The 54,314-nt window shown below is 48.8% G+C and overlaps 1 protein-coding gene across 4 annotated transcripts; it reads left to right on the top strand.

The window, feature by feature from the left end:
* The first annotated feature begins 13,222 nt into the window (after positions 1 to 13,222).
* Positions 13,223 to 51,351, top strand: CHRM4 (cholinergic receptor muscarinic 4). Of its 4 annotated transcripts, none has more exons than XM_073348163.1 (3): positions 13,223 to 13,447; positions 46,114 to 46,155; positions 48,015 to 51,351. In XM_073348163.1, the coding sequence occupies exons 1-3, from the start codon at positions 13,393 to 13,395 to the stop codon at positions 49,490 to 49,492; spliced, it is 1,575 nt and encodes a 524-aa protein (XP_073204264.1). In that variant the 5' UTR covers positions 13,223 to 13,392; the 3' UTR covers positions 49,493 to 51,351. The 4 variants fall into 4 exon arrangements, with proteins under 4 accessions (XP_073204264.1, XP_073204263.1, XP_073204265.1 ...); XM_073348162.1 differs by having other exon boundaries at positions 46,114 to 46,206; XM_073348165.1 differs by lacking the exon at positions 13,223 to 13,447 and adding an exon at positions 42,857 to 42,911 and having other exon boundaries at positions 46,114 to 46,206.
* Positions 51,352 to 54,314: the final 2,963 nt, after the last annotated feature.

The raw sequence follows: 54,314 nt of genomic DNA, 5'->3' as shown, positions 1-54,314 counted from the left end.
TTTGAGTCAAACTAACTGTGCATGTGTCTACACTTTAAATTTCTCTCCCCCCCGATGTAAGCGCCTTGTTATGCCAAAGTAGTAACACCACATCTCCAAGCAGCACGGAGCCAGGGTTAGTGTAATGAGGTTGACACAGCACATGTATAGACACTGCGTTACCTCTGTCAACCCTAACAGTCCTCCAGCAGCTGTCTCACAATACCTGACACTGATTGCTCTGGTCACAGTTGTGAACTCCAGTTCTCAGGGGTTATGTAGACTGCAAGGCCTTCCACCCCTCCTTTAAAGCCCTGTGAATTTTTGAAATGCCCTTTCCTGATTGTCCAGGTTGGCAAGCACACTTAGCAGCTTCCATTGTTGTGCCACTGCCCAAGTGCCCATGCTGGCTACACATTCCAGCTGCACTCTGGCTTGGAGTAGAGAGGAGATATTGGATCTCCTGGGCTTGTGTGGAGAAGAGCCTGTGCAAGCAAAGCTATGGAGCAGCTGTAGAAATGTTGACATCTATGACCAGATTGCATGGGGGATGCAGGTATCAGCAGCAGTGCCATGTGGAAGTGAAGGCATATCAGAAGGCAAGGGAGGCCAACACTCAACTGGTGCTGATCCACAGACCTGCTGCTTTTACAAAGTGCTGCATGCCATACTTGGCAGAGACCCCACCACCACCCTGAAAACCATTGTTGATACCTCCAAGGAGCCTGAGCCACAGGCCACTGGCTTGATCAGTGAGGAAGAGGTGAAGGTGGAGGAGAAAGAGGAGGAGGATGGGAGACATGCAACCAGGAGGTCCAGCTGTGCTGCAAGCCAGGACCTTTGTGAGATTTCACTGCAGACCAGTCAGTCCTGGCAGTCGAGCATGGATGAGCCAGATGGAGGAAAAGCATCCTCCAGAAAGTGTATACATTTATTTCCCATTACAATGATGGCATCCCCAATTTCAACACGACTGAGAGATTGACTTTTCTTTAATTTACTTATACTAGAAGAGATATGTTACAACATAAAGAGAGGTAGAGCTGTTCTCTGCTTCTCATTCCCCTGTAGAGTTAGGCAAGGGGGGCCATGCGGAGCAGTTTGTTTATGTACACAGGGATGTCCCTTGAATCATCCTGGGAGATCTTGAAGAAACTGTCATGGAAGTACTCTGCAATGCTCTCCTGGAGGTTTCTAGGGATGGCCGCCTTATTTCTTCCTTTACAGTAGGACACTTTCACACACCAGTCAGTGATAACTACAGCAGGCACCATGCAGTACACAGACTAACAACATAGGGAGGCTTTGGGACACCACCAGCATCTGTGCCTTTGTTACCCCCAGGAGTGAGATCTCAGCTACAATCACCACTGCCTCCAGAAAATGGTGCCAGTACTCAGTGCCATTGCCCTACACTCATAGTTTCATACAACCGAGCAATTCTCTCCTCATTTCCAGGCAGCCCACACTCACCAGGGCTGGTGCTGTGAGTGGTGCCGTGCACAAGCTCTCCCAAGCAGAAGTGTCAATGAGCACATCCTGTTTAAAAGTTACAAGGAGCAAGCAAAGGGAGTTTTGAATCTTAAGTTTTGCTTTCCATTGTGAGTAGACTGGCAATGGTACCACTGTGTGTTCTGTCTGCAGCTGCTGCCACTGCAGCCTTGAGGAGGTCCTCCTGCACACCGGTGGAAAGCCTGGGTCAGACAAGGAGGAGAAAGAAGAGGACTCGGGATAACATATTCAATGAGATCTTGCAAGCCAGTGCTGACTTAGACCATGAGCATAGCGCCTGGCAGGTGAATGTTGCAGACAGCCTGGAGAAGGAAAGAGTGGAGAGGAGAAAGCCCTAGAGTCCCCACAGGAAAAGGAGAGGGAGATGCACCAGGACATAATCGGGCTTCTCTGGAAGCAAACACAGATGCTGCTAACTCTTGGGGACCTACAGGTTCAATAATCTTGGGCTCGCCTTCCGATGCAGTCCATGGGGGAATCCATTGCAGCACCTCCCTACCCCTGCTTCAATATTCCATGTGGCATCAGGGGCTGCTGACCTCCCCCTACCAGTCCACCCCAGGGACATTAAAGACAACTACAGCTTCACATACACGGACCTGTGAAAGCCATGGTTAGTGTAGGTGTAGCTTAAATGGATATGAATGTTCTTTCCCCTTCAAAAGTTTATATTAATTGATTAAGTTTATAATGTATTTGCTTTAAAATTGCCAGGATTTTGTCTTTTCATCAGTTTTGTTACTGAATAAAATTATATTCTCTGGAACATAATTAATCTTTATTAGTTCACAACATATGCTGCAGAGTGCCTAGCAGTTTTGAAAGCAACCCATTACTTGTTACAGTACAAGGTAACATAGCTCATAGGAGCAGTAACAAACAGTGAAATCACCATAAATGTACAGCAAGCAGTGCAAAATTAACAGTTGCATCGATAGTGCTATAGTCATAGACCTACACCAAATGCCACACAATTCCAAACAGACCCCAAAACATCGGGGACAGGCAGAGTACAGTGCACCACAGCGCATTACTGTGGCTCATAGTTAAAGTGCTCTTTGCAAGCCCCTCCCTAAACTGTATAGCTCCACCTTGAGCTCTTCTAAAAGCCCTTGTGTCTGGCTGTTCAAACTGAGCAGACAGCCTCTCCACTTCTGCCCTCCATCCCAGCAGAAACTTTCCCCCGTTTGCTTCACAGATATTGTGCAGGACACATCAGGCATCTATAATCATTGGGATATTTTGCTCTTTTAGATCCAATCTTGAGAGTCAACAATGCCAGCATCCCTTCGATCTACCAAAAGCACATTCAAATATCATTCTGCACCTGCTGAGTGGGTAGTTGAATCTTTCCTTGGTGTTGTAAAGTTGGCCAGTGTACGGCTTCTTGAGCCTGGGGAAGAGGGGATAGGCTGGGTCCCATGGATAACTATTGTCATTTCAACATTTCCAGTGGTAATCTGGCAGCTGGGAAGAAAACCCCTATTTGTAGTTTTCTGAACAGTCCTGTGTTCTTAAAGATGCAAGTGTCAGACACCTCCCCTGTCCAACCCACATTGATGTTGGTGACGCATCCCCAGTGATCCACCAGTGCTTGCATAACCATCGAAAAGTAGCCCTCTCTGTTGATGTACTCTGTGGCAAGGTGGTCTAGTGCCAAAATAGAGATATGCATGTTGTCTATCACCCCAATGCTATTCAGGAACCCCATTTCTGCAAATACATCCAGTAGATCCTGCATATTGCCAAGAGTCACAGTCCTGTGTACCAGGAGGTGATTAACTTTCACACTTTTGCATGCTTTCATGACAATGGCCCTTGCAGTGGATTTTCCAACTCCAAAATGCTTTCCACAGGGGATTACCACTCATTTCTCCGCTGTCAGTACAGTTCTCATTTTGGTGTCCCTGTGCTAGAAGGCTGGAGCGAGCTTGACACACAGATCCAGGAATGTGGCTTTGTGCATCCAAAAGTTCTGCAGCGACTACTCATTATCCCAAAGCCCATATTACAATGCAGTTCCTTCAGTCAGTGCTTGTTTCTTGGACCCAAAAGTGGCACTCCACCATCTGCAGCTCCTTCATCAATGCCCCCAACAAGCTTGAACTGGTTCTTGCGATGACCCACAGCAATTAGCTCACCAAGAAATTGTCATGCTCCCCACTGATTTGGTTCTTCTTTAGGTTCTGCAAATACAGGAGGATCGTGCATCCTGTGCTTACAATGCTTTTGACAAAAGCGCAGAGCTGTGCAGGCTCCATGCTTCTGTCAGAGGTGGCGGACAGCAAGGTGGCCTGTGTGGGTTTGTGGAATTTTGAAAAAAGTGTGAAAATTATATGGTATGGATGACATTATGGGATGGAGACAGTTGCACACTAGCAAGCTGACCCCTTGCTCCCTGCACTACTCGCTTCAGCCCCACCATGCATTGCCAAAACTTCCCAGAAGATAGTGTGCTGGATGGTGACAGATTGCAGGAGTTTGCCTGGGACTGGTAAGTATCCGAGTGTGTGTTTGTTTGCTTGCTGAGGAAGTATCCGAGCGTGTGTTTGCTGGGGGGGCAGTGTGAGAGCCTGAGTGAGTGTCTGATTGGCTGCTAGCCTGCAGGGGGCGGGCAGTAGGGTGTCTGTTTGTTTGCGACAGGGAAGTCTGGCTGTTTAAAAATAGCCAGAGCTTCGCGAACCAGCTGAGCGGCGGAGAACCAGCTGAGCAGCGGGGACAGCAGAGCAGCACACAGCAGGAGTTTGCCTGGGAGTTCGCCTGGAGGGAGCCCAGTGAGGCTTACGTCTTGCAAACTGCTCTGAGGAAGCTCATAGTAGGAAGGTGATATGGAAGGGGGGGGTTCAGCTGTTGTGACCTGCACTGGATGTGCCATGTTTGTCTTTCTTCCACAGGACAGAAGCGACTTTGTCTGTACAAAGTGCAAGCTGGTCTCCATATTGGAAGAGAAGATTGAAGGTCTGGAGCAACAGATAACAACCCTGCGTTGCATACGGGAAACTGAGGATTTCCTGGACGAAACTCAGGATAGGCTTCTAGGGGCACAAAGCTCTACAGATATAGAGCAGGTTGCACAGAGGAGCCAAGAGGCCAGTGAAGAAGCTTGGCAACATGTGACCTCCAGAAGAGGTAAGCGGAATGTCCGGGTTCCAGTTACACAGACACAGGTAACTAACCGCTTTCATGTTCTCTCCACAGGTATCGTTGCGGAGAGTGGACCAGATGATATGTCTGGGGCGAGAAAGCAGAAGGAGACTCCGCTGGTTGGAAGGCATGAGATGCGCTGTCCTGAGGTTGGGGGTTCCACAACCACCACCCCCAAGAGGAGAAGGCGGGTGGTGGTGGTCGGGGACTCTCTCCTCCGGGGGACTGAGTCATCTATCTGCCGCCCTGACCGGGAAAACCGAGAAGTCTGCTGCTTGCCAGGGGCTAAGATTCGTGATGTGACGGAGAGACTGCCGAGACTCATCAAGCCCTCGGATCGCTACCCCTTCCTGCTCCTCCACGTGGGCACCAATGATACTGCCAAGAATGACCTTGAGCGGATCACTGCGGACTACGTGGCTCTGGGAAGAAGGATAAAGGAGTTGGAGGCGCAAGTGGTGTTCTCGTCCATCCTCCCCGTGGAAGGAAAAGGCCTAGGTAGGGAGCGTCGAATCGTGGAAGTCAACGAATGGCTACGCAGATGGTGTCGGAGAGAAGGCTTTGGTTTCTTTGACCATGGGATGGTGTTCCATGAAGGAGGAGTGCTGGGTAGAGACGGGCTCCATCTTACGAAGAGAGGGAAGAGCATCTTTGCCAGCAGGCTGGCTAACCTAGTGAGGAGGGCTTTAAACTAGGTTCACCGGGGGAAGGAGACCAAAGCCCTGAGGTAAGTGGGAAAGCGGGATACCGGGAGGAAGCACAGGCAGGAATGTCTGTGAGGGGAGGGCTCCTGCCTCATACTGGCAATGAGGGGCGATCAACAGGTTATCTCAAGTGCTTATATACAAATGCACAAAGCCTTGGAAACAAGCAGGGAGAACTGGAGGTCCTGGTGATGTCAAGGAACTATGACGTGATCGGAATAACAGAGACTTGGTGGGATAACTCATATGACTGGAGTACTGTCATGGATGGTTATAAACTGTTCAGGAAGGACAGGCAGGGCAGAAAAGGTGGGGGAGTAGCACTGTATGTAAGGGAGCAGTATGACTGCTCAGAGCTCCGGTACGAAACTGCAGAAAAACCTGAGTGTCTCTGGATTAAGTTTAGAAGTGTGTGCAACAAGAGTGATGTAGTGGTGGGAGTCTGCTATAGACCACCGGACCAGGGGGATGAGGTGGATGAGGCTTTCTTCCGGCAGCTCACGGAAGCTACTAGATCGCATGCCCTGATTCTCATGGGTGACTTTAATTTTCCTGATATCTGCTGGGGGAGCAATACAGCGGTGCATAGACAATCCAGGAAGTTTTTGGAAAGCGTAGGGGACAATTTCCTGGCGCAAGTGCTAGAGGAGCCAACTAGGGGGGGTGCTTTTCTTGACCTGCTGCTCACAAACCGGGTAGAATTAGTGGGGGAAGCAAAAGTGGATGGGAATCTGGGAGGCAGTGACCATGAGTTGGTTGAGTTCAGGATCCTGACGCAGGGAACAAAGGTAAGCAGCAGGATACGGACCCTGGACTTCAGGAAAGCAGACTTCGACTCCCTCAGGGAACGGATGGCCAGGATCCCCTGGGGGACTAACTTGAAGGGGAAAGGAGTCCAGGAGAGCTGGCTGTATTTCAAGGAATCCCTGTTGAGGTTACAGGGACAAACCATCCCGATGAGTCGAAAGAATAGTAAATATGGCAGGCGACCAACTTGGCTTAATGGTGAAATCCTAGCGGATCTTAAACATAAAAAAGAAGCTTACAAGAAGTGGAAGGTTGGACATATGACCAGGGAAGAGTATAAAAATATTGCTCGGGCATGTAGGAATGTTATCAGGAGGGCCAAATCGCACCTGGAGCTGCAGCTAGCCAGAGATGTCAAGAGTAACAAGAAGGGTTTCTTCAGGTATGTTGGCAACAAGAAGAAAGCCAAGGAATGTGTGGGCCCCTTACTGAATGAGGGAGGCAACCTAGTGACAGAGGATGTGGAAAAAGCTAATGTACTCAATGCTTTTTTTGCCTCTGTTTTCACTAACAAGGTCAGCTCCCAGACTGCTGCGCTGGGCATCACAAAATGCGGAAGAGATGGCCAGCCCTCTGTGGAGATAGAGGCGGTTAGGGACTATTTAGAAAAGCTGGACGTGCACAAGTCCATGGGGCCGGACGAGTTGCATCCGAGAGTGCTGAAGGAATTGGCGGCTGTGATTGCAGAGCCACTGGCCATTATCTTTGAAAACTCGTGGCGAACCGGGGAAGTCCCGGATGATGGCTAATGTAAGTGCCAATCTTTAAAAAAGGGAAGAAGGAGGATCCTGGGAACTACAGGCCAGTCAGCCTCACCTCAGTCCCTGGAAAAATCATGAAGCAGGTCCTCAAAGAATCAATCCTGAAGCACTTGCATGAGAGGAAAGTGATCAGGAACAGCCAGCATGGATTCACCAAGGGAAGGTCATGCCTGACTAATCTAATCGCCTTCTATGATGAGATTACTGGTTCTGTGGATGAAGGGAAAGCAGTGGATGTATTGTTTCTTGACTTTAGCAAAGCTTTTGACACGGTCTCCCATAGTATTCTTGTCAGCAAGTTAAGGAAGTATGGGCTGGATGAATGCACTATAAGGTGGGTAGAAAGCTGGCTAAATTGTCGGGCTCAACGGGTAGTGATCAATGGCTCCATGTCTAGTTGGCAGCCGGTATCAAGTGGAGTGCCCCAAGGGTCGGTCCTGGGGCCGGTTTTATTCAATATCTTCATAAATGATCTGGAGGATGGTGTGGATTGCACTCTCAGCAAATTTGCGGATGATACTAAACTAGGAGGAGTGGTAGATACGCTGGAGGGGAGGGATAGGATACAGAAGGACCTAGACCAATTGGAAGATTGGGCCAAAAGGAATCTGATGAGGTTCAATAAGGATAAGTGCAGGGTCCTGCACTTAGGACGGAAGAACCCAATGCACAGCTACAGACTAGGGACCGAATGGCTAGGCAGCAGTTCTGCAGAAAAGGACCTAGGGGTGACAGTGGACGAGAAGCTGGATATGAGTCAGCAGTGTGCCCTTGTTGCCAAGAAGGCCAATGGCATTTTGGGATGTATAAGTAGGGGCATAGCGAGCAGATCAAGGGACGTGATCGTTCCCCTCTATTCGACATTGGTGAGGCCTCATCTGGAGTACTGTGTCCAGTTTTGGGCCCCACACTACAAGAAGGATGTGGATAAATTGGAGAGAGTCCAGTGAAGGGCAACAAAAATGATTAGGGGACTGGAACACATGAGTTATGAGGAGAGGCTGAGGGAGCTGGGATTGTTTAGCCTGCAGAAGAGAAGAATGAGGGGGGATTTGATAGCTGTTTTCAACTCCCTGAAAGGGGGTTCCAAAGAGGATGGCTCTAGACTGTTCTCAATGGTAGCAGATGACAGAACGAGGAGTAATGGTCTCAAGTTGCAGTGGGGGAGGTTTAGATTGGATATTAGGAAAAACTTTTTCACTAAGAGGGTGGTGAAACACTGGAATGCGTTACCTAGGGAGGTGGTAGAATCTCCTTCCTTAGAGGTTTTTAAGGTCAGGCTTGACAAAGCCCTGGCTGGGATGATTTAACTGGGAATTGGTCCTGCTTTGAGCAGGGGGTTGGACTAGATGACCTTCTGGGGTCCCTTCCAACCCTGATATTCTATGATTCTATGATTCTATGCACATTGGGCTATCTGCCCATGGTGCACTGCACTGTGCATTAACACAGGCACTCATGGTGAGCATGTGCAATGCCCACACAAGGAGACAAGTGCACATGAGCACAAGCAATGTGCTAACTGCAGTGGCTTTTTGCCAACAAAACTTGCATTGACCAAAGTTTATAGTGTAGATGTGATCTGAGACCCTGCTGGACAAGGCCTGGTAACACAAACCCTGACTGTTTGTCTTCCTTTTAGCCATCCCACCAGTCACTACAACAGGCTAATATGCCTGTTGATTTAGTTGGGGATTGGTCCTGCTTTGAGCAGGGGGTTGCTTTGAGCAGATGACCTCCTGAGGTCCCTTCCAACCCTGATATTCTATGATTCTATGTGGCATGTCCCCTTAGCTGGGTGTGGGTTATTTGTGGGGGGAAGGAGGGGGTAGTGATAGGAAGCAGCTTTCTGACACAAGCTTAAAAATGGTGGGCCAGATCTTTCACTTATAAATCAGCATAACTCCACTGAAGTCAAAGGGGCTATGCTGGTTTGCACCAGCTGAGAACCTGGCCCTAGCACTAGGAAATAATTCCATTTGGATAATTCCAGATGAGGCAGAAGAGAAGGCACCTGCAAACAGCCTTGCAACTGGCACTAACTGAGAAGTTCCAGGAACTGGCCCGTGGTGAGCTTGTCTGTGGCCCCTGCAGTAGCCAGAGGAGGAGGGTCCTCTTGGTGCTGACGGGGAACAACACAATGGGAATTTATACAAGTGAATTGCCTGCTTGACCTTTTCAGGGTGCCGAGTGATGCATCGAAAATTCCAGCCTTAGAATTGTGTCAGCAAAGAAAATTGTCTAAATTACAATGCAACATTATCTTTGCTGTGACTCAGAAATCTCCCCCCTTCTCAGGGCAGGAGATTCCAGGGAGGGGGCACCGCAGGCTGGGCCCGTTTCTCCTGCAATCCTGAGACTATGAATACTGCCAGTATTTTAACAAAGGGCTTCCTCAGAATTGTCTCCCTTAGCCTGTGATAACTCCTCTGTCCCAAAGGTAGGTGGTATGGGGGGGGGGTTGTGCATGCGGGGGAGAGAGAAAGGGTGCAGAAAAGGGAGGGGGCGTATGCAGAGAGTGTGTGTACGTGTGTGTGGAGACAAAGAGGAGGGAGAAAGGGGTGTGGGTGGATGGGTGTGTGCGCTCCAGCGGGGAAGGGTATGTGCGGAGAGGAGGGAGGGGTTGAGAAATCTTTTTATTTGTTTTTCCTCCCTAACAAAGCCGCTCTCATAGCTACACGAGAGAAGGCAGCACTATGGGGTAAATCAGATTTTATGAAACTGTGTTTTGATGTTTTGTCCCTGGGAAAATATACCGACCGTTTGAAAGCCGAGTGTATGAGGGAGCAAGAAAGGAGTTCTCGTTTACAATGTTTTGAAGGGAGGGGGTCTTGTCTTTGAAAATCGTTGCTGGTCCATTTCAAAAGCAAACATCTTGCTCACCGGATTTGGATAAATCCTCTGTGGCCGTGCTGGTTTATCAGTGTCCAGCGAGGAGAATGGACTCCAGCAGAGGCAAGAAACCTACCTAGCCCTGCCCTCCCTGTAATGGAGGGATATGAATCGGGGACTCCCAGGCGTCCGCTGTAGCCTATCCCTAATCCTACATGGGAGAAAGAGCCATGGTCTCCTTTCTCACGTGCAGGCGAGGATGCAGAACACTAGCGCTAGGTGTAAATGAACTACATCGATCAGTTTGGTTGTATGAAGCTTTTTAAAGAGCTGTAGGCTTCAGGGATTGGAGTGGGCTTCCAAGACGGACCATCTCCAATGGCTAAACTGGGGAGCATGGGGTTGTCTATGATCGCTACGCCTCTTCCCATGGAACCTCTTCACTAGGTTTTTCTGCTAGCAACTTTCCTACCGATCCGCGGCATTCAAAATTCTAGAAATGCCTGTCTGTGATTCCACGTGTCGGCCCCTGAGCCATACAAGCTCAGCGCCCCCAGCTACCTCCCGTGCGTACCTCTGTCCTTGGTGCTGAACCGAGGGTGGTAGCTTTTCAGCCAGACTAGAGGGGAGATGCAGCATTGACGTCTCAGACCTCTGAATAACTTATTTAAAACACCCAGGAAAACTTTTGACTTCAGAATAGAATTTTTTTTGGGGGTGGAATCCCCACCGATATTTTCTGAAATAGAAGGCAAAGTGGGGAGTGGGGAGGAAAAAATTACCCATAAATATTTGAAATGAGCGTCAGGTGAAATTACAGGGTTTCAAATCAATGTGTCAGCTGCTGAAATATGAACAGCTGCTTCTTTTGTGATTTCTTTTCTTTCTCTGTGTTTTTTTAATGATTATTATAGCATCACTGATCTCTCTGCTGCCTGATCTGTTACACTGACGGAGCATTTGAGGACTCAGCACAGGAGTACATAACCTACCCTGGTGCTGAGAAAAGAGAGGGAGGCCATGATTAAAAAAGAACGTGACACTATATTCTTGGAGCGGGGGTTGGTTCTGTTGCAGGGCAGGGACATTTTGAGAGGTTCTGTTGCGGTGGTGGGGCTCTGCTGCAGGGCAAGGCTGCTGTGCTGGGTTCTGTTGGAACACGGGGATTCTGGTTTAGCGCAGGGATCGCCTGCAGTTCTATTGCAGTGCTTGGGTCTTGTGTGGGGTTCGGTTGCAGTGGGCAGTTTCTGTGGAAGGTTTCTCTTACAGGATCTGGGTTCTCTTGCAGGGCAAGGGTTCTACGTGAGTTTATCTTGCAGTGCCAGGGTTCCGTGCAGGTTCCGTTGAGGTGCAGATGTTCTAATGCAGGATTCTCTTGGGAGGCAAATGTTCTCTGTGGGGCTCCTTTGCGGTGCTTGGATTCTCTGTAGGGTCCTGTTGCAGTGCAGGGGTTCTGTTCCAGTGGGGTTCCATCACATCCGCAAGCTCAGGGATACACCTCAGCTTGGGAGATGAACTCTTCCCCTTTGTTGCTCTGTTAAACCGCTGGAAATTCTTCCGAATCTCCTCCTCTCTTCTCCACCTGCATATTCTTTCTGCATATTCCAACAGAGCGCCGGGGTGGTTGGCTAGAGAAGGGGAGATGTTAGAGAAATTAGAAAACCCACTCCTGGCCTGACGAGGCGGGTTCATGGCTATGAACCGTGTAACAGGCGGGGTTCCATTCCCTCAACCCCTTGATTTGGAAGCGCAGTCAGGTCCAATGAGCCAGGAACGCTTCCCAGCTATTAGAGCAGAATGGGCTTTGGGGGAGCGGTGACATGAAGCGAAATGTTCAACTCATCGACTCCTTATTGTGTGTCGCTTCTTTGTGTGCAGCCAGTTTGTGCACCTCGGCGCCTCCCGGAGTCTCTGGCTCTGGAAGAGCGATCCCCGAGCAGACCGCGGGGTCTGCCAGGAGTGACTTCGTTTATGGAAACCCAGGCACTGGCGAGGTTACCTCCGTCCCCTGTCAATGCGCTCTGGGCTGAACGTCGGGTGCGGGGCGCGGGGGAGCAGGCAGGACAGAGGCTGCCCCTGGAGCTGCTTCCCGTCCCAGGGCGCTGAGAATGGCCCTGCCATCAGAGTCCGCTCCCCTCCCCTCCCCCCCGCCCACGCCCCGCAGCCCCCTCCGACTCTGTGGGCCCGGCAGTCTGGGTATCTAACCGGACACTACCCAGCCCCGAGCGGAGGAGATCACACACCCAGGGGATTAGCCCCTGAAAGTGCCCCAGAGCCGAGTCTGCCTGAGCAAAGGCCTGCGCTCTGGGTCCCCACTGATGCCCGGTGAGCTGCGCAGGGAGAGGCCGAGCTCGCTGTCCCAAGTGGGAGCCGGGAGAACAGGGTTTAGGAAGCAGGCGGCCAAGACTCAATTAATCTTTAGTTAGGGAGCTAATCTCATTAGCCCTTGACCAGATGTCTCCGTAATGGAGCCCAAGCCCTGTGCCAGGGGGGTGGGGCAAGGCTGTCTCTCTCCGGAGCCGGGAGAGCCGCTGCCACCGGGGTCCGGCCTGACTCCCTCCCCAGCAGGGCGAGGCAGATCCTGTGCCCTGGGCCGCCGCGCTCTGGGCGCCCTGTGGGCAGCGCACTCGGTCCCTAGCGCCGGCCCGTCAGCGCCGAGGCTCGGTGCTTGGAAAGGCGGGGGGCGGGCCCCCACCGGGGCTCTGCGATCGGCGCCACTCGCCCTAGTTTGTCCCCCTCACACGTCCCTTCGCCGCCACCCCAGCCCGGGAGGTGTCCGGCGCTGAAAGCCCGGGCGCGCTTCCCGGGCCCACAGCTCGTGGGTCCCCGGACTCTGTGTGGCTTGGAAAGCGCAACCCGCCCCCGCGGGCCACACAGCCGCGCGCCCTGCTCCCGGGGCTGCTCCCGCCCCTCGGCTGTGCCCATGGGCGCTGAGCTTGTGGAAAGGGCCGGGCGGTTCCCGCCCCACGCCCCAGGCGGACGGAGGGCTGGGAGCAGAGATTTGACAGAGTCCTCCCCCCTCCCCGGCCACACCGGCTGTATAGGGGCCCCCGCCGGGCCCCCCGAGGCCATTCACGCTGGAGCCAAGGCGGCCTGTGCCCTGCCCTCCAGCGAGCACCTGGGGCCGGCGGCTTCCGGGACGGTGCCTCAGACAAAGGCAAGTAATGGGGGGCATGACCCTGAGCTCCCGCCGCCCGCGCCCTGCCCTGCCCAGTGATGTGCCAGCGGCGAGCCACGGTCCCCTCAGGTTGGGTGAGAGGGGAAAGTAGCGCTCGCAGCCCCGCCGTGATTGGCTGAGGCTCCATTACATCATGGTGCCGGGGCTGCCTCGCTGCTTTTGCTCTTGCTTTTTTTCTTTTTTTTCCGCGCGGGGGAGAAAAGTGGGCGCGCGCTAGTTAGCGCCAGAGGGCGGCACATCTGGGCAGGGCTGGGCGCGGGGCGGCCCCGGCAGGAGCGCTGGCCACGCCACGCCGGCCTGGCTCCGGCTCCGGCTCCGGCTCTCTTCGCCTTCCCGGCGCAACCCCGGCTGCCGAGGGAAATGCCCGAGGGAGCCTCCCCTGAAGCGGACTCCGGCGCCTGGGCTCGTTCGCTCTCCTTGGATCGGCACCAGCCCCCCAGCCGCGGGCGCTGCCCGACGTGCGGGAAGATGCACCATGGGCTTTGAGAACGGCACCGGCGCCGCAGCGCTAACGCCGTGGGGGGCGGCCGGTGAGTGAGCTGCTCCCCCCTGGCCGTGCGCGGGGCCGGGAGGCGGAGTGCACGGAGCGATCCCCCGGCCGGGCGTTGGCTGCCCTTTGCCCCGGGCCGGGCGCGCCTGTCTCTTCAGCTCTCCGCCGGGCTTCTGCTTACCACAGTGACCCCCTCCAGCCGGAGCGGGCGCCCGGGGTGCCCTTGGCCAAGGAGTTTGCAGGAGTGGTGGTGGTGTGGGGGCGGGGGATAGCGCAGATTGTATAGTGGGGGGGATTCCCCCGCCGCCCGCCCACTCCCCAAGCGCCCCCTGCTCCTACGTGCCCCCTACTTTGGGGGTGCAGTTAGACGGGGCGGTGGGGGAGGCGATGGCGCCGGGGTACAGAGGTGGTCAAAGGGGTGGGGTCTGCCCCAGTCGCTGCACACAGCGGGGGTTCTCAGGGCAGCCGGCAGCCTCGGGCTCCGGCACTTCCCCGCTTTTCTAGGCTCGTCCCAAGAAGGGGACCGAGGCTCCGGGGTCGGGGAAGGGGCGCACGGGCTTTCCCGCGGCGGGCTGAGGACGCGCTGTCTCTCCGTCAACTTTCCCGGACTCCATTTGCCTAAAAATGGCTTTTCTGTGCTTCTCTCTCGCCTTTGGTAGCTGTCACTTGGCGCAACATCTGGGAAGCGGGGGGGCTCTAGCAGCCAGCGAACCGCTCCAGCTGCTGCGGGGGACGGGGCTAACCCAGATTCCACCAGCCGGCCCCGCCGCCCGGGGCAGCGCCCACGCCGGGCCAGCGAGATTCGGATCGCCCTGGGAAGCGGCTCTCAGGAAAGAGCCACAATGGGTAGCACCTAATTCGGATCCAGTCTACAGCCACGTTAGACTTGTACCCAGCGCAGGAGGCAGTTTTCGCCTAGGGGACCCCGCAATCCGGCCCCAGCGACTTGCGCTGGTCCCCTCGCCTTCCCCACCGCCTGCAGCCTCAAGGGCAATCGCCACTAGAGACTCTCCGGCCCCTTATAACAGCACCCAGCAAAGCACGTGGCACTCACCTGGCTGCCCCGCAAGCCTCGGTTCCCCGGGTGCGGAGGGGAGCTCTGGGGACAGGGGGACGCTTCCCCTCTGCAGCACGAGGGCCTACGCAGCCCTGGGCTTGGCGCAGCACTGCTTTCGCCGGGCGCCTGGCCGCGGGCACCGTTCAGGAGCAGTCTGGGCTGTGGAGCTAGCACCCGTGACCCCCTCACAGCTAGCGCGGGACTCAGGGGCACATAGGGCATAAATCAGGGTAGGGAGGACAGGGGGCAGTGTCATTATCAAGCAAACCCGGGATCGTTCCTGTTCCCTTAGACGGAGAGCAAGTGCCTTAGGCAACACCTTTGTTACAATGTGCTGGGCGCTGTACAAACTGGGCCCACATGGTCGCTGTCCGGCAGAGCTGACACACTGATGGAGACAACAAAATAGGAGGGAAGGGGAGCGACGAGCAAATACAAGGGGCTAGGTGGTGATTGGATAAGAGTTTAAGGACCTGTGTGTACAAAGACACTGGGAAATCTGGGATGTGTAATCATGAGCTGTTGTGGATCATGCTTATTGTGTGTCACTGGTATGATATTAAAGAGCAGGGCTGTGTAAATCTACCACTGAAGTACTGTAGAGAGGACAGCTGGAAATATGTATTAGATACCATCTAGTCCTCCCCACTCCCTTGCAGGACACCGGTTGTTCCTTGAAGTCCATTCTCCTGGGCTTTGACTGTCAGTTTTAAATGTCCCCACGGACGAAGAGGCTGGCATGACTCTCCTTATGAGAGGTTTCAGAGTAACAGCCATGTTAGTCTGTATTCGCAAAAAGAAAAGGAGTACTTGTGGCACCTTAGAGACTAACCAATTTATTTGAGCATAAGCTTTCGTGAGCTACAGCTCGCTTCATCAGATGCTCACGAAAGATTATACTCAAATAAATTGGTTAGTCTCTAAGGTGCCACAGGTCTCCTTTTCTTTCTCCTTATGAGATGATTCCTCTCTTTCACCGATCTCACAGTTTGGTTCCCCATTCCCATTCACTTCAGGTTTCTTTTGCTTAATTTCACCTCATTACTTTAATTTTACCCACTGGGCCCATGCTAGGTAATTCCTGCCTTCCTTGGGTTTACTCACTGAAGGTGTAAAGTAAATCAGTGGGGTCGGGTGACTGGTAAGGTGGGATTAGACTATGATGTGTGAATGGACTGGAATTTTCATTTGGGTCACTTTAAACAATGCATTCATTTCTTGTATTGTTCCTTTCAACCACATCCCACCTGGAACGGTGGAAGTGGGTGACATCAGAATGGGCACCAGTAGGCGTTGTGACATCAGCAGCCCTCAGCTTTCTGGAGATATTGTTTGATGTGATGTTTCCATTTCTAAAAAAGACTCCTTTTCCCAGCAGGAAACTGTCTCAAAAGAGACTCCTTTTAAAATGAAAATTGCTCCCGCGGATTTCCTAGCAGAGGGATGATACACCTAGCAAGTGGGGTCTCCTGCTTAGGAGAAGTGAAGGGAGGTGGTTCCTTTCAATCCATGTTCATGCAAAAGATCCTCTCACTCTTCCTGGGACACCAGAGGGGTAAAAGCAATGATTTAGCAGAAGCTGATGTGCACAGATAAGGTGATCTCCTAGCTGCTCTCTTTCCATTCCAATGATACAGGGGTTCTCAGATCTTTTCGTGGCACTTTAAGGGAGAGATTGTTGTATGTCTGTCTTCCCTCTCATTTGCCATCCTGTGAGCTCCATCTCCTCTTCCTTTCACAGCTGTGCTGCCTCTGCCTCCCCTCCCCCTTTCACTGGGGTTCAGAGCATCTATCTTCCTACTGAAAAAAGAACAGGAGGACTTGTGGCACCTTAGAGACTAGCCAATTTATTTGAGCACAAACTTTCGTGAGCTACAGCTCACTTCATCAGATGCATCTGAAGAAGTGAGCTGTAGCTCACGAAAGTTTATGCTCAAATAAATTGGTTAGTCTCTAAGGTGCCACAAGGTGCCTAAGGTGCCTCTAAGGTGCCTAAAGTGCCCTCCTTTTCTTTTTGCGGATACAGACTAACACGGCTGCTACTCTGAAACCTATCTTCCTACTGGGGACCAGATGACTTCCCTGGGGCAAATGATGTTAGGAAAGTACTGAACCCAGTACTGCCAACCCCAAATGAAAAAGTCATGAGCCACCCCCCCCCCCAGATCATGAGATTGGTTTAAAATCAGGATATTAGACTGCCAGTTAGGAGCACTGGGCTCAAGACTCTCTCTTTCACAGACTGCCAGTAAGACCTTGTCAAGTCACCGAGGCCCAGCTCCACCAGGGTGTTTTGACTCCTAACTTTCTCTGAAATCAATGGAACTTTGGAGCCTAAACACCTCTGAAGATCTGAGCCTTAGCCTCTCTGTGCCACCATTTGCCATCTGCCAAAGGGGGATAATAGTACTTCCTGGTGGTGCTATGAGGATAAGTCCATTAGAACTTGTAAAGTGCTTGGATACTGTGGTAATAGTGGCCATACAAGTATCTAAGGGTACATCTACACTGCAGTAAAACACCACAGCTGGCCTGCATCAGCTGGCTCAGGCTGTGGGGATATAAAATTGCAGGGTAGACATTTGGGCTCTGGCTGGAGACTGAGCTCTGGGACCCTCCCCACTCAGCGGGTCCCAGCACTTGGGCTTCAGCCTGAGCCCAGACATCTATACTGTAATTTTATAGCCCTATTAGCCTGACTCAGCTGAAATGGGCCAGACACCAGTGTTTTACAGCAGTATCGACATACCCTAAGCCAGTTAGATAGTTTCCTGGAGCTGGGGATTTAAGTAAAACACCAGATATTGGAAGACTCATGTTAAAATTGCAAGAGTTGGCAACCTTACTATATTTTTAGCCTTTTTTTTTTTTTGAACCTCTTCAGTTATTCATTGTCCTTCCTAACCTGACCGGTGGCACACCCAGACAGAGGTCTCCAGTGTGGACTAGCAGTCACAGCTTGTGCTTTTACCAAAAAGCTGGAAAACTACCTTGTTGTTTTCATTGGCACAGTTCATGTTAGCTCAACACCAACTAATGGCACCCATTCCCAGAGAACCAGCTAACACCAGTGCCTGCTTGGGAGACACACCCATTCCAGAGAACCAGCCAGTACCAATTCCCACCTGGTAGAGTCATGCCCATTCCCAGAGAACCTGTGAGGTGATGAACTAGAGCCTGATTAAGCCACATGCAGTGATGAATCATTTCTATGCTAGGCTCTAGCGAATCCACAAGTCAGGAGCTGGTCTGGTGACTCTCAGAGCAGGTATTAAAGCCTCACAGGAGAAACAGTCACTCAATCTGCCTAATGTCACTTCATAGCTTGGTGCACTCCCCTGCTTGATAGCAGTGACAGATACCACAGGACTTAGCTTTTTCCAGCCTGGTTGCCAGCCCTGTACTTGCCTTGTTCTGAGCCTGCTATTAACTCCTGGTTCCAGCATGGACCACTGGCTCTGGTTCTTAGGCAGACTGTCACTGCACCAACCACTGGGCTTGGCCATCCATGTCTCAGTTTCTGGCAGAAGAAGACAAGACCAGTTCTGGTGGTTCTGTTTCCAGAGAACCAGCCAATACTGGGACATGCATGTACATATCCAGTTGTATGAGACACATATATTTAAAAGTGAAGGGTGGTGTTTCTGGCTGTTTAGTTAGAGATTCAAATAGAATGCTGCTCATATGCTAGCCACATGTACTCCATCCTAGGCAGAGCGCAACTGTTATCCCAACAAAACACTCCAGCGTATACTATCTGAAATGGTGCTTGTAACAACCAGCACCACTCCCCTTCCCCATTAACATCAATCTAGATAATCTCTCCCAGGGAGTAGAAATTGTGGGACATTTATTCTGCCTACCTGGAAAGCTCACGCACAAAAGTACAGCAATTTTCTATGGCCAAATGTACGTATATTTAAAGTAATGTTAAGGTTACACATTTAGATGCAGAAAATCAGGGCATGAAGAAATAAAAGCTCTCACAAAGCACAGGTCAGCAGAGCACCTAAGCACTTACTTGAAGCACTTTGCTAAATCAAAGCCATAGTAACATTACTTTGTTCATACTGTACATATTCAGGTGACATTTAATAACATAACTATTAATCAAAAGTATTATGTGCAGTGTCGGTGAGTTAATATTACTAAGTACTATTACTATACTTAACTTTTGCATTCTATTCTTATTTTATTATTTCATGGTGCACAAAGGCATGATGGGAACTTTACAGAACTCATCGAAAATTACTGTCCATACCTGAAAGAGAATGCAATGTCAATTTTAGATGAGTGGGTTGTGGGGAAAATGTTGGAGCGGAAGATGGATGGATGGATGGATGGGGAAGGGTAAAGGTTATTATCACAACAGGACAGTTTGTTCTCTCATGTTAGGCACGTGACCACCTCCATAGATTAGTATGTTGTTTTTAATACAAGAAAGCCTAACAGAAATGATTTAGTACTGGCATAATTCATTTATTATGGGCATTGCAGAAGGGGCAGTGTGTTTGTGTTTAAACCTGTCCTCACAAGATTCTAATCATGCACAGTGTTGGGAGCCAGATAGGTACCTGAGAGAGAGAGTTTTTGCATTTCATTGCCTTGTTTTTAATAAGACAGCAAACACCCTATCCCCTCCCCTCCCAAAATGTGGGAAAGATACAAAGGGCCTCTGCATGTTGACACTGAAATTGTGCTAACTATGCTCTGGAGTTCCTCTCTCACTGAGATGTCTGGAGGTCTTGAGAGTAGTGATCCAGGGCCACTGAAGTGAATGGGTTGGCAAGTCCCTGCTATTTTTTCTGCCAGGCTGCGTTAACAGGAAAGCAGCACCTCTAAGAAGAAAGCAGATGAGAACATCTGCAACAGGAGTAGATAGAAAAGTAGGCTATAATTTAAATGTGCCCTCTTTGCATGCATGCTGCCAGATGCCCACACACAAAATGCCATTTTGAGCTTGCATATGGGTAAATTAAGTTTAGCTAGCCACACAGTAAATTAAGTTTGGCTAACACCCAGTAGGATTTTCTCTCACATGGCCAACTGGTACTTTTACCCAGGATCAGAAAATCGGGGCCTTAGTATGCACCTTTTGGAGAATTCTGCTGTCAGTGTGACATGCACTAATTTTCTCCCGCAGATTTTCCCTAAAACAACCTGGGAATAGTAACTTCTTGGGCAAAACAGGTGGGAGCTCCAACATTGGATGTCACAAAGTGGGTGGGGTGTTGGTAGGTTCTGCTATAACCTTAGCAGGTACCTCTTGATTATGTTCAGAAGTGATTTTTTCAAATCACTTATGACTTCTGAGGGTTTATCTCCTTCCCTCCATGATTCCTCCATAGGGACCATTTCTATGGAACATTTAGAGGAATTTTTATTCATCCATATCTGAGTTCAAAGGTGAGCATAATGAAATACTGGAAAAATGCATTCTTCACTCTCCAATAGCTCAAAATCAGCTTGGGGGTGTGTGTGTGGGGGGGAAACAATTGTGGGTGGATTCTGAAACCAAGTCTACAATATTTAGTCTAAAGGAGCATTTTTCAGAAAGTTCTGAGAATGGACATATGGATGATAATGAAAGTCCCTATCATGGATGCTGTGGAGTGGTTATAGAGTTCCTGGTCCTCAACAGTTACCAGAGAGGACCAGGATAATATAGAGGGACTTCCCAGTCAGGGAGTTCTCTAGTTGTGGCTCTTTGTGCTTACCTCCTCACCACAGAAACTAGACTCAAAACATACAAATCCCTCTATTTCCCCAGTTTTCTAGCAGATACAGCAAGCATTTCCTTCATCCAGATCTGTCTGCACTTAAACTGTAGCAATACTCACTGGTTGTATAGAGCTTTGTGCATTCAAAGTGCTGTACAAGCATTAATTAACCAGTCTTCACATCCTACCTCAGGGCTCAGGCCCAGATCATCAAAGGGGTTTAGGCACCTAACTCTCAATTTTATAGGGACAATCCCAAAATACGGGGCTTTGTCTTATATAGGTACCTATTACCCCCCACCTCCTGTTCCAATTTTTCACACTTGTTATCGGGTCACCCTACCTAAGTTCCATTGGTTTCAATAGAAGTTAGGTGCCTAATCCCTTTAAGGATCTGGGCCTCAGTCCCTGTTCTGGGTTGAAGAATCATAAATCACCTCATTGGTGTTCCTCCAAAATTGTTTAACTTCCAAGGAGTTCAGATCACCAGTTGAGAAACAGCAGGAACCCTCAAGCTATTCTGGCCAGGTTACTAACCAGGTGTAGGCTGGATGATTGTAGCATTATTGCTTATTTATATAATTATTGTATTAATTAGTTGCAACAAAGTATCGCTTGACCAATTCCAGGCATTTCTGGCCTATGGGAGCACATTAATTCATACGAACTCCATTTAAACCTTTAGTTACTGTATTAACTCACTGTGCATACTGCCTCTCATTTGCATTTCCATCCTGCATATATTCAGAGTAATTCATTTACTGAATTTACAAGCAGGATTTAGGCATTTCATAGGCATATTACTACTTGACCATCTCCTATGACTCTGGGCCAGAAGCTTGGTGACAAGTGGTAGAAGGCTATGCTGCTGCTCCATGCCATGATTTTACTCATGGCAGGGTGGCAGGATAATCAGACATTAATGTGGATGCATAAAGCAGTCCAGCCTCTCCTGAAGAGTCCCCAGTACATCTCATCTCAGTTACCCTGGTCTGCTCCCCCCTTCAGGAGTTCTGCCTCTTGTACTGAGAAGGGAGGAATGACAGCTGAAGGTAAGAAACATACAACCAGGCAACAGTCTTCACTTGCCTTCATGGATACACCCAAACACCATGTGCACAAGCCCTCTCTTTCCCCCAGACACCATCTGTGCACATACCCTTCACACACACGCCCTTCAGTTTGTCACGTCAGTATAATTGATCATGGGCCACAGTGTTAATTTGTGAAATATATTAATATAAAATCCTGGTTCATTTAAAATAGTGGCCTTTGGAGAATTGCTCTCTGTGAGGAGCCTCTGGTGGAGAAACTTGTAGTCAATGGCCTTGACTTTGTGCCACTGTTTACACCCGTAATGGTAGCATAATACACCCACTTGAACTCTAATGATGTTCAGAGGCTTGAACTTGAGTGATGGCTCATCATACACTCATCTCACTTTACTTTGCCATGAAGTTGACTGTACTGTCAAAGCCCCTAAATGGTGCTGCTATGGATACAACGTCCTATTGCTATGACAACCCAGAGGTCACTAAGGGAAGTCCTGCAAATAAGAGTCCTGTTAGCAACATAATCACTCTCTTTACCTATACTCTATGACTCCATCCTGTCCTACACCATTCCTGCTTTGCTTAGCTTGACTCAATTCTTCTCTTCAAATTGTGCAGCCACACACTGATCACAGACTCCCGCAGCATCTGTCTGGGTGAAATCTTCCCGATGCAAAGGATCTGTGCACTACTTACATTTTCCAAATAGGGCATGAGAGAGACCAAAGCATTGGCTTTTTGCTTGTCCTCTGGACAAGGGTGAATTTCATCCTATGTATGGGGTGTGTTGGTTCTCAGGGTACCAAGGACTGTGAGTCACTTTGTTAGCCCCCTGCCTCCAGCATGAGGGACATTTGTTTATGCTTAGCTGGGTGTCAGCTCCCTGACACCACCAGCCTATTACTAACCCAAGCACTCTCCTCTGGGAAATGCTAGAGGGGTTAGCATTTTCAGGTTAGCAATAGGTATACCCCAGTCCCTGAGTCCCTTTGAACCAGCCCCTTATCCACTGAACACTCACAGAAATACCAAGTGTGCTGTCCCCCAGCGAATAATGTACACACCAGCTTATATGATTCAACTCAAGATCAGCCCCTTGCTTAATATCACAGCACTTAGATATATTGATAGTGAAAACAAGGATAAGTTTATTACCAAGGTTTCAAGAGATAGTGAGTAAGAATAATGGAACTAAAAGGTTACATATAAAACAAAATCATAACATGCTTTCTGGAGACTAATCTTAACAGGCTTACCTCCTGTCTAAAGAAGTTTACCTCACCCCACAACATCCTCTGCAGAGTTTCATAGAATCATAGACTATTAGGGTTAGACGAGACCTTAGGAGGTCATGTAAAGACCAACACCAACTAAATCGTCAAAGCAGGACCAACACCAACTAAATCATCCCAGCCAAGGCTTTGTCAAGTCGGGCCTTAAAAACGTCTAAGGATGGAGATTCCACCACCTCCCTAGGAAACCCATTCCAGTGCTTCACCACCCTCCAAGTGAAATAGTGTTTCCTAATATCCAACCCTGTAATAATTTTCATTGCCCTCCGCTGGACTCTCTCCAGTTTGTCCACATCCCTTCTGTAGTGGAGGGACCAAAACTGGACGCAATACTCCAGGTGTGGCCTCACCAGTGTCGAATAGAGGGGAATAATCACTTCCCTCGATCTGCTGGCAATGCTTCTACTAATACAGCCCAATATGTCGTTGGCCTTCTTGGCAACAAGGGCACACTGCTGACTCATATCCAGCTTCTCGTCCACTGTAATCCCCAAGTCCTTTACTGCAGAACTGCTGCTTACAGTCCGTCCGCAGCCTGTAGCAGTGCATGGGATTCTTCCATCCTAAGTGCAGGACTCTGCACTTGTCCTTGTTGAACCTCATCAGATTTCTTTTGGCCCAATCCTCCAATTTGTCTAGGTCACTTTGGACCCTATCCCTACCCTCCAGCATATCTACCTCTCCCCCCAGCTTAGTGTCATCTGAAAACTTATGATGGGTAATTAATCCTATCATCCAGATCATTGGGAAAGATGTTGAACAAAACTGGCCCCAGGAGCGACCCTTGGGCTTGATACTCCGCTTGATACCGGCTGCCAACTAGATATTGAGCCATTGATCACTACCCATTCAGCCTGACAATCTAGCCAGCTTTTTATCCACCTTATAGTCCATTCATCCAATCCATACTTTTTTAACTTGCTGGCAAGAATACTGTGGGAGACAGAATCAAAAGCTTTGCTAAAGTCAAGATATATCATATCCACTGCTTTCCCCATATCCACAGAGCCAGTTATCTCATCATAGAAGGCAATCAGGTTGGTCAGGCATGACTTGCCCTTGGTGAATCCATGTTGACTGTTCCTGATTCCCTTCCTCTCCTCCAAGTGCTTCAAAATGGATTCCTTGAGGACCTGCTCCATGATTTTGCTGGGGACTGAAGTGAGGCTGACCAGTCTGTAGTTCCCCGAGTTCTCTTTCTTCCCTTTTTAAAATATGGGCACTAGATTTTCCTTTTTCCAATCGTCCAGGACCTCTCCCGATCACCACAAATTTTCAAAGATAATGGCCAATGGCTCTGCAATCACATCTGCCTGGGATGCATTATATTTGGACCCCTGGACTTGTGCACATTTCAACAAAGGTTGGCTGAGAACTCATTTTCATGACTGTAAATGCACTGCTCATTTACTTCCCGGTGCAGGATCAAGGGGCATCTTCTTTGCCTTTTACTTATATCTTGAAAGTTCGTTGTCTCTACTCAGTAAGATAGGTTTCAGAGTAGCAGCCGTGTTAGTCCGTATTCGCAAAAAGAAAAGGAGTACTTGTGGCACCTTAGAGACTAACAAATTTATTTGAGCATAAACTTTCGTGAGCTACAGTTCACTTCACCGGATGCATTCAGTTTTTCCACTGAATGCATCCGATGAAGTGAGCTGTAGCTCATGAAAGCTTATGCTCAAATAAATTTGTTAGTCTCTAAGGTGCCACAAGTACTCCTTTTCTTCTTTCAGTAAGGATAAGAACCCAGGGCTTATTTTCCTGTGTGCTGCTTCTCTATTGATTTCACATCTCCCTGCTGACTTCACATGTAAATGGATATCCATTGTGTTAACTTACAATGCTTAATCTGCATCTCAACAGAGAGACAGGTGAATAAGCATCCCTGCCTGACAGAAAACCTGTTTGTCAATTCTGTCTTGATAAGAGATTTGAAACTATCCATACAAAGTATTGGTATATACATTTCACAATCGTATTGACCAGTATGTGATCCTGGCTTTCATTTAAGACCTCACATGATATTCTTTGATACCAGAATGTACCTACCAGACATGGGACATTCCTATACCCCCCTTGTCAGTTGGCATTAAGGGGTTCTTGGGTCAGATTAGACATGAAGAAATTCTTCTGGAAAGTTTATACTTTAAGGCAAACCCCTGTGTAGTCCACAGCAAATTGGATCTAAATTCCATGTTAAAGTCCTTGGATAATGTGGCACTCTGGTGCAGGAGAGTGGAATTCTGTGGCACCTTCATGTACATTATAAAATTAAGTTTTTAAAAAACTGAATTAAATATGATAATGAATAATCCAGCCAGAACAGTAGGCTATGTGTTACCGTTATTGATATTAAATTCATTTATTTGACATCCCCACATTTGCAGGTTTCAACTTGCAACAGAGTTTTGTATTGACAATGCCTAACTGCACAATAGAAGCTGTCAGAAAAGGGTTTGGTAGCTGGATTTGGAATCATCAAGTCTTTTGGCATAGGAGGTGGGTGGGAAGCAGTTTAGATTTGTAAAATAAACACATTGTTTTGATGTTTTGCAACAGTGTTCACCAGTGAAATAGTTAACAATGTCATCTTTAGGTTCAAGAGTTAATGCTCCATTGATATGACCATAGCAATTCACATTTCTTGGAGTATTGTTTTAGGCTCTCTGCAAACACAGGAACATTTTAGTGCATTGTTTACACTGTGGGACATTTTCAAGATTTTCTAGAAATGTAAAATTCTAGAAATGTAGTTTAAAAAAAGCAAAATGCAGATTTGGGAGTACTATTCTGGGTAAGGTGAATCTCACTGCCAATGCTGCAGTTGCTTATTTCTGGAAATGTGGGGCCCTACTTTAAAGATCTCTCCACACTTGGAAAACGACCTGTGTTGAGATTGTTTAGGCCCCCTGCACTGGTAATGAGAATGTTTTGACTCCTGTCTGGATGGGACCAATCCAGTTTTAGTAGATGTACAGAAAGCATGATTGAGATTTAGAGGGCTATCGTGTACATCATGATTACTGGAGTGGTGCTGAAAACAATTTGAACCCATCTCTATTAGCAGTTTGTGGGGGAGGAGGGGAATGGGGAACTCCTGTTGTTGACAACCATTGGTTAGCAATAGATCATCTTCCAAGAGTAGAGAGTTCCTGAAACTGTCTAGCTCTGGATCCATCTTTTTGTTATATGTGTGTTCAGTGCCTAGTGGAAGGAGACCCTGATCCCTGACTGGGGTCTCTTGGAATTACCATAATGAAAATAATGAGTAATAATAGCTTTTATGCTCCACAGTAAGAAATATCTTCACAGCTGCTACATTAACTCATAAAAGGGACTAGCTGGATCTCCAGATGAGAGAAGCTGCTAAATTCTGGGAAGGTCAAGACCAGAGACCTGAAGTGTCTCATTCAGCCATCCCTAGAGTCTGCCAAACAGCTAAAAAACTGGGAAAAATAAGCCAGGGGGAAGCAGGATCTCTTTTTAGAAAAAGCAACTTTATTCTACTACGTAATGGAACTGGGAATATTCACAACTATTTTCTTTTGTGCTTCTACTCATGCTGGCAATTTGGCATCTCATTATTTTCACACTTCCATGCTAGCAGCTACTATACTATGCTCAAATAAATGGGTTAGTCTCTAAGGTGCCAGAAGTCCTCCTTTTCTTTTTGCAAATACAGACTAACACGGCTGCTACTCTGAAACCTACTATACTAGGGTGCACCATTGCAGGAGTGCTAATGTTCATGCTGCCTAGCAATCGGGTTCCCAGCCCGATTAAGCTATTACTGCTGAGACGCCTGGAGTCTGTGCCAGCATGTGCCTACATTGACCGTTGCTGGAGAGCTCATTGCTGCAGCCAGCAGGAGCCACTAGGGAATGAAACAGTGACATATTTACAGGAAATTACTTTTGGTGATTTTTTTTCAGATCTGTAAAACTTTTGGGGATTCTTCTGCAGTGGCTATTTCCTACTCTATGATCTTTCTAGCTGAATAGCCTGAAAGTTCAATTTCTTTGCAATAACCCTCTAGAAAAGGAGGGAGTTGGTATTTAAGTTATTGATGTTATTCATGGACATACTTTTGCAGGGCCCATTTTAAAGTTATAATTATCCAGAAGAGCTCAGCATCTAGAGAGTTAACTGGGTTTTCTGATGCCAAGCCCCATATCACTTTGTATATTGTTAAAGGAAAGAAATTGCCTGCCTGGTCCTAACAAAAGCATCACAAAAACACCTGCTCTTCATGGCTTGAAGTTTTGTGCATTCACTAAATTGTCACACTATCCTTGAGACCACTTGGAAGCAGCTACAGCTGATTCAGACTGTAGCCTCTTGATCCTATTGGGATCCAGAAAGTGGGCGGGCCTGAGCTCCCCCACCCCACTGGCACCTATGATCCCCTCACTCCCCCACATGTGGAGCTGGTCCTCTGAGGCCCCCTGAACCCAGCCCACGACCCCCCCCAGCTCCTTCCCCCTCTTCGTGCGGGGCTGGTCCAAGCCTCCCCTTTCCCCACCCTGTGTGCAGGGCTGATGATCAGTTGGCAAGAGTAAACAGGACAAATGCCCAGTTTTGTCAAAAAAAAAAAAAAGTCAGGACAGCGGGACACGGCCTAAAAAAGGGACTGTCGCGGCCAAAACGGGACGTATGGTCACCCTACTGAAAGGTAGCTCCCAGAACTGGGCACAATACTCCAGCTGAGGCCTTACCAGCACAGAGTAAAGTGGAAGAATTACTTCTTGTGTCTTGCTTACAACACTCCTGCTAATATGTCCCAGAATAATGTTTGCTTTATTTTGCAACAGGGTTACACTGTTGACTCATATTTAGCTTGTGATCTGCTATAATCCCCAGATCCCTTTCCACATTGCTCCTTTCTAGGCAGTCATTTCCCATTTTGTATGTGTGCAAGTGATTGTTCCTTTCTAAGTGGAGTACTTTGCATTTGTCTTTATTGAATTTCATCCTATTTACTTCAGACCATTTCTCTAGTTTGTCCAGATCATTTTGAATTTTAATTCTGTCCTCTGAAGTCCTTGCAACTCCTCCCAGCTTGGTATTCTCCACAAAGTTTATAAATGTACTCTCTATGCCATTATCTACATAATTTATGAAGATATTGAACAGAACTGGACTCCTCCAGGACCCCACTTGATATGCCCTTCCAGCCTGACTGTGAACCACTGATAACTACTTTTTGGGAATGGTTTCCAAACAGTTATGCACCCACTTTATAGTAGCTTCATCTAGGTTGTATTTCCGAAGTTTGTTTATGAGAAGGTCATGTGAGACAGTATCAAAAGTCTTACTAAAGTCAAGATATACGACATCTACTGCTTCCCCCCTATCCACAAGGCTTGTTACCCTATCAAAGAAAGCTATTAGGTTGCTTTGACATGATCTGTTTTTGACAAATCCAAGCTGACTGTTACTTATCACCTTATTATCTTCTAGGTGTTTGCAAATTGCTTGATTATTTGCTTCATTATCTTTCCAGGTACTGAAGTTAAGATGACTGGTCTGTTATTCCCCTGGTTGTCCTTGTTCCCCTTTTTATAGATTGGCACGATATTTGCCCTCCTTCTGTCCTCTGGAATCTCTCCTGTCATTGCCATCCACAAGTTTTCAAAGATAATTGCTAACTGTTTGTTGCCATTCTTGGCTCAGGTAAAGGCCGTCAGTTCAGTGTTTACTGAGGGTGACGTTATTTGTTCTGCATGCTGGGGATGAGTCTGTTTGTGGTGCCCCCTACATTTGGAATGCCCTCCCATTTATCATCCACTGGCCACTTCACTCTCCTCATTCCAATCTCTCCTCTAGGTTCATTTCTATCTATAATATCAAGTACTAACTCCTGAAAACCCATGGAAACTGAAGCTCCATGCAAGGGAGCATGATTAATCCAATTACCACAGGATCGTGTTGTTGTCACCCTCATCCTTTCTTGCCCTTGCCCCCTCCCCATCCTATTACCCCTACTCGTTGTGCTATGTTTAATATAAATCTTCAAGGCAGGAACCTATAGCTTGCTGCTTAGAGGGCAGACTTATTTATGCTGAACTGCCCTAGAACGGGTGGTCTTATAGCTTCAACCCAGGAGTATAAAAGAATTTGAGGTTTTATCTGAGGCAGAGGGAACTAGGGCCAGGGACAGAAGAGGTTCTTTTGGGAAAGCAGTTAAGTGCAAAAGAAAGGTTAGGCTGAGGTTATTTTGTTGCCATTTAAGTCACACTTTATATTAAGGTTCCATTTATAAATAGTTTACAAAGGTTTAATAAATGAATAATAGATGTTTTAATAGCTAGTTAATCAATTGTTATAGATTATATGCTCCAGCAGGGCAATAAATTATTTATAACAGTGGCTTATAACCTATAATACCTTCTACTGATGTGCTTGTTAACCATCTCTAATGCAGGTGGCTCATGTCTCTCACATTCGTATAACAATGAAACCTTAATATAAAGTTAGCCATAAAGGCAAACACAGCCAGAAGCGGGGGTTTGGAGCAAACCTAGTGTGTGTAACTGTTTTTGCCCATTTGTGACTCAAGTGACCAGTCAATGTTTGAGGCCCTGTGGGTGTTCCAGCTGGGTGCAGAAATTGGTGATAATTAGGTATTTCTTTGACGCAGTTATGTTTATTCACAAAGAATGCACAACATCCTGAGTGCAGAGGGAATCAAATAGCAGAAAACAGCTTCTTTTGCTCACAGCAGAAAGAGCACTCTTTTAGCCTGCTCCCCTGATCAATAAGCTTCTTTCCAGGTTTCATCCAGGGTCAGCCACCATGCTTTCAGCTTCTCAGGCTGTCTCTCTCTCTGCTGGTTCTCCTCTGTTCTCAGTTTCTGTGAGATCTCTCTTCCCACACACACACACATACCGAAAACAATACTCAGCCAAGAGCTCCTGGGTGGGTTCACACATGCCTTTTGTCTTAGGTGGGGGCTTATGCTTACTGTTAGGTGTGAAGCCTTAATGGGGTTTTAACTCAACCCATAACAAGGTTTCACTCAGCTCATAACAACACCCCCATCTCAGCTTTGTTTATCATCCTGATGAGGCCTAAAATGGTGACACCTAACAACAACCCATCCCAAACAGAAAAAAATAAATAATTTAACGAATTAAAAATAATACATGGTTACATATTTACATATGTACAGTATCTTTCTGTCAGGATAGTTTCACATCAACAACATAAACAAATTTTGTTCTCAACCAAATCTGGGGCTTTTTTCTCCCTGGACTTCCTGTCAAATGCCAGGGAGGGATCCCTTTCAGTCAGCCTGAGGAACACAAAGGAAGTATTTTTTCACACAACTCACAGTCAACCTGTGGAACTCCTTGCCAAAGGATGTTGTGAAGGTCGAGCTAAGACTCTAACAGTGTTCAAAAAATAACTAGAAAAATTCATGGAGGAAAGGTCCATCAATGGCTGTTAGCCAAAATGGGCAGGGATGGTGTCCCTAGCCTCTGTTTGCCAGAAGCTGGGAATGAGCGACAGGGAATGGATCTCTTGATTACCTGTTCTGTTCATTCCCTCTGGGGCACTTGGCAGTGGCCACTGTCGGAAGACAGGATACTGGGCAAGATGGACCTTTGGCTGTTCTTATATTCTAATGTATTGTTTCTCAGGAATTTGCTGTCTGAGGCATAATCTACCCATTCTGTCTGACTGGGGGATTCACCTCTGAAACAACTTTTCTAGCCTCAACTTCCACAGCTATTCTCTTAGATTCAGGGGGCAGCCAAGCTGACATCCTGCCCCCCTAACTGGAAGCACTGCATCTGTGTCCAATATGAAAGGGTTTTGAAACATGGATAGCCCAAGACAGATTAAGTCACAAGAGCCTTTTTCACCTATGAAAATGCAAAATCACAACCTGCAGCCCATTGAAATGATTTCCCTTCTTTTACTATGTGCTGCCTGTCACTAACATTCAGCTAAGGAACAGGAATCTGTTCCTGATTCAGCTAAGATTTCCCCCAAGACTCTTGGTTTCAAAATAGGTTTAACTACTTGCCATCTTTCCCTTTCTGGAAAGCTACCACAGTAGGTTGCTGTTATAGTGGTTTCTGCCCCCATGGGCAGGACAATTTGTTCACTGCATACCAGTTGCCTACAAACCATTGTCTCACCTGGGCCATATCTTTCAAGGGAATTTCCACAGACTGTATTTGTCAGACACCTTTCCTAGTATTGTTTCCACGATTATTAGCTATAATGAAATCTAAGCCAATTATTAGCTCATCCATTATTTCAGCCATCCAGACTTCTTGCTTGAATTTCAGAGGTCCAATCTTCAAACCCAATTTTCCCACTTTTTAGATGGGTGCCCTTTACCCAGTCACTGTCTCCATTCAGACCAATCAGATGGTTCAGTTCTGGATCCCTTGTTTCCTGCCTTTTTAGTGTGTCTGGTCTAATAACTATTGTGTCTGAGCCAGCGTCCACTATCCCTATACCCATCACACATCCTGTTATGCCCTCAATAGCCAAACTCCCGTTATTGCCCTTTAGCTGCCCAGATCTATACAAAACCTGTGGGGCTGATCCTTGTACCTCTTCCAAACTTTGCTCCTTCGGCTTGGTGTTCCCCCATTTCCTGAACTGGGAGAGATGCTTTAACTAGACACTTATGACAGTCTGTCTTGGCCTGACTTAAATTTATTGCGACTTTTTTTTGTGGCCAATTTTCTTTCAGTACCAGCATTTAACTGAACTATTTCCTTTAATTTTGCATCATTGCTAATTTCCATTGTTTTACAAACCAAATTGATCATTTGTTCTAATTGTTCAATATGGTCATTAAACAGATTAGAATCCCCTCCTTCATCATATATATTAGGCACAGAACTGTACTTCCAGGTGTTATGGTAATCAGCTTCCATCATCCTCACAACCAGCTGCTTGCTCTTCTGGTGCACAGCCTCAAGGAAAGATTCAAGTTCTGGGGCAAATTCCACAGCCTCCTGGGGTGTCTTTGGCCTCCTTTCACTGATCTTGATCTGCGAATCCAAGTCCAGCTGAACATCTATAAATCGGTCCATTGCCAGCCTATCCTGGAAGGCTGGTTGTACCTGGATATGCCAGGAACATACATCTCTACAGGTCCTCTGCCAGTTAAGGAGGGGTTTCTTCTTTCCATCTTCTTCTAGATCTCAGCTGTGCCCTGGGCAGCTTAGCTATAAACCATATGTTCACGGCTTGTACCAGGTTTGGAGAACTCAGTCCCTTTTCTGGCGGTAAGTTCTGTAGCACCATCAGAGCTGGGCCACCGAAGTTGGCTGCTAGTAAGCCCCTTTCTGTCCCTCCTCCCAGCCATTTATTTGAGCTATAAAGTTGAACTGAGCCAAATAAGCTTCCCAGGGAGTTTTCCCCTCCAAGATAGTGGGACTTTTGCATTATTTGAGCTGGGTCAGCCCAATCTCTCCCCTTTGGACCTCTCTGGGTTACAAATGGGGTAGAAAACTGTTGTGTCTCCTCTTACCCAAGTCCTCTGCCTGGCTCAATTTCTCACCCAGGTGGCTGCCTTCCATGGTGTTCTGTGACCCTTTGATTTCCTTCTGGAGCTGAATTTTCAGTTCTTAAGTCCTATCTGCAGCTCATCTCTGGTAGCAAGTTCCAGGTTGGCTACAGCTTGCCTGGTCTCCAATATTTTATGGAAAAACATCTGATCTATGGAACTTAGGTTGTTGGTCACCTCTTTTCTGTCTTGCCATTTTAGCCTGGGAGATTTGCAGCTGGGCTTCCCAACCTGTCTGGACGCTTTGTAGTTGCTCCAACAGAGATTTGACCTCCGCCCGCAAGGCAACCCTCAGTTCCCTCTGGGACCGTCCAGATTCAGTTTTAGTTCCTTTGTAAAACCTCCAGGCTTTGATTTAAACTCTTTTGTGACATCTTCAGCTCCTGTTTTGGGGCTTCTTTGAAATCCTGTCGGTGCTTGGTGATTTCTGCAAGAACCCCCATTATTTGCTCCATCTTGGGTCAATAGGAATACCAGCTCACAAGCTCTCTCCTTGGAAAGTGGATCCTGTGGTACTCCTATTCGAGGTGACAGCTAGTAAAAATTTAGGGCCCTGGGGATGTTTGATAGATTGTGGGATTTTCTTTGATGCCATCTTGCTTATTTACAGGAATGTACAAAGGCCTGTATCTCTGAATGCAGAAGGAACTAAGAACAAACAGAATGGTTTCTTAGCTTATAGCCTGCAAGCACCATTAGCCAACACCAGATTCAAAAGGTCTCTAGCTTTTTCCAGGGTCACACTGTACTTACAAAAAGAAAAGGAGTACTTGAGGCACCTTAGAGACGAACAAATTTATTTGAGCATAAGCTTTCATGAGCTACAGCTCACTTGTGTCTGACACCATCAAGCATCCGATGAAGTGAGCTGTAGCTCACGAAAGCTTATGCTCAAATAAATTTGTTCGTCTCTAAGGTGCCACAAGTACTCCTTTTCTTTTTGAGAATACAGACTAACACGGCTGCTACTCTGAAACCTGTCACTGTACTTACAGGCTCCTGATTGGTTTTCTTGCTTCTCCCTTTCTGTTCTTGTCTGTTCTCAGTTCCTTTCTCTCTCATTCATCTCCTCCACCCATACTCAGCCAAGAGCATCTGGGTGGGTTCAGGTTTCAGAGTAGCAGCCATGTTAGTCTGTATTCGCAAAAAGAAAAGGAGTACTTGTGGCACCTTAGAGACTAACCAATTTATTTGAGCATAAGCTTTCGTGAGCTACAGCTCACTTCATCAGATGTCACATCTTTTGTCTTAGGTAATGGCTTATACTTAAATGTGTGTTAATTGAAGGGTGAGTTCACACCTATCAATCTCAATGGGGTTTTAACTCAACTAATAATAAAGCTTCACCTTAGCTTTCTTATTATATCACTGTTAGGAGCAGGATGGGGAAAGCCATCTGCTTAGAGGCTCATGCCTGTTTACTTGTACAGAGAGGTGCCTAGCACTGTTCTGAGCACTGAAATGGAATAAATTAATACTAATTAATTTGCTTTGATTAATTAATTTGATATGATTTTAACGAACATGCTCTATTGTCGCCAGCAGGCAACTTTCATGGGCGCATTTTTAAAAACTGAAAAATCAATCAATCAAGTAGAACTGTAATTCTCAACCCTCCCTCCTGCCACCATTCAACCAGCCTTCCTAATGAACCATGAGTGCCACCAGCCTGTCTCCCTGCCTGCAGCCTGCCCACAATCAGACCTTCCAGTCACCTGAATACTTGGCGTTGCCCATGTGGTTTGGAGGAGTGGGAGACTTAAAGACTGATGACAAACAGCATGTGTGTGTATTGTAATTTTGTTTTCACTTCTCAGAATTGGTCATATAAATAGGAAAAAATCATGAATAATTTACTCAATGAAAAAAATGCCCTACCCCCATGCTATAAATTATTTGCAATGAGTAATTCTACCAGCTCTTTCACTGATCTATTGTTTATAGATGGGTAAGGAGTTAAAAGGGATGCCTTCCAGTATGAAACTGCCAAGTCCGGGGCATTCCTGACAGTGCAAGAGGGGTGACTGCATTTTAAATGAGCAAATACAATTGAACGCTGGTGAACTATTGATTCACCTTTTCTTTTCCTTCTCCGTCTTTCCATTTATTTCCCACATGTTAATTATCCAGAGATCACTGGCACTTGTGTCTGACACTATCAAGCACTGAACCCTCCCTGCCTGTATGAAATCTGGCCAATTCACTTTGCTAGGAATAGAACCACATTCTTTATTCTTTCTGTCTATCTATCATATTGCCAAGGTGCCTATTACTGGTATCTAAGAGCTACATTTTCACACTCTCTCAGGGGTGTGAATCTGTCATCTAGAACAATCGCTCACTACATGTAAAGCAGTGCCATGACTCAGTAACTAATTAACGACTATTAGATAAAGCTATTATCACTACAAACCATCACCCAGTTCAGTCTCTCTCTCTCTCTCTCTCTCTCTCTCTCTGTCACACGCACACACACACACACACTCCATAAACAAATACTCATTTATCATTCTCTCTCCCCCCTCACTCTTCTTTCTTGCTCTCTTCCTTTCTCCCTCTTCCTTTCCCCTCCTTTCCTGAGAGCTTAGTTATCTGCCTGTGCTAATGCTAAAACCTGCATTGCATTTGCAGTTTAACATGACAGAACTAATCCCATTAGATTTTTACCCTCTCGGCACTTTTAGGAGAACAGAGATAAATAGCAAAAGGCTGGGAACCAGGATGAAATGACTCTTGCTGGGGCCTTCACAGCTTTGGGCAAATTCCTTTGTCTCTGTCTCTAACCAAAATATGAAACCTGATTTGTTCTGACCTTTCATTAACGCCCGACCTTTAACCCTCAATGCTATAACTGCAACAAACACTTTCTTCAGCTGAACATGTTGGAGTCAGTGTCCCAGGCACTGTGGCTTTGTCTTCATTGCTAAACAAGGGGTATTCTTACTGTGGGATGAATAATGTGGATTAGGTTTCAGAGTAACAGCCCTGTTAGTCTGTATTCACAAAAAGAAAAGGAGTACTTGTGGCACCTTAGAGACTAACCAATTTATTTGAGCATAAGCTTATGCTCAAATAAATTGGTTAGTCTCTAAGGTGCCACAAGTACTCCTTTTCTTAATGTGGATTAGCTCTCTCACTTCAAAATCCTGGTGAAGACAAGGGCAGGTAGCTTCTACCTTGTGGTGAGATCAGCACTATCCCCCTTACCTGGGGTTGACTTTGCCTAGCTACATTACTGTCACTGTCCAATGTCCTGGTGATGAGTGATGTAGAAAGCCTACATAGATAAAGAGAGAGCTAGATTTCCCCATGGCCTCCCCACACGTACTGTGCCAGATGGCTCCAGTGAAGCCAGGAAGTGCACCAGCACTGTGGGAAAAGTGCAAGTTCTTTCTCCTCATCACCAGACCAAAATATGTCAATATCAAACCCTACCTCTGCACTGCAATTAAACACCCGTGGCTGGCCCGTGCCAGCAGACTCAGGATCATGGGGCTCGGGCTACAGGGCTTTTAATTGCGGTGTAGACATTCAGGCTCGGGCTGGAGTCCAGGCCTTGGGATGCTGCAAGGTGAGAGGGTCTCAGAGCTTGGGCTGCAGCCAGCATGAGCCCAAACATCTACACAGCAATTAAACAGCCCCTTAGCCCGAGTCAGCTGGCACGGGCCAGCCGTGGGTTTTTAATTGCAGCGTAAATGCCCTACAGGATTTACTCTGCAGCTTTCCCAGATCCAGTTGGGGCAGAGCTCTAGCATTCCCACACTAATCAGATCAAAGCTACAGCAGAACCATGCTGACCAGACCAGAGCTACTGACTCAACCCCACCTTTAACCTCACTTTATCACAGCTGGAGAAAAGATTGTTTCATTTTTGTCAGAAACAAGAGTGCCATCTAGTGGCGGCTGGATCTAATGCCATCAGGGTATGATATTGGCCAAAGACGGACATGCTGGAGCTAAGCTCCTAAGGAAAGGGGACCCTTGCTGGAATCATGCACCTGGTCAGCAGGACATGGGATAATTGGGACCAATGCAGCACAATGAATCCCAGAACTGTGTTCCCTCTGGAGATCCCAGGCCATGGGTCTGAGGAAAGGGATGTGCAGGGACACTGGTGTGGTGGATGTCAGGGCAAGGGTTCCCAAAGGAGACCTCTGAAAGACTGTTCCAAGCCCAGATTTTTAGGAAAAGGCTTCCACCTGGTGTTCTAGTGAAGTGTTTCTCAGCAACTGGCCCATGAACCAGCACCAGTCCCTGAGATCTCCCTGACACAGTGTAGGAAGGCAGCAACCAGTCCCTGGTATCAAAAAGGCTGAGAAACACTGGTCTAGTGGACAATCACACAGTCTACTTGCAAAGGCCCAAATCTGTGAGCAGCCATGATGCTGCCTGTGGTATCCCCCTTCTGTTGCCAGGAGGGAGTGCGGGACATTGGATGAAGGGAAAGCAGTGGATGTATTGTTTCTTGACTTTAGCAAAGCTTTTGACACGGTCTCCCACAGTGTTCTTGTCAGCAAGTTAAAGAAGTATGGGCTGGATGAATGCACTATAAGGTGAGTAGAAAGTTGGCTAGATTGTCGGGCTCAACAGGTAGTGATCAATGGCTCCATGTCTAGTTGGCAGCCAGTGTCAAGTGGAGTGCCCCAGGGGTTGGTCCTGGGGCCGTTTTTGTTCAATATCTTCATAAATGATCTGGAGGATGGTGTGGATTGCACTCTCAGCAAATTTGCGGATGATACTAAACTAGGAGGAGTGGTAGATACGCTAGAGGGCAGGGATAGGATACAGAGGGACCTAGACAAATTGGAGGATTGGGCCAAAAAAATCTGATGAGGTTCAATAAGGATAAGTGCAGGGTCCTGCACTTAGGACGGAAGAACCCAATGCACAGCTACAGACTAGGGACCGAATGGCTAGGCAGCAGTTCTGCGGAAAAGGACCTAGGGGTGACAGTGGACGAGAAGCTGGATATGAGTCAGCAGTGTGCCCTTGTTGCCAAGAAGGCCAATGGCATTTTGGGATGTATAAGTAGGGGCATAGCGAGCAGATCGAGGGACGTGATCGTTCCCCTCTATTCGACATCGGTGAGGCCTCATCTGGAGTACTGTGTCCAGTGTTGGGCCCCACACTACAAGAAGGATGTGGATAAATTGGAGAGAGTCCAGCGAAGGGCAACAAAAATTATTAGAGGTCTGGAACACATGACTTATGAGGAGAAGCTGAGGGAACTGGGATTGTTTAGTCTGCAGAAGAGAAGAATGAGGGGGGATTTGATAGCTGCATTCAACTACCTGAGAGGTGGTTCCAGAGAGGATGGTTCTAGACTATTCTTAGTGGTAGAAGAGGACAGGACAAGGAGTAATGGTCTCAAGTTGCAGTGGGGGAGGGTTAGCTTGGATATTAGGAAAAACTTTTTCACTAAGAGGGTGGTGAAACACTGGAATGCGTTACCTAGGGAGGTGGTAGAATCTCCTTCCTTAGAAGTTTTTAAGGTCAGGCTTGACAAAGCCCTGGCTGGGATGATTTAATTGGGGATTGGTCCTGCTTTGAGCAGGGGGTTGGACTAGATGACCTCCTGAGGTCCCTTCCAACCCTGATATTCTATGATTCTATGATTCTACATTGGAAATTGAAGGGTGATGGCTAGCCTCTGGGGTCTGTGCTGGCTGCCGGAGTATTTCTGGGTGGAGTTGAAGATGCTGTTTTCACCTACAAAGCCCTAAATTATTGGAGACCTGGCTTCCTGACAGATGCCCTTTTTCTCCATGGAGTACTGCAATATCCACAATTCCCAGAGGTGTGTGGTGTAATTGTAATGGGCCTGGAGCTGCAATTGTTCTTGGCCAGGGGTCCAGATCTCTGTTATTTGCTTCCTGCTTTGATTTGTTATAAGCCATATTTGGAGCCTCTCAGACTGTGTCACAAGACTTACGGGTTCTTCCAGGATTTCCTGGAGGGGAGGAGTGGCTGTACGGGAGGGTTTTCTGTGACTTGGCATGTTGTCAGGGTGGCTTCTTATTAAGATTTATGACCTATAGGTTTGTGCCTTTATCCCATGTGATACACTAGAGGTTCAGATCAGTATATGTGAACTGTAATTAAATAAATACATCAGCCCCTCCACTGTTGGGGAGGAAGGGAGTCCATAGGGCTCAGCATCTTTTCAAGCTCTGCTCTTCCTCCAAAGGTCTTGATTTAATAAGCCCAGATCAGAAGCCAGTCTCCTCTGGGAGGGGATTACACTCATTTGCCTTTGAGAAACTAATTGGTTTATCTAATTTATCTCATACCCATATGTACATGTTCCTCTGACAAAGTTATTAGAGTTTGTCTTTATTTCTGATGATGATTCTTGTTGAGCAGATACATTACATGGAAGTATGTTTAATCTGTGTGCTTGCTGTACACCTTCAGGGAGTTAGCTTCAAATCCTGCGCTGATCAAAAATGAATGAATCTTCACTTAGCTCCAAAACAAAGCCACCATGCAGTTTAGCAGAACTGTATGTCTCTGGTCAGAAGAAAGCCAGACTGGAATTGCAGGGGTGAGGTGTATCAAGCTTAAGGTGCATTGGGCAGAGCTGAGTGTGAGGGACCCCCAGTACTGGAATAGCAGGTGGTGCTGCAAATTGGAATTGAGATGTGTGCAATGTTCAGGGACCTGGGGAGGGCAGGGTTGGAATAGCAAGGGGGCTGTGAGTCAGATTGAAGGGCATTCTTAGTGCTGGGTGCAGATGGGCCCAGGACTAAAGTAACAAAGGGGGCCTGCAAGGTAGGACTCTCTTCTCTGGTGCCTTCTCAGTCTGTGGCTACATGATACCAGGGCTGGATTTTAGCAATACTTCAAGGGAAGGCAGCTTGGTCTAGTGATTAGAACAGTGGCCTACACATCCGATGTCTTGGGTTCTAACAGGGTGGTAACCAGGGTGGGGCGAGTGAGGCAGCTGCCCAGGGTGCAAAGCCGGAGAAGAAGGTGGAAAAATGGGATGGACGAGGAAAAAAACACAATAGGGGGTAGAACTCTGCAGAGGGACTGAGATCCCGTGTGTCCCACCGGACCCACTGCCATAATAGCGGGAGCAGGATAAAAATTCAACAAACAATGTGGGAGCGCGTGGGAGTGGGTATTGCAGGGCGGGGTGGGAGCAGGATTAAGAAATAGTCCCATGCAGGGCTGTAGTAGGAGGCACAAATATGCTTGCTTGTTCCATGTGCTACAATACCTAGTTACAGCACTGGGCTCTAGTACCAACTTTGCCCCATGCTGGCAGCGTGACCCTGCGTGAGTCACTTCATTTCTCTGCGCCTTAGTTTACTGAGCTGTAAAATGACAGGTGCAGTGACACCTGTTTCCAAAACAGTTTAATTCCAAAGGGTCATTTTTCAAAGGGTTCTAACTTAATCTCTTACCTTGTTAGCTGAAATTTGGCTTGTTTATTATCAGACCAGGAATGATTTTTGTCGAAAATAGTGAATACACAGCTCAGCCATTTCTGAGAACAGAGTGAAAAATGTCAGTGATTTTTTTTGCTTGTTTTTGAACAGTGGCAGCACCTCAGAGACAAGTATGAAACACTTTGGCAGGAATACTCATTCAGTAGTCCAATGACAACTGGTGTCATGTGGCCAGTTATGCCATGAGCATACATACTGTTGTTTGATGTGCAATAAAATGAATGCTTCATAGATTCTAAGGCTAGAAAGGACCATTATTAGATCATTTAGTCTGTTCTCCTGCATAACACAGGTCATAGAATTTCACCTTCCTCTACGGTTACCTCTGTATTGAGCCCAGTAATTTGTCTATGAGTAAATCTGATCTTTCAGAAAGGCAGTCAGTCTTGATTTGGCGACATCAAGAAATGGAGAATTCACCACTTCCCTTGATAGTTTGTTCAAGAGGTTAGTCACCAAGAATGAGGTGCCATCCACGCACTGGCACTCATGTTTCCATGGACAAGATGGTCTCCTAGGATCACAATGCATTTGCTCATGTGCATTAGAAAGTGAAGTGGGAAATCGATTGTTAGAAGTACGATAATACGGTGTTTATGGAGCCCTGATTCCTTTGACATATATGGACTGAAACAAAGGCCCCTGCATTCTTGATCACACGTAGTGCACTGGGCAAAGTGTTCAGCTGCTGCTGAGGAGATAATTGCACTGGATGAAATAACTGTGTTTATTTCATTTTTTTGTACAGAAGGATAATTAATAATACTGTGGGCTTTTTATCATTCCTACCCACCTCCCAGTGGACTGGTGACGGCTTGCATTATTTACTTTACAATGGGGTACCTTCTCTAAGCTCTGTGCATCTCTGACACAAGTTACAAGAGCAAAAGTTTAACTAGCAGCTTATCTGCACCTCCCCCATCCCGGACGGCCTGACAGTCTACAGCTCTCAGCCCCTGGGGAAATAAACCTCTCTTCCCCCATGCAGATCTAATCCCCTTTAAAACCCCTTCAAAAGTGTTTTTGGTCTCAAGAAAAGGGCAAGACATTCTTCTGATGTGGAGAATATGTTTCTACAACTGAATGAAAACCCCCCTCCAAGGCTTTCCCCAAGCTTGAAGATCCCATGCTGAGGCATGTGAGGATTAATACTTAGCTGGCCAGACAGCTGGAGGAGGAATCGGTTTGAGGTTAAGATGGTGGACTGGCACGCTGAAGACATCGTTTGCTCAGGTTCCCTGTATGTCTTGTTGTTCGTATTGCCAAAGCACTGATGGCTCCATTGAGGGATCAGAGCCTCAGTGTGCTAGGTGCTGGATAAACACAGAACACCCTGCCCCAGAGAGCTTAAAATCTAAACTCTTTGGGTAAGGCACCATTTCTCCCTGCATCAATTTCCCATCTGTAAAATGGCGATAGGTCTTCCCTGTCAGGTCTGTGAGGTGCTCGTGGTGGTGGGGGGCCACAGAAAGACCTAGATGGATCTTATCTGCAAGGAGTCTCGGGAGCATAAGGGCAGCAGGATAGAAAACAACTCATAAATTACAGCTGAAAAGCCAAGAGAGGCATGAGGACAGAAATTGAGTTTGTTCCAGCTTGTTGGTGAAAGTGAGTCTGGGAGAGCATCCGCTGCATGCACTGGATGAGTGACAGGGAGTGCAGGGAGCAAATCCAATTGGCATGGAAGTTTATGGCTCCTGCTGGTTGTCATCCCTATGAACCCTTTCAAAAAGTCATTTGGTCTGAGCCAAGACTGCATCTTCCCTCTGACTCCTGTGTTAGTGAGCAGAGAGGAGGCAGCAGACAGAGGAGAGGCATAAAGAGAGAGAGATGGAGACAGAGAATGAGACCGGAGGAAAGAAGGAAATGAAAGTGCGGGGAGGGGGAGCGAAAAATGCAAGGAGGGGGTGAAGTAGGACAAAAGGTGAGCGAAGGGCAAGAAAGCCTGGAGGATGTGGGGGAGGGGAGAGATGGTGTGAGTGTTTCATGAAGAGAAGGATAATAAATTTAGGAGTCGACTTGCCCTGAGGGAAAGGAGAGTGTTTTCCTTTAACACGGGAATCCTGGGACATTGAGGGGTGGCAGGCCCACGGCAGTCCCCATCCAGATCTCACCCCTGCCTCCCCCGCATTGTCTAGCTTCAGGATCCTCAGGCTTTTCCATAAAGTGCCCTCCATAGAGAGAGTGTCCCAGGCATAGCTGCCCTCCTAGTCATCAATGCCCGGCCCCCACCTCTCCACAGCACACATCCCATCACCCAGCCCCGATCCCCAGCTCCCTCCCTCTCGCCAGCTCTCCCTCCAGTAGCACCTGCCGCATGAACGTCTCTGAGACTTTGAAACAGAAAGAAATTGTCTGCGTTTAAAGTGAATATCAGCTGGGAAAGCTGCCAGTCCAGTCCCGGGGGGCACTTGGACGCTGGGTGCCCCGTGCCTCCAGCCAGCACATCCTGAGCCTCAGAGCTTTTCAAGCAGCACAGCTGGTGATTCAGCTGATGTGTCCTAGGGTGGCTGCAGGGTGAGGTGCAGAGAAGAGCTCAGGAACAGGGCCGGCAGAACAGCACCCCCCCATCCCCACCCCCAGCCACGCCAGCCATATGCCGTGCTCGTGAGCTGAGAAAACGCTGGCAGCCGGCACTCAGCAATCCAGTCTGTGCAGGGGCCTGGTTCTTGAGCAGTAATGATGGAGATGCCCAGTAAGTGGCGCTCATGGGTCTGGGGAGTGGAGAGTAATAGGGAAGTACCCCTGTTGGGGAGATTGTGGCTCTGGTGAGTAGCACTGAAAAGGACTCTCCCATCCTCTGATCTCATATTTCTTCCTGTTTTTTGGGAGAGGTGGGACAGTCACAGGGAGAGAAAGAAAGAATGGGCCAAATTCTGTCTGTTACACTGCTGGAGATCCACAATAACTCCAATGAGTTAAATGAAGTCCCTCTGGATCACCGCGGTGTCACTGAGACCAGAACAAGACAGGGCCCAGGTGGCACCATTCGCTTTTTCTCCTTGAGCTTGTGCACCACCAGCAGCTCGGATAGTGTGTTCTGCCGAGATGCAAGTCAGCCTGTAGAAGACGCTCACGCGTATTAGTACGGCCCCTGCTAAAGACGGGCGTTTGTTTTGAGCTTTACCGAGTGAATTTGTGTCCCTCCTCCCATCCCTTGAGGAAAGGAGCCAGACTCCTGTCTCCCAGGCCAGTGTGTTAACTGCGAGACAGTGAGGTCGTTCTGTGGGGCCTCAGTGCAGGGACGTCAGCATAAACCAGCCAACTGTGCCTGACTTGTATTTCCTTCGGGCTGAAGCCCAAGCTGCTAGAATGATCCAGGGCAGAAGGGGCTGAGGTGGGAGCTGGCCTGGGAATGTTGACTGGATAAACACCAGGAGTGAGCCCCTGCATGGTAAGCACATGTGGCCTGAGCTGAGGAGGGAGCTTAGTTTGGGTCTTTGTAACTTTGCTTGGCTTGTGTGGTACCCTAGGGGCCCAGTTTGTTACCTCCCCATGGGCCCAGCCTTCAAAACTGCAGGTCAAGTGCCTTCAGAGGGGCCCAGGGCACTTAATCACTCTAGTGATGAACGGAGGCCATTAAACACCCCCTGGGGGATAGGATCCCGCTGGAGAGGAGCTGGTATTAATTAATTAATTAATTCATAGCATAGCTCCCAAGGCCACAGACACAGCCCACCGCCACAGGGAGGGGCCTCCTCCAGCACCTCCTCCCCTGTCCCAGGGCTGGGCAAGGTTTTACCCTCCCTGTTCCTTTTGGCTTGAGATGCTCTCTGTATTCCTGTGCTCTAAAGCTCCTTCAAGCACCGGCCCAGTGGCTTTGTGACTCCTGGTCTCAGAGGTTTGAGTTCCCAACCCCTCCCCAACTGAGGACAGCTGCTGAATCTGATTTTCCGCTTTGCATTGGGAAGGCTCTTGTAAAACATTTTATTTGTCCGCAATTCAGGTCAGGTCTCATGGGGCCCTCTCTTTTGGCTCCCTCTCATCCCTCCCCTGCCTTGCGCTCTCTAGTGTCTGACTGGATCCTGTCATGGCTAATGACACTGAAGCTCTTCTAGCCCAATGCCTAGTGAGTGCCCCAGATCTAGGACCCCATTTTCCCCCAGTAGCACCCAGTGGGCTCCAGTGAATCAGGCCTCTACCAGGAAATGGGTTTAACAGCCTCTGGGGCAGGTTAGGTGGGCTTCAGTCAGGGTGGGTCAAGCTTCTATCAGCTACACAGGGAGAAGCCCCCAAAGGTTCTGCTGCTTTAATGAACTCTCCAGAATGTGTGGCTCTGTAGAACTCGGCCGGAAATACCGTGAGAGGCAATGGCCTCTCAGTGCCACAGTGTCTGGCCCAGACTGCGTTCTAGACATACTGAAGCATTGTCTGTGGCCAAGGGCAGGCAGGGTGTGAGACTTGCTAAGTGCAGCAGACCAGGTTGGGGTGTGAATCAGACAGGAACTGTTTCCTTTCCCAGGGTTTGCAGCTCTCACAGTCACTCTTTTCCCTCCGGTCTCCAGATACACTATGTAATAAGTACCTGTAGATTCTGCCCCTGCCAGGCCACTTTGCATGGAGTCTCCTGAGTTTCACTTACAGTTGTGTGTGGGCTGTGGAGTCATGGTGCTGGCTGCTTTCTCAGGCACTCCTCAAAGATTCATGCTTGCCCCGGTTTATTCATGCAATAATTATGGGGCTCTTGATGGCTCACTGAAGGAGATGGAAATAGCCCCAGATTGTCAGTGGCCTGCTCTCTTTCCTGCTGGTACCAAGCTGGCATAATGGGATCTGATGTCTCAGTGGCTCCCCTGGGAAGGGGGTAAGGGCTGCTCAAGGAATTAAAGGTGCCAGGGATTTCTTCTCCATTAACATTCTGCAATAGCTGCCTGCAGCCAAACTAAATAATTGTAGCTCTGGGCTGACAGTGTGACCCAGAAAGCAGAGCCATGTCTAGTGAGTGAGCCACATTGGCTGAGGGTGTGCATGTGTTTGTTTGCTGGGGTAGGGCTAATCCCCGTGCAGGCGGGTCTGTCCAGTGCAGCGGAAGCGGGGGCTAGATAAGCCCTCTTTCTCTTGTTGGAGAGAATGGAGGGTCTTGACACTAAGCTGTGGGGTGAGAGGCCAACAGTCCCAGCCCAGGGTGAATCTTGGTTGGGTTAATCAGACTGCAATGGATCCACTCCTTAGTGAAATATTTATCAGGTGCAGATATGCGTTAGTCACTCAGGGTATGCCTACACCGCAGTTAAAAACAAGCGGCTGGCCCGCACTAGCTGATGTGGGCTCGTGGGGCTCGGGCTAAGGGGCTGTTTAATAGCAGTGTAGATGCTCAAGCTTGGGCGGGAGGTGGGGTTCCAGAACCCTGCAAAGTGGGAGTATCCCACTGCTCAGGCTGCAGCTGGAGCTCCAGGAGCCTGAGTCAGCTGGCGCGGGCCAGTGGGGGGTGTCTGACTGCAGTGTAGACATAGCCCAAGTGGCTGGCTCATCAGTTCTATTTGCTCATGAGACTCTGAAAATCAGACATCAAGCAAGATGCTGTTCCAGGGCCAGGGGGTTAAATGCAGCTCTGCCCAAGGTGCAGACCCTGTCCCTGGGTTTCTCCTGGGGGACAGTAAGTGCAGCGTGGGAGTGAAAGGCTCCTGGTATCGATGGTGGGTACCCAGTGTCTGTGCAGTAAGAGGATGGGGAGAGCTGCATTCAGTCCCCTCTGTGGCTGGGCCTCTGCACAGTTCCTGCATGTTACACGAGCATGATGAGGATTGTGTGGGGCCATCTTGCTAGACATCGTGTGTGGCTGTCAGAAGGCGTAGAGGGGGTCAGTAGGCATGAGGGGCAGGAGTGTTATGGGGGAGACCGATGTTGGGGAGCAGCTGCTGGGGGGGACCTTGATGAGAGAGGATCAGGCAGCACATGGGGTGATGTGGAGAGGGGATGCAGCAGATGATCAAGGAGCACTTGTACTTCTAGCATGAGACAGGCAGACCCTCTCCAGCTCACACAGGTTTTGACCCTTTGGGGCACAGGTGTGGCTCACGCTCAGACCCACTGGCAGTCTGGTCTGTCACTCTGGTGCTGGCATGCTGCATGGCTGGTCAGCCCCTGGTGACTAACCCGCCTTGGGGATGTGCACACAGCAGCTGGGAGGTGCTTGCCACCGCAGGCAGGCAGACACTTTAGCTTTGCTCAAGCTAATGTGCTAAAAATAGCCTGGTGGCCCAGCAGCACGGCCGGCAGCCCAGGCTAGGCACTTGAGTACAGTCCTGCCCAAGGCCCTGGGTATGTACTTGGGTGGCTAGCCCGAGCCGCCACCTGGGCTGCTGAGCCACAGGGCTATTTTTAGTGCACTAGCTTGAGCAGACGAGTGTCTATCTACCTGTGCTGGGAAGGACCTTCCCAGCTGCAATGTAGACCTGTCACTTGGTGTGATGCTCACATGTCTTTATTCCATCAGCTGGACCTGGCAATTCAGCCATTTGTTGAATAGTGAATATTATTGGATACACGCTGATGTTCAGAGATTGCCCCAGATGCCGTATCTCCTAAAGGGGTTTCTCAGTGCTGCAGGTCACACTCTCATTACCTAATCAGGGGTCTGCTTGTCTCTCTTCCAGGTCTTGCTTTCCAGAGGGAGCCATTTGCTGTTGGAGACTCACGTGAGTTCTCCCCACACCCCAGCACGAGCTTTCCCAGGATGCCAGGCCCTGGTATAGCCCATTATTTTGTTTGGATCTGTAGTGGGTCATGAAGGCCTAGTGATCCTCTTTCTGTTCCCTGCAACCGCCCCCCCCCCCCCCGGCGCCCCCAGCTGTTCCACATGAGACAGGGACACAACTGAGGCAGTGACATATACACAACAGCCCAGTGCTCACCATTAGCCGGGCCGGGGAGCTGGCTTCAGGCCACTAGAATTGTTGCAGTGAACAGGGTTGGTCAAGCCCCTGGACTGCACCTCTCCTGAGGGCTGAAGAACATCAGTGGCCAGTGGGGAGATGGAGAGGAAGGTTGCTCAGCTGCTGGCCAGGCTGGACCTGTCCTTTAGATAAACACTGGCTGTGTTCAGTTCCATGGTTGTTGAGTTGGCCCCTTTCACAAGCACCCAATTCCCTTTTAAAATCTCGGGCTGAACGGTAGGGGGGCTGTTCAAAGAGCAGGCCAAACTTCCTGCATTCACCATCAGTTTCCATCGCTCTCCTGAGGTCTGGTAAAACACCTGCTGAAAATGGCATTTCAGCAGGACAAGGAGGCACAAAGAGACCTAAACCTGCTGCTTGGCCTTGCCACAGAAGAGGAGCCACTGCAGCTTCCCACTCCACCAAACCATTCTCACTCTGCTTCATTTTCCCACGGAATCCATGTAGCCCTATCAGGGTCTTGCAGGGAGCAGGGGCCCTTTTAGGGTTTGTCACCCAGCACAGTGCAAGAAGCAGACAGCAGAGGGCAGGATTTCCATAGCAAATGCCTTGAGGATGGGCTGGGAGCTCTGTTAGCTGGACCCTTCCTTTGGCTTCACTCTTTAGAGCTTTCCTTTGGAGCTTTTTGTGTCTCCATAAAGCCGAGAGATGCTTCCAAGGCTGTTCCGCTTTGGAACACAAACTGCTGCCATGAACAGCTCCTGGGGAGAGGGCTGCAGGGGCAGATGGGCATGGTACAACACAATGAGATTTTCAAGCATTAGCTAAAAACAACATTGGCCTGGGAAAATGCTGAGGTTTAAAGAGACACAACTGCTCAGGCTGTGCAATCACTCACTCAGTCCATCACGCTCTCACAGTGACTGCTTTTCAGCTACAGCTTCAGTTATGGGGAGGCAACAAGAGTCTTTTCTCCAGGTTGTGAGCGAGGGAAGGAGGCCTGAATTCACTCCATTCCTCTGGGTGCAGTATGCAAGAAGAGGATTGGACCTGTTCTGCTGCTAGTTACACTGGTACCATCCCAGTAAAGCCAATGGAGTGTAAGGGGTATAAGTGAACAAAATTCGGCCTCCTCTTGACTTAAGTCTGCATCATTTCCCTGGCTCATTAATATAGATGTAATAAGAAGAAAGGCCTATGAAAACCAAGATGCCCTGTCTACATGCCTCAGTCCTGACCTATAGCGTTCCTGCTCCTCTCCCATTATTCTGGCCCCTGCTATTCCAGACCTGGGCTGTTCACACACAGCTCTGTTCATACATCTCAGTCCTAACCCAGAGCCTCCTGCTATTCCAGCCCTGGGGTCCTCTTATACAGCTCTGCTGACGAATCTCCATTGTTTTAAAAAGTCTAATAGTCGGGGCCAAAAAGGGCATCACCGGGGAGCTAGAGGATATGGGAAGAGGTCTGGGGGTGATAGGAGAGAGAAAATTGGGGATAAAACTGCCCCATCCTTTTTTGCAAAACCAAAGACAACATACATAGAAAAATACTGTTAAACTCATAGGAAACTTGGTTAAAGGAGCCCACAACTGCAGAAGAAAGAGGGCAGAAGGGTGCCTATGTGTAATATTCTTCCTTTCGCTCCCTCCCCACTGCAGAATCCATGCATAACCTCTCTGCTCAGCCCTGGCAGATGAAGATGGCCAACCTTACCTATGACAACTTCACCAATGGCAACCGATCTGAGGTGGTCAAGCAGCATCCTTCCAACCAGTACAAAACAGTGGAGCTGGTCTTCATTGCCACGGTAACTGGCTCGCTCAGCCTGGTCACTGTGGTGGGGAACATCCTGGTCATGCTGTCCATTAAAGTGAACCGTCAGCTCCAGACTGTGAACAACTACTTCCTTTTCAGCCTGGCCTGTGCTGACCTGATCATTGGGGTCTTCTCCATGAACCTCTACACAGTCTATATCATCAAAGGCTATTGGCCGCTGGGGGCTGTGGTGTGTGACCTCTGGCTGGCGCTGGACTATGTGGTGAGCAACGCCTCTGTGATGAACTTACTCATCATCAGTTTTGACCGATACTTCTGTGTCACCAAGCCCCTGACCTACCCGGCTCGAAGGACCACCAAAATGGCTGGGCTGATGATTGCAGCAGCTTGGATATTGTCCTTTGTTCTCTGGGCACCTGCCATCTTGTTCTGGCAGTTCATCGTAGGGAAGAGGACAGTCCCGGAGCGGGAGTGCTACATCCAGTTCCTATCTAATCCTGCCGTGACCTTTGGCACGGCCATCGCTGCATTCTACCTCCCTGTGGTCATCATGACTGTGTTGTACATTCACATCTCACTGGCCAGCAGGAGCAGAGTGAGACGGCACAAGCCTGAGGGCAAGAAGGAGAAGAAGACTAAGCCACTCAGCTTCTTTAAGAGCCCACTGATCAAACAGAACAACAACTCTCCCAAGAGGGCGCTGGAGGTGAAGGAGGAGGTGAGGAATGGTAAATTGGAGGACCAACCCTTAGCACAGACAGAGGCTGCTGGTCAGCAAGAGGAGAAGGAGACTTCCAATGAATCCAGCACAGTCAGCATCACCCAGACCACAAAAGAGAAGCAGGTGGCAGAAATCTTACCAGCTGGGCAAGGGCAGAGCCCTGCCCACCCACGGGTTAACTCGACCTCCAAGTGGTCCAAAATTAAGATTGTCACCAAGCAAACTGGTACTGAATGCGTCACGGCCATTGAGATTGTCCCAGCTAAGACAGCGGCCTCTGCCCAGAATACCCTCTCAAACAATCGCCCAGCCAATGTTGCCAGGAAGTTTGCTAGCATTGCCAGGAGTCAGGTGCGGAAGAAGCGCCAGATGGCAGCCCGGGAGAAAAAAGTCACCAGAACCATATTTGCCATCCTGCTTGCCTTCATTCTCACATGGACTCCTTACAATGTGATGGTCCTTATTAACACCTTCTGTGAGACCTGCGTACCCGAGACAGTGTGGTCTATTGGGTACTGGCTCTGCTATGTCAACAGCACCATCAACCCAGCCTGCTATGCCCTCTGTAATGCCACTTTCAAGAAGACCTTTAAGCACCTTCTCATGTGCCAGTACAGGAACATTGGCACAGCTAGATAAGCTGGCACTGAGGGACTGCTTGGCAGGATTACAAAGACTCATTCCTTTGCCTCTCCTTTTAGGGGGTTCTCTGCTCCCCACTCACAAGAGATGCAGACTGTTCAGAGATTCCACAAGATGCCCTTCTCCGAATGCAGCTGTAAGATGCAGCTCTTTTACTTGTTCTCAGCCTGGGAGAAGGAGCCCTCAGACATACATAAATCAAAGAACAGCTCCTCTTCCTACACAACCCCTGACTCTGCACTGGAAGAAAACAAGGAAGAGGGAACACCAGAGGAGTGTCCCCATCAACAGGTTCCATGGTTACTTTGAACCCCATGTAGCTCCTCCCTCTGGAGATGTTGGCTGAATTGGCAGCTATCTTTGCTCGCTAGGTAAAACCGTGGAGTTTCTAAATGGGGTTCCTGCTGATTACACCTGTGTCACAGTGAAGTGTCACTGTGCAATGAGACATGGTGTAACTGAAATCCCTTCTTTCACTCCTTGAGCTTCCTGATGGCTTTGCAGTGCGCATGGAGAGAAGGTTCCTGGCATCAGGAGGGGTTCAACAGGGTCTTAAACCACATACTGCCCAAGAGAAAAAGGAACATAGATCAGTCACTTTGTCATACATCAGGTGTCAGATGATTCCTTTTGGACCAACCTGGACTGGATGGAAAAGGCCTGTTAGATGACCCAGACCATCTCCCTGGGGCCAGGACAGGATTGTTCCTGGTCATGCATTCTCTAGTGGCTTTAAACATCCCACGAGATGAATGGGGTTCTCACCCCTTCCCTCTGGGGCGGTGACTCCACAGCCTGAGCCATCTGCCAGTCTGAAAGTCTTTCCTGGGAGTCAACCTCGGGGTTCCCTTTCTGAACTCCATCCCATCCCTGCAGGGGCCGGACAGAGAGAGACTTGTTCCTAGGTGAGCAGCATAAAATCAAATGCCACCCTGAAAAACAAAAGAGCTTAATACTGCAAAGAAAAAAAAAGTGAGTGAGAGATTTATCTCCACAGCCCTGAGGAATTGTGACCTCTGGGAACTGTGTGTGGCAGTGTTAAAAATAACTGCCCTGGGGGGCTGTGCTGCTCGCAGGACAGCGGTGCAGAGCAGCCTGCAGGGGGAGCTCAGCTAGCTAGAAGGGAGTGGGGAAGAGGCTGTGGAGTTGCTTGGTGTGGCCAAGACTCCCTTAAGGTCGTATGGGTCATTGAGTATGTTCCCCTAGCAGGTGCAGAAGGGACACTTTGCCTATGGGGTTCTGGACCCTGGGGGAAGGGACAGGAAGGCGTGACAATGTGGACCTCCCCAACAGCTACTGTCCCCAGTGCAGACAAGCACCCAGGGGTGTGAGAAGGAGCTGGCCGCAGAACTTTGTAAATGGATGTAATCCTCTCATCGGTGTTGTCATGGAGTCCTCAGCATGTGGGGTTCAATGTAAATGTACAGCCCAAATCCTAGCGTAGTTGTGTACAGGCCGAACCAATTCATGCTGTTGCTCAGCTTCTCCCAAAGTCAAACGCTGTTTTCCCTCTTGGGCAGAGTCGGACAGCTGTGTGGGGCACAGGCGATGTCCTACATGGGTGGGCGGGAGGGATTACACAGGTGCACAGTGTCCATCAGTGGCTGAGTGGGACTACCGTGTGTCTATACATGGGGGTCTCCACCCCGCACCCCCTGGGATACTGTGCAACTTAGACAAAGGCTGACATTTTGCCCTGCGAGAGCATCAGCCTCACTGTCACTGCCTTTAGGATAATTTGCATAGTGTTACCCAAAATGCCTTGCATTTTTTTTTTATCATTACAACTCCAGCGGAACCTACTTAAATGAATAAAGGAATCGAACCTGAGACCAAAGGCCTTTCAGTGAGTAATTCGTTCTCCGGGATCCAGCTGCAGAGTCCAGCCTCCTCATGGACCCTGGCTGTGAGCCATTGATTAGGCTCTCTCCCCAGGCCCACTGGCCTCTCCAGCAAAGCCTTCAACGTGTGGGTGGTGCACATAAAGGGTTGAAAGAGAAACACTAAGCCTGAGGTGCTGCTGCTCCCTACACAAGGGGCTCTGTCGCCACCTAGCAGGGAAAGGTGGTTGCCAAACTTCTGTACTCTATGGCAGGGTCTTTCCTCTTTGGTTCAGCCCCTGCTGCCTGGAACAGAGCCTGATCTCCTTCCCACAGTACCTCCTGCTGGCCAGAACACATCTGGCCTCTCCCCGGTGTGTCTGCCGCTGCAGTGCCCCATGTTGTTACTTCTTTCCTCTTTGTTTCATACTCACCTTTTGCAGGGCTGGGAGGGTCTGCATGTGAGGCTGGCCCAAGCCTGCAGCTGTGGTCTCGCTGTTCAGCACCATGTGGGGTGGGGCAGCTGAGGGGGAGGGGAGGGGAGGGGAGGGGGGGTTTTCTGGTCTACCAATTTGTGCTACAGCTGCAGCAGTTCAGGCTGGTACATGCCCATTTCACAGCACATTTTGTTTTATTGGTGACACAAAACTGCATTTGGACACTAAGGCAGACTTTGCAATTGGCTTTGGGCTCCTAGGGGGCTGGCCTAGTCAGGCATCTGGTCCTTGCCCTGGCTGGGTGGCTCTGCTGGCAAGGGGACAAGCTGTTTCATTAAGGCAAATGAATGTCAATTGGTTCAGCTACATTTGTTCTTTCCTGTTCCAGTGGTTTATGATCAGGGGCTTTCTGGGGCTTCTCAGTCACAGGGCCTGACACCTCCTACTGTGGGCAGGACAGGTCTGGGATCAGTGGTGCAAAGAGGGCCCCCCCCCCCCCCCCCCGGAACACAGAGGGGCCTGTGGGGCCAGCACACACTCTGCCCAGGGGCTGCCTTACCCAGCATACGCCCAAGCAACTTCTCATTCGTCTTAGGTCTGCTTTCAATCAGCTCCATCCCTGCTGGTCTGGTAGTGATTACCCTGCGATAGCTGAGGAATGCCAGTGAGCACAGGTGCCTGGGGGCTGGGATTTTCTCCCTTGAAGGCATGGGGGAGGGTTCAGGGGAGGACTCAGGCAGCTGCCCTCTCTGTGAGGGGCTCTCTGGCTAGAGGCCTGAGGGCCCCTGCCTGCAGTGATCTCCAACCACACGTGGGCCATTAGACTGGTGCAGTGGCTTCAGCTAAACCCGTATCTGACTGCACCAGCCTCTTCAGTGGGGCAGTATAATTGCAGAGCCACACTGGGCTGGGACTGAGGTGAGGGGATTTAAAGAATACTTGCACAAGGGAAACATCTGGTACATTGGTACCAATGGCCCCCTGGTTTCCTCACCTACTCGCCTGATGTGTTGCCTTCAAATGGGAACTGGGAGGTAGGAGGGCAGAGTGGTTAGATACAGACTGATACAGTGAGGAGCAGGTTCCTGTGCTGTACCTCTGAGTTCAGTACAAACCTAGCTGCAGGGAAGATGCTGATGGCATTTAACTCACTGTTCTTTTAAGGTGGGGATGTGGCATCCAAATTCTGCCTAACTAAGGACCATGGCAGCAGCTTATTGGACATCTGCAAACCACACTGACATGCTAGAGCAGATTGCGGGCTGCTCCTCTTGGCGCAGCTGGGTTTCTGACCCCTTGGGCAGCAGCATGAGAGAGGAGAGCATAACCCACCCCTGTTGTAGGGTTCAGAGATCTTAGAGAGGAGCCGCGACGTCTGACTAGCAGCCCCTTGTGGCTTGGCCATATGCCAAATCCTTGGCAGGCCTCCCTCTGCCTTGCACCACGCAGAGGCTAACACAGGCCTTGGGGCAGAGGCACCCTGTAACGCATTTGTCCTGCCAGAGCCTTTACCTATGAACAGTTGCTAGCTCTCTGGAGGTTGACACCACCTCAGTAAGTCTCTTGTTGGCAGTCCAAGTCTATCTGCAGCTTCGCCTTGCCTCGAGTGGCTGCAGATGAACCCTCATAGCAGCATGTTGCCCTCAATCAGTGTACAACAGCCATGGGAACAAGTCAGGCAGCAAGTCCCACCCAGCCCCTCCAGTTACTTTCCTTCTGCTGCTGCTTTTCCGAGTCTTGCTGGGAGTGGCTAATCCTGGACAAGCCGTGGCTTCCTCATAGCACCGGCCTCCACAACAAGTGCTCCTGCCTTATTCTCCACAGCACCTCCTGCTGGGAGACGCTGTGACTAGACTAGCTAGTAGTGGGTACCATCTTGTGGTTTAGTCCCATAACTAATCACCTGCGGGACTGGGGCGGTGGGAGTCCAGCATTGTAACCCAGCCGGTTCCGTCCAGCTGTAACAGGGGTTAGACAATCAGAGCAGGGACTTCACTGTTCCATGTGCCTGTGAAAAACCAGTCTGAACCCTGGACCGTTGCCTGGCTTGTGAAAGCTTTAAGGGCCTGTGTCAGGGTGCAGGGAGGTTACCAGCTTAGCACAAAGCTCAGACAGCATTCATAGATGCATAGACCAGCATGATCATCTAGTCTGACTTCTTGCCCTTCACAGGCCACAGAACCCTACCCACCCACTCCTGTAATAGACCCATAACCTCTGCCTGAGTTACTCACGTCCTCAAATCCCGATCTAAAGACTTCAAGAGTTCCTGAGTAAATGGCGCTCAGGGCAAACTCCAGCCAGCTCATGCTTCTCCCCAAGGGGGGAGGTGCGGGACTTGTTCCAATGCTTAGCCAAGCCAGAAAACCTTTCAAATATGAACCCTTCTCCAATATAACAAGCAATAGTCTGGCACCATGAACTGCAACCAAGCCCACCTCCCTTGGTAACTACCTGGTTTCCGCACCTTTCCCTCTTTAATCTCATGTAGAGGCTTTGCTTCCAGCATGCCCATGGGTAGAGACCAAGAGCTGCAGTGTCAAAGGTAGCTATAGCAGCTCC

Source organism: Lepidochelys kempii, chromosome 6 (genome assembly GCF_965140265.1).
Source record: "Lepidochelys kempii isolate rLepKem1 chromosome 6, rLepKem1.hap2, whole genome shotgun sequence".
Classification (NCBI taxonomy): Eukaryota; Metazoa; Chordata; order Testudines; family Cheloniidae; genus Lepidochelys; species Lepidochelys kempii.
The sequence above is the reverse complement of the archived record's forward strand: the minus strand, read 5'-3'. Positions and strand labels throughout refer to the sequence as shown.

Coding starts and splice junctions, on each gene's coding strand:
- CHRM4 (XM_073348162.1), top strand. CDS start 13,393: ATGGGCTTTGAGAACGGCACCGGCGCCGCAGCGCTAACGCCGTGGGGG. Junction 13,448..46,113: donor AACGCCGTGGGGGGCGGCCG/GTGAGTGAGCTG, acceptor TCTCTCTTCCAG/GTCTTGCTTTCCAGAGGGAG. Junction 46,207..48,014: donor TCCCAGGATGCCAGGCCCTG/GTATAGCCCATT, acceptor TCCCCACTGCAG/AATCCATGCATAACCTCTCT.